Source organism: Schistocerca americana, chromosome 5 (genome assembly GCF_021461395.2).
Source record: "Schistocerca americana isolate TAMUIC-IGC-003095 chromosome 5, iqSchAmer2.1, whole genome shotgun sequence".
Taxonomy (NCBI): Eukaryota; Metazoa; Arthropoda; class Insecta; order Orthoptera; family Acrididae; genus Schistocerca; species Schistocerca americana.
The window spans coordinates 590,743,469-590,815,557 of NC_060123.1; the positions used below are offsets into that span (position 1 = coordinate 590,743,469).

At 41.6% G+C, this 72,089-nt stretch overlaps 1 pseudogene; it reads right to left on the reverse strand.

The window, feature by feature from the left end:
- Window positions 1-21,297: 21,297 nt before the first annotated feature.
- On the reverse strand, window positions 21,298-21,415 carry LOC124616808 (annotated as a pseudogene).
- Window positions 21,416-72,089: the final 50,674 nt, after the last annotated feature.

Sequence of the window (72,089 nt, forward strand, 5' to 3'; positions counted from 1 at the left end):
ATGAAAACCCGGCGTCAGTCACTATTCAGACTATACCTGGACTCGTCCGTGATCAGAACCTGGGACCACTGTTCCAATGACCATGTACTATGTTCTCGACACCAGGCTTTACGGGCTCTCCTGTGACCAGGGGTCAGTGAAATGCACCTTGCAGGTCTCCGGGCGAATAAACCATGTCTGTTCAGTCGTCTGTAGACTGTGTGTCTGGAGACAACTGTTCCAGTGACTGCGGTAAGGTCCCGAGCAAGGCTACGTGCGGTACTCCGTGGCCATCTGCGGGCACTGATGGTGAGATATCGGTCTTCTTGTGATGTCGTACACTGTGGACGTCCCGTACTGTAGCGCCTGGGCACGTTTCCTGTCTGTTGGAATCTTTCCCATAATCCTGAGATCACACTTTGTGGCACACGGAGAGCCTGTGCTGGGACCTGCCGTGTTTGACCATCCTCCAGTCGCCCTAGTATTCTACCCCTCATAACGTCATCAGTATGTGTGCTTTGAGCCATCTTCAACACACAGTCACCTTTAGCACGTCTGAAAACGTCTGCACACTTACTCGCTGCACCATACTCTGACATGCTCCAACAGCCCGCATCTCGTGGTCGTGCGGTAGCGTTCTCGCTTCCCACGCCCGGGTTCTCGGGTTCGATTCCCGGCGGGGTCAGGGATTTTCTCTGCCTCGTGATGGCTGGGTGTTGTGTGCTGTCCTTAGGTTAGTTAGGTTTCAGTAGTTCTAAGTTCTAGGGGACTGATGACCGTAGCAGTTAAGTCCCATAGTGCTCAGAGCCATTTGAACCATTTTTGCTCCAACACACCTCTGCGTATGTGGACTACTCCCAGCGCCACCGTGCGACGACCGCAGGTCAAATGCACCGCATGGCCATACCCCGAGGTGATTCAAACCCGCAAACCGCCCACCAGAGCGTTGTTTCACCATGTATCAGCATTATCCTTAATTTATAAGCATGAGTGTAGAATCCCATAAAGGAGCACGCACTCGAAACCGTCATAAGCAGTTTCCACCATTTTCCACAGTTTGCATTGTCGTGAGATATGCGTTTGCAGATACTGAATTACGACTTCCACATATTTATGTGTTGTATAGTATATTAACGTTCTTTGAAGGATGTTGTTAATTCTTCAGGTAGGCTACAGGGCTTTATGTTGAGTAAAAATAAGTATATTTTTAAAATTCGTTACAGAACGTGTGGACAGTTAAGCCACACTTCGACGGTCGTGCGTCACCTTCTACCTTGAGACGAAAGATCTACCATGGAACATGTGATATTTGCAAAAGACATTAATTTTTTAATGTCTTCTACAATTTTCCCTGTATTAGAAATGGAAATTTGTATAGTTGCCAATAGCTTCTACTTCAAAAACTTTTCAACTTGTAGTAGTTTTTAATAATACTTGTTGTTAATTTGATTTCACTTACAAATTATTAGTGTGTAGTAGAGTAATAGTGTAACATATACATTATTTAATATAGTAATAACAAGCTTTTGTCAATTGCAGCAGTTTAAAATATGTTCCTAGGTACATAATCATGTTGTACCATCGAATAATTTTTCGCACTTCCAAAAGCTAACATTTCTGCAGTAATTTTTGCAATTTCAGAAAAATATTGCAGCACAAATAAAGTGAATGCTATGATTTATGGAATAAGAAAATACGTCACAGTTGCATCACAGGGCTGGTCAAAGGTGAAAATCTGCGAACTGTTGCGAAGTGCAAGATTCTCCGCTACTATTATAATACACTGCCTGACAAAAAAATGTAACGCATGCAGAGAACATGGTCGAATGTCAATATAACTTTGAACACGCACTCGCGGTTAATGAGTGTGCGAATGATTAGAGTTAGAATTCTTTGTGACAGGCAGAGCGACCATACTGCATTAGTGTTGTTCGTTTTTTGTTAGTGTTTTGTGTTTTTATTTTTATTTTATTTTTTTACCGGATACCAGGTTTTATGTAGAAGTCCGTTAGTGGAATACAAGAAGTTCTCTAGAAGAAATGATTTTAAATGATATTTAAAACTATCTTCGCTAGCTCTTATATGTTATATGTTATTGGGCAAAACACCAAAAATTTTTGTTGCTGCATATTGAACTTCTTTCTGAGCCACTGACAGCTTTAACAATGGCTTATAAAGATCAGTTTTCCCTCAGATCTTGTAGGTATCGACAGCACTGTTCTCCTCAAATTGTGATGGATTATTTGTGACGCATTTCATTAGCGAATATATGCATGTACTGTGACGGCGCAGTTAAAGTTCCTAGCTCCTTGAAGGGGTACCTACACGACGTTCGTCATTATCAGGCCTGATCGTGCAAATAATTGGCATGAACAGCGTCAGATGCTGAGCAATCAGTGTGAAGGAGGCGGAGATGCCATTTACTCTTGTCGGCACGTGACAGGCCTCGCTGTGGATCTGCATTTAGCTGACTGATCGAAGTATGCATGCAACACTCGTATCCAGATATGGGCCGATGCTGGAAAACATGGGCACGTGGGGGCAGGCATGCTTATTATCGATGTTCTGGTCGACCACGCCTGAAGACCACGAGGGAGGATGTGTTGGCCGTACGCTAGTGTGACCAAACGCCCCGGCAAACCGGGACTGTCCCGGTTTTCATCCCTGTGTTCCGGTGTCCCGAAAATTTGTTTCGGGACGCTCAAAAGTCCCGGAATTTTTGGGATTTTGCTATATTAAAGGAAATACAACACAAGAAATTAATGTATTTTGGCTTATTTGTATAAAACCTCCATTGTCCCATACTAGTAATCACAGTATCAGTATTGATACACTCAAGCGATAATTTACTTTGAGCAGTACTTTGGCCAACAAGTAGTAAGTTGTATTATTGTAACAGAGCTATGAAACCGTCCGATTGTCGCGCCACTTACTCACACACTCATTGTGAGAACAGTGTAGTAATTGTTTTGTCAGACAAACTGCAATAGTTTTTTCTCATATTACTGGTATTATTGCTGCAGTACTGTGAAACACAATGCCGAAACGTGCCTGCAAGTTCAGTGACTGTTATTCCAAGGAATGGAATTTCATTAAGAAAGGTCGTTTTGATTACGAAACAGAGTGTTCCGTATGTAACTGTTTTATTAGTATAAGTCATGGTGGACGTTCCGACATAGTTGATCACATCAGGTCAAAGAAACACATTAACAGATACAGTGCACCGAGCTGCAGTAAAACTCTACAAAATTATTTTGTGAAACATCAGTCAAGTGAAGAGACGAAAGTTCGAGCAGCCGAGCTTACACTAGCCTACCGCACGGTAAAACATCACCAAACTTATAGATCTAGTGATTGTACTAATAAGCTTAACAGCATTATGTTTGATGATTCTTCCATTGCAAGAAAGTTTAGTTCTGCAAGAACTAAAGTGTCAGCCTTAGCGAAAAGAGTTATTGCTCCCCAGAGTGTAAAGGAAAGCCTTGAATACATGAAAAAGTCTTCTTTCTACGGGATATCCACTGATGCCAGCAATCATAAGGCCACTACAATATTTCCGTTTGTTGTTCAGTTTTTCGATGTTAATCAGGGAATTCAGACCAAACTTTTGAAGGTGAGTTCCCTATCTAATGAAACATCTGGCGAAATTTCAAGATTTTGTATGAATACTATCGAAATATTTGATCTTGAGAAAAATAAATGTGTGGCATTTTGTGGAGACAACACCAACACAAACTTTGGTGGTTTAAAAAGACAAGGCAACATTGCATGAAAACATTGAAGGCATATGGTGCCCTGCACATGTTTTACACGATAGCGTGCAGACGTCTGCCGACAGTTTAAGCTGTGATGTTGAAACTATCGTCACGAAGGGATACTCACACTTTTACATACATACTGTTAGAAGAGAGGGGCTTAAGGAGTTCTGTGATTATGTGGGAACTACATATATGAATGTAATGTGTCACTCGAAAACTCGCTGGTTATCACTGTTTCCAGCAGTTGAAAGTGTAATCCGCCTGTTTGAACCGTTAAAAGATTTTTTCCTAAATGAGGACAAAGCCCCCAAAATATTGCTTCAGTTTTTCAGTAACCCTTTAAGTGAAGCCTGCTTATGGTTCATTCACAGTCAGCTTAGCACTTTGCAGCATGGGATAAAGGAAATTGAGGGAAGCACGAAAAGTGTAATAGAGGTAAATGATGTTTTGAAAAATACTCTGGAAACTGTTACTAAGAGGAGAGAACAGCAGTTCATTTCTTTTAATGTTAAATTTGTCCTTACAAGAGCAGAAGTATCAGAAGCAGCGGAAAGGAGTTTTAGAGAAGAAGTTAACAAGTTTTATGACACTTGTGTAGAATATCTCAGCAAGTGGAGCGCCTCATATTTACCCTCATCGCCGGTGTCTGATTGGGTGTTACTGAAGAGAGTGCCAAAATGGGAAAGCGTTGAAGAGACAGTTTCTTATTTGAAGAGTGAAGAGATTGAAATCGATGATTCCGTTCTCTTTGATCAGTTCGGCATACTGAAAAATTTTGTTGAAGAAAGTCTTCACAAGTGGAATGATGAAAAAAAATAACACCATTGGAATGTCATGAGGAGTGGGTGAGTTATTTTAAAAGCTGTGACTGTCTTCAGCATTACTCTGAGTTGGTAATAATTGCAAGGTATTTATTTGCAATCCCAGCCCATAATGTCAATGTGGAAATAATATTTTCGTTCATGAATATCCAGTGGACTGATGAAAGAAACAGAATGGAGGTGGAGTCTCTTGAAGCAATCCTGCAGATCCAGTACAACTACAATACGGATTGCGCCGAGTTTTATCACTGTGGCTCAAAGAACAAAGACACGATCAAGAAGGCTGGAGGCAGTGAAAAAATACCCTTTTCTCCAAGGACAGTCAATTCCATCTACAAGTGCTCAGTAATGTTAAAGCTCATGTTAATATTAATTGATTAAAAGTTGAATGGCTGTAAAATTTTGTAAAATGGTAATACATTTCTTTATTACTGTATACGTTTATTAAATGTCATTAATTATACAGATAATCTAGATTATATCAATCTTTAGTATCCTCTTATTAGTTATAATAATCGGGTTAACAAAATGTATCAACAAAACATTAATATTTAAAATTAAGAAACCTGGGTACATGTGGAATGAGGTGTCCATTGGCACCCGGATGAATGTATCCCGGTTTTCACCGAAAATAATTTGGTCACCCTACCGTACGCCATACGGGCGCGCGGCTGCCCTGACGCTGGCGACGGCGCCCGTACACCGTACGGGCGAGCCTTTATTTGGCTCCGTAAGCGCGTTTAGCGGGTCTCCGAAGCAGTTTCGTCAACTAATGGGGAGGTATTTCATTCTTCTTCCGCAAGAGGCAAGCACTTATCGGCTATCTCATGCTGGCAGCGGCTGTGAGCACAGCAAAGACGAAGTAACCTGCAGTTCATTCACAGGCGTTTACGATCGTGAAAATATCGCGCAGTGAGTTGACGGAGGCAGAGACTTTAGATATTCTTCATGGAGATGCAGGATCTGAAATTGACGATTCTGACAAAGAGGATTCGTACTCTCAAGACGAAAGTACAAGTGATGATTCAGGTATGTACGAGGGCAGTTCAATAAGTAATGCAACACATTTTTTTTCTGAAACAGGGGTTGTTTTATTCAGCATTGGAATACACCAGGTTATTCCCCAATCTTTTAGCTACACAACACTATTTTTCAACATAATCTCCATTCAATGCTACGGCCTTACGCCACCTTCAAATGAGGGCCTGTATGCCTGCACGGTACCATTCCACTGGTCGATGTCGGAGCCAACGTCGTACTGCATCAATAACTCCTTCATCATCGGCGTAGTGCCTCCCACGGATTGCGCCCTTCATTGGGCCAAACATATGGAAATCCGACGGTGCGAGATCGGGGCTGTAGGGTGCATGAGCAAGAACAGTCCACTGAAGTTTTGTGAGCTCCTCTCGGGTGCGAAGACTTGTGTGAGGTCTTGCGTTGTCATGAAGAAGGAGAAGTTCGTTCAGATTTTTGTGCCTACGAACACGCTGAAGTCGTTTCTTCAGTTTCTGAAGAGTAGCACAATACACTTCAGAGTTGATCGTTTGACCATGGGGAAGGACATCGAACAGAATAACCCCTTCAGCGTCCCAGAAGACTGTAACTATGACTTTACCGGCTGAGGGTATGGCTTTAAACTTTTTCTTGGTAGGGGAGTGGGTGTGGCGCCACTCCATTGATTGCCGTTTTGTTTCAGGTTCGAAGTGATGAACCCATGTTTCATCGCCTGTAACAATCTTTGACAATAAATTGTCACCCTCAGCCACATGACGAGCAAGCAATTCCGCACAGATGGTTCTCCTTTGCTCTTTATGGTGTTCGGTTAGACAACGAGGGACCCAGCGGGAACAAACCTTTGAATATCCCAACTGGTGAACAATTGTGACAGCACTACCAACAGAGATGTCAAGTTGAGCACTGAGTTGTTTGATGGTGATCCGTCGATCATCTCGAACGAGTGTGTTCGCACGCTCCGCCATTGCAGGAGTCACAGCTGTGCACGGCCGGCCCGCACGCGGGAGATCAGACAGTCTTGCTTGACCTTGCGGCGATGATGACACACGCTTTGCCCAACGACTCACCGTGCTTTTGTCCACTGCCAGATCACCGTAGACATTCTGCAAGCGCCTATGAATATCTGAGATGCCCTGGTTTTCCGCCAAAAGAAACTCGATCACTGCCCGTTGTTTGCAACGCACATCCGTTACAGACGCCATTTTAACAGCTCCGTACAGCGCTACCACCTGTCGGAAGTCAATGAAACTATACGAGTCGAAGCGGGAATGTTTGAAAATATTCCACAAGAAATTTCCGGTTTTTTCAACCAAAATTGGCCGAGAAAAAAAATGTGTTGCATTACTTATTGAACTGCCCTCGTATATGTCTCAATTGTTCATAAAGTGAAGAGTTCATTACTGCATTTTGTATTGTGAGTAATGTTCATTACTTCACTAGCATTTAGTACCTTTTAGTACCAATCTTAGCATTATTTTTTTCTATGCAGACAATGGTACAGACCATTGTGGTACCTGGTACTGTGTGCCTCACTGAGCACAAAGAGCGAGACTAGTCGCAACTGGACGATTAGCCAGCACTGCCGGATTTCCCGGAAGTAGTCGACGTAGCATCGCATTTTTCAGATGCCACTGAGGAGCTTCGATATTTTGGTTATTTCTTTGATGACGACCTTATTCGGCTCATCAAAAGTGAAACGAATCTGTAAGCTGGTAACGTTATTACGACAATGAAACACAAAGGTAGCCTGAAAACGAACTCTGTTTGGCATAAGTGGTCTGCAGTAAAATTGCAAGAGATTTATTATTTTGCATATGTGCCTCGTCATTGCCGAAAATCAGTGATTATTGGTCAACAGACCCGTTTCCGCAGACAGGATTTGCGAGTAAATTGTTGAGTCGCGATCGATTTTGCGCTACATTGTCGATGTTACACTTGAACGACAATGCTACGTTCATTAGCAGAGGCGAAGAAAAGCACGACCCGCTTCACAAAGTGAGGCATTTGTTTGATTTCTTTGTGAATAAAAGCAAAAGTTAGTTTTCGTCCAGGCATGAATCTGACAATAGATGAGGCAATGTGTCCCTTTCGTGGTACAAGAAGCTTCAGAGTACACATGAAAAACAAACCCAATAAATGTGGAATAAAATTGTATGCTCTCTGCGATTCATCAACTGGTTATATGCTAAACTGTGATGTATATTCTGGTTCTGTAGGCAGTGTTGACAAAAGTATCGAGGGCCTTGTAAAAAGGTTGTGTTCACAGTACTTTGGTAAAGGACATTGCATTTATATGGATAGGTACTACACCAGTCCATCTTTTTTGAACATGTTGTGGGAAAATAAAGCTCTTGGAGTGGGAATTGTAATGAAAAACAGGAAAGGTTTGCGACGAATATGCAGAAGACTAAAACTAAAAAAAAGATAGTTTTTCAAAGGAAACACCATCTCTTGGCAGTGAAGTGGAAGTCAAAACGAGATGTTTTTTTTTTCTTTCCACAAAGCATAAGTCTACCATCACTAGTATTCAAGTGAGGGCCAAAGGTGGAATAGCAGAAATTGTAAAGCCAGACGTTATTATTGATTACAATAAGAATAAAGCTGGGGTTGACAGAGCAGATCAGTTCTCCAGCTATTATCCGTTTGCCCGAAAAACTTTCAAGTGGTGGAAAAAGCTGTTTTTCCATTTGTTTATCGTGTCAACTGTCAACAGTTTTATTTTATATCAAGAGAAGACTAGGAAGAATGTATCCCTAGTAGACTTTATTCACAGAGTGGGGAAGAAATTGGCTGAGAAGGGCGGAAATATTTTTCAGCAACAAGCCGCTTCATCCTCACAAATTGAGAGGACATTTGCAAGGCACTTTCCAGAGAAGGTCCCACCCACTGCAAACAAGGTGAATACTACTAGGTATTGCAAAGTATGTTCAGACAGGGGGAAGAAAGAGACGGGTAAGCGCATCAGGAAGGAAAGTAAACGGTGGTGCAAGGACTGTGGCGTTGGTCTTTACGTCCCACAGTGTTTCCAGGATTTTCACACGAAGGCCAACTACATCTGAACTATTAAAATACTCTAGCTTACAGGTACCTGCAGTAATACAGTCCAGTGATATTTTGTTTTAAATTTAGATACAGTAATAATGGCACTACTCAAGAGAGAGATCATGTAAAACTTTTTCATCCACGATATTTTTGTGTCTTCTTTTTTTAATTATAACACCCATTTGTATTTTATATTGTACAATAAACTCACACTCATGTAAAGCTCTTACTTTGTCCTTTTAAATGATGCGAGAATCATATTCCTATCATTTTTCCGTTCTTTGCAATCTAATTTCAAACATCCACTAAATATGCCAGTTCGCAGCCAAGTGCTGGGTGTAAAGAGGGCAGTGTTGAAAGTGTTAACGCAACTGATGTGCTATTTCATCACATCAGAAATTCTGTTATTCCATTCACAGCGCCACGTACAGTTGCTTCACACAGTCAAAGGGAAAGGCTGGATGTGATGAAAGCTCAAAAAGTAGCAAGATTCCTTAACACAGTGAAAGTAAAATTATGTTCTACCACAATTTCAAAAGAACAAGCGTAAATATTTACCGAAAATTGAGAAAAAAGTTTAATATCAAATAAATATCACACTCGGTATTACCATTCTGATATACACTGCTGGTCACCGTAAATGCAACACCAAGAAAGACAAGAGGTAGCACAACAAAATTTATTTTGTAGATAACATGTTGACCAAGTATCAAATGATTACGTTTACAGACGTCTGTGACATGTGGTTCCTGCCAGAATCAGTAGCCAGAGTAGCCGCCATTGTTGGAGATCACCGCTGCCACACGTCTCGGCATTGAGTCAAAGAGACGTTGGATGTGTTCCTGGGGTACAGCAGCCCAAGCAGCTTCCACACGTTGCCAAAGACCATCTGGTGTGGCAGCTGGGAATGTAATCTGGGTCACTCGTTGAGCAACCATGGACCACATGTTTTCTATCGGCGAAAGATCCGGAGAGCGAGCCGGCCAGGGAAGCACTTCAATCTGATTATTGACGAAGAACCTTTGGACAATGCGTGCCACGTGTGGTCGCGCATTATCCTGTTGAAATATGGCTGTGGCCGAGCCCTGAAGGTAAGGAAGGACAACTGGCTCCAGCACCTCGGATATGTAGCGCCGGCTATTTAAAGTACCGGCAATGCGTACTAGAGGCGTGCGAGAGTAATATCCAATACCGCCCCATACCATAATACCCGGTGCAAGACCAGTGTGGCGGTGCATAATGCAGCTGTCCAGCATCCTCTCTCCTCGGTGTCTCCACACTCGAATCCGACCATCGTGGTGCTGCAGACAGAAGCGTGCCTCGTCAGTAAAGACAACGTCATTCCATTCTGCCGTCCACATCCGTCTGTCATCACACCATTGGCGACGGAGACGTCTGTGGTTCTGCGTCAATGGTAGACGAAGCAATGGACGTCTTGCGGACAGACCACTCTGCTGTAAACGGCGTCGAATGGTACGCGCAGACACTGGATGATGCGTTACAGACGCAGTGTGCTGTGCTATGGTTCGGGATGTCACTGAGCGATCCGTCACTGCCATGCGCACAATTTGCCTATCAGCACGTGCAGTGGTGCACCGAGGTGAATGCGATCGACCACGTCGGTCCGTCGTACCCTCCTGCATCCAACGGTCACATATCCGCATTAACAGTTGCTTGGTTTCGTCCAACACGACTAGCGATTTCTCTGTATGATAATCCACAATCTCGGTAAGCCACTATCCTTCCTCTGTCGAACTCGGATACTTGATCAAACGATGTTCGCTGTTGTCTACGAGGCATAGCTGATCGTCTTGTGAAACAACCACAAGGTAAACACACGTGCCGAACGTATACTCGTCGAAATCGCCAAGCCTTAAATGGCGCTATGAGGTGGCGCCACAGGCGCGCGTGATGTGCGTCTGCGCTGAAATTCTAATCAGTTGCATATCTCATCGCTGCAAACCCATGGCGTAAATTTCACTTGATTCGGATGCTTCCTTCAGGGTGTTGCATTTACGGTGGCTAGCAGTGTACATATATCTTGGGATAAATATCGCCAACATGTATCGATTCATTACGGAAAACTATCGATATATTATACTTTCTCAACAGCACTAGCACCAGGCGCATCGTAACCCCTTCATGTCTGCCCCTGGCATCCAAGAACAAGTAATGGACACTCTGCATTATACAGTGTCATCCAACACCATTGGTGGGAGACCAGCAGCAGCCGTACTAGAGAACTGTCGCCTCACACGTACGTGACGTTAGCACAACACAGACGCCTGCATTTGGAGTGGCGCCGTGACTTGGAAGCATGCACGTGTGGTGGCTTGCGTCGTACTGCGTGCACTGACGAGGCGCGGTTCTGAGCTGTCCGGTGTTACTTCTGGAGTCAGGGCGTGCAGAGCCATCAGGTATGACTTCAGGCCCCAGCTGGTGAGAACTCTTGACGGCACACACGTACAACGCGAACGTCCTGGGTCATCATATGCTACCTCTCACGTGACACTGTCGTGCTGGCATATTTCAACAGGACAATACTCGCTGACACATGCCGCCTGTGTCTATCAACTGTCTGCTCGATCTTTTTTTTTCTTTTCTGGCAGTGTATTAATTTTGCAGTATTGGTCGTTCGTTTATAAAGACGATTTTGATGTCTTGCTGAAAGTTAGCACACTAGCGACGTATATCAGTTGTCACTTGACGATGGGTTCTTTAGTCGAAACGCAGCGCTTGAAACACTTGCTAGTGGGACCGGCATCTGGCGCGCTGGGCGAGGCGTGCCTGTGACCCCGTGACGTCACGTGCGTCTGCCTCGTGCGTGGGCCACGCCCTGCCAGCCCCACCCACGCACTGCCCTCATTTGAATACCAGTCTCTCCGTCTGTCTGGGAGCCAGTGAGGGCCGCCTCGGCTTCTTCACGGAACGTCACACATACAGTATACCACACCACTCTGTCCAAGTGACAATCGCATTTCAAAACAAACACGGGAAGGTTCGTTTCATCATGTTACGAGTAACGGAAAATTTCTGCCGAACCAGGACTCGAACCGAGATTTCCGGCTTTTCGGCCAGAGCGGGATTATAACGTGGCCTGAACACCTCCAGGTCTCGTACTATTCTGGTATGGAAAACAGTCTGTACGTTCGGAAGTCGTAAGGGAGACATCCGAGTGGCAACGGAAGCTTTCTGTGTGTGTGTGTGTGTGTGTGTGTGTGTGTGTGTGTGTTGGGGCTTACGGGCGCTCAACGTCGAGGTCATCAGCGCTCTGACACACATAAAAAGAAAAGAATGTGGACAGACTAAGCAAAACCTAAACAAACACGCAAAGAAATCAGGAAAAGAAGGAAAATGCTGTATAAGAAAATAAAACGTAAGGAAAACGAAAACGGAGCACCTAGAATGCCAAAGGAAATTGTCATTGGCTGGCAACTTACATAAGATACGAGCGAGCTTGTTACCCTGTGAACAAATTAAGACCCTCTCCCTAAAATCTTGGTAAAAACATTGGACAAGTCACAGAAGCACATTCGTTCGAGTATTTCCTAAAAGAGATGGCAGATCCGCCGCGCCAGCAAGTCAGCCGTGGCCCGCTGGTCAGAAAATAAAACGCACTCCAGTAAAACGTGGCGCACAGTGACCTGGACGCCCAGGGAGCTTTGAGTTCAGATAGTTTAATGAGTAAGGTGACCCATGCCGGGCAACTGTTTTGAGTCTTGGCTGGCGTAGCACTAATTTTCATGAGTCACGGCAAACTGATTTAATTGGAGATTAGTATTTCTGAGGGTCAAACCATTTGGTTCAAATGGCTCTGAGCACTATGGGACTCAACTTCTGAGGTCATTAGTCCCATAGATCTTAGAACGAGTTAAACCTAACTAACCTAAGGACATCACACACATCCATTCCCGAGGCAGGATTCGAAGCTGCGACCGTAGCGGTCTCGCGGTTCCAGACTGCAGTGCCCAGGACCGCACGGCCACTTCGGCCGTCAAACCACTTCATTTCAAAACTGTTAAGGCGTTCGTGGCCTCTTGTTGACAAACTGCCTTTTGGCTTCTGTCTCGGGTTCTTCGGCCGACGTTCATCTGATGATTTTACTGTTCCGCCAACACGAGTGGCGTGTCAGGTGCATGTAGTCTGCGGCCGCGTGCTCGGCTCCAGTTCACCACCAGCATTGGAGCGTGAAGCTTTGACAATGCCAGCCACTCGTGCTGGCGAAACGTCAGTAAAATCTCCTCTTCAAAGTCGGTACCGCCATTAGACTGTTGTTTATTTGCAGTGTTACATTTACAGTCGCACGATCATGATTTTGGCTTCAAAGTGCCATTATCAAGTGTTTTAATTGTTATACAGTGCCTAAGATGTGTCTAATAGTGTATTTTAAATACAAGAGTATGCCATATTAGGCACTGTATAACACTTAAAACACTTGATAATGGCACTTCGAAGACGAAATCATGATCGTGCAAGTGTAAATGTAACACTGCAAATACGCAACAGTCTAATGGCGGTACTGACTTTCAACAAATATATTACGACTGAGCCCTGCATTATGAAAAAAAAAAGGTCAGTGAAATCATCAGACGAACATCGACCGGAGAACCCGAGACGGAAGCCAATAGGCAGTTTGTCATTTCATTTCGCTACCTCTTCATTAATTTCAACAGCGTTACCTTCACCCATTTCCTGTGAATCTAATTAATTCAGTAAGAAGTAGTGAAACGGGGAAAAGTTGATGACGCTAGCGGTTAACCATTTTAGCTAATTCATTTTTGGAGGTTAATTTGTTTGTCTGTGTTAACAGAATGGTGTTTTATTCTACTCTATCTACACTCATGCTCATAAATTAAGGATAATTGCAGAATGTGATGCCACACAACGTGGCACTACACAAAACTGGCGCTAATAGCAGAGGCACATAGGGAACACACACGACACAGATCTGGAAGTCCACGGTATTGGTGATAAGTTGAGAAAACCGTCCCGAAACAGAACGCCACTGTTTCCGCCGCATCTACTCCGACTTCAATATAGGATATGATCACTATGAACACGTACACAGGCCGCACAACGGGTTGGCATAATCTGGATCAGGTGGTCGAGCATCTGCTGGGGTAGAGCCTACCATTCTTGCACCAGTGCCTGTCGGAGCTCCTGAAAGGGGTTTGAAGACGTGCAGCGATACGTCGACCGAGAGCGTCCCAGACGTGCTCGATGGGGTTTAGGTCTGGAGAACAGGCAGATCATTCACCTGATATCTTCTGTTTCAAGGTACTCCTCCACGATGGCAGCGTGGTGGGGTCGTGCGTCATCATCCATCAGGAGGAAGGTGGGACCCGCTGCACCCCTGAAAAGGCGGTGCAAAATGATGTCACGATATACCTGACCTGTTACAGTTCCTCTGTCAAAGACATGCAGGGGTGTACGTGTACCAATCATAATCCCACCCCACACCATCAAACCACGACCTCCATACATATCCCTTTCAAGGACATTAATGGGTTGGTATCTGGTTCGTGGTTTAGATCAGATGAAAACCCGGCGAGAATCAGTGTTCAGACTATACCTGGACTCGTCCGTGAACATAACCTGGGACCACTGTTCCAATGAGCACGTACTGTGTTCTTGACACCAGGCTTTACGGGCTCTACTGTGACCAGGTGTCAGTGGAATGCACCTTGCAAGTCTCCAGGCGAATAAACCATGACTGTTCAGTCGTCTGTAGACTGTGTGTCTGGAGACAACTGTTCCAGTGGCTGTGGTAAGGTCCCGAGCAAGGCTACCTGCAGTACTCCGTGGCCGTCTGCTGGCACTGATGAGATATCGGTCCTCTTGTGGTGTTGTACGCTGTGGACGTCCCGTACTGTAGCGCCTGGGCACGTTTCCTGTCTGCTGCGATCGTTGCCATAATCTTGAGATCACACTTTGTGGCACACAAAGGGCCCGTGCTACGACCTGCTGTGTTTGACCAGCCTCTAGTCGCCCTAGTATTCTACCCCTCATAACGTTATCAATACGTGTTCTTTGATCCATTTTCAACACACAGTCACCATTATCAGGTCTGAAAATGTCTGCACACTTACTCGCTGCAACGTACTCTGACATGCACCAACACACCTCTGCATATGTGGACTGCTCCCAGCGCCACCGTGCGGCGACCACAGGTCAAATGCACCGCATGGTCGTACCCTGAGGTGATTTAAACCCGCAAACCGCCCACCAGAGCGTTGTTTCACCATGTATCAGCATTATCCTTAATTTATGAGCATGAGTGTAGAATGCGGAACAGAAATGAGGGATCACTTTTTCGAAACCTCGCGTTGTCTCCTATTCCAATGCATATCTTTCAAATTTGACTCCACAGTGCCTCCACCCTTTCTCTGTAATGGTGCAGAACCGTGGTTGCCTGTGACGTCACACTCGACTCGGCGACGCGGCATACAGTAAGCTATCGATACACGAAGCCAGAGATGAGAAGTTCGTGTGGGCTAGTGACGTCACATTGGCGCCAAATTTCAACAAAATTCTGCCCAACGCCACCGCGGACGTGTCACACAACGACAAGGTCGTCACAGCCTATCTTACCCACTTTTCAGCCTTTCTTTGGACGTCTGTACGATGGAGGTCAGATTCGTGACACCCAACGTTGGAGTCACGCGGTTTCCTTATGAATGGCCGAGAAAAACATTTCACAGACCGCCGCTCAAACCTAACACGGAAAGGCCTCAGGGGGGCCACAATGGCCGTCAATTGTAAGTAGGCTGTTGTAGGTTTTTATGTTGGTGACGGCATGTAGCGCTCTGTATGAAAATCGCTGACTGCGCTGTGTGTAGTATGTGGCTGGTTGGACTCATTGTTGGATTATTCGCTAGTGTAGTGTTGGGCAGTTGGATGTGAACAGCGAGCAGTGTTGGGCTGTTGGAGGTGAGCCGCCAACAGTAGAGAATGTGGAGAGAGAGATGCCAGAGTTTTGAGATGTTAATATCAGCGGACGATTTAGACGTGTGTCCGTCAGAAAAAGGAAATTTGTCAAAAGAGATGTCAAGAATTTGTATATATATTTTGACTTTTGAACACTATTAAGATAAATACATTGTTTGTTCGCTATCAAAATCTTTCATTTGCTAACTATATGCCTATCAGTAGTTGGTGTCTTCAGTAGTTAGAATCTTTTATTTAGCTGGCAGTATTGGCGGTCGCTGTATTTCAGCAGTTCGAGTAACGAAGATTTTTGTGAGGTGATTCATGAAGGATAGGGATTGTTAAAAGTCAGACTGCGTTGCGCTAAAATATTGTGTGTCAATTTAGAAAAGATCGGAATAAGTAAAGAGAAAACTGTCTGAGTACGTTCAGTTTTACTCAGCTGTTTTTGTATCAAAAACGTAGAAGTTTACAGCATAGTCTTTCTTTTCTTTCAAAGGGGAAGTTTCACAATGTAACCACCCTTTTCCCTGACGCATTGGTTCCCACACATTTCGCCTTCGAAACCGACAGTTCGCAGGTCTATGAACAATTCCAAGATATTCTCGACAAACTTTTACACTGCTGACACCATTGGACGCTTCAGCTCTTCTCTACGGACATTGTGGGGTTGTATCCCCATTGAATGTGATCGCACCACTTTCGAATGCCGCGATGCCGCATTTTTTGCTCTCGTGTGCCGGTTTCAACTACTAGGCTCCGTTCAAAACTATTCAACTAAATCTGAAAGCTATCACAAGCAGGAAAGCGTACTTACGCTTTTTCAAACTTCCTTTGACCTCCTGTAGCATGACCACGCGGGAGTGCAACATTAACATGTGCGTGAGTGAAACGGCAAAGAGTCCCTGTAACACTCCGCCTCCCTAGTCCGCCCGCTATACCCCCCCCCCCCCCCTCCCAAGAATTTCGGAAACACCTTCGGTGACACCCACGAAAAAGTCATCCTTTAATTTTTTTGCGGAGTATACTTCTACAATTTTCATTTTAATATATTAACCACAATTATTTTTGCCACTTGTATAAATTAATGACTACGGGACAACGTGACAATACTGGTAAAATTTGAATAGAACGTTGTTCTTAAAAACTCTAAGACAGTACATTAACTCAAGAAACATTACTGTATATTTCTTATTAAAGAGTATACAGTTAAAGGAATACTGGCTATTTGCTTCTGTCTCGCGTTCTTCGGCCGAAGTTCGTCTGATTATTTTACTCACGTTTCACCAGCACGAGTTGTCAAAGCTTCACCCACAATTCCTGGTGGTGAACTGGCAATGGAGGGTGAAGCTTTGACAATGCTAGCCACTCGTGGTGGCGAAACGTCAGTAAAATCATCAGACGAACGTCACCCGAAGAACCGAGACAGAAGCAAATAGGCAGTTTGTCAACAAGTGGCCACGAAAGCCTTAACGATTTTGTAAAGGAGTACTGTGTTCAAAATTAATAGAAATCAGTAGCAATGTGTTTCTTTACGAAAATCATACACAAACTTTCTTGCCAAGTTCGAGCAGTTATCGTGTCTTACAGTGTGACATTTGCAACACTGTTCTGTGTTCTGGTGGAGGGTGAACGTAGTCTCATCACATGCAAGAGGGCGCATTTTAATTTCCTTTTGCTTTCAAAGATCTTGTTCCATCTCGCACGTTTCGTTATAAACGACCGTACAGTATTTTTCATAGCCGACCTCTTTAAAATGTTTGAACGTTGCGTACCCTCAAAGTGTTTATTTCAACTCTCTGAACTTTAATCCCCTTTCCAAGTTTCTTCTTAGCTGTATTATTACTTACTCAGTGCGAAGATGGAATGACTCCGGGGATTGGCAACAACACTATTTCATTCCCTTCCCAAAGACTACTTCCCCTTCATGTCATTCGTCTTTTACAACTCCAGCTTGATTTGTGTACAACTTACAAATAACTTTCTGCTCCCTACATTTATCCCTCCAGCCTTCACAGTTTCAAAGAGTCCATTGTTGCCATCATTGTCAACAGCCTTCTCTAAATCTACAAGCGATATAAACATAGATTTGGCTATCTTCAGGCTATTTTCTAAGTTTAGTCGTAGGACCAGTATCGCCTCATACGTTCCTGCGTTTCTTTGGAACCCAACCTGAACTGCCACGAGATCCGACTCGTACTAGGTTTTCCATTCTTGTGCAAATAATTCGTGGCAGTATTTTGCAACCATGACTTATTAAATCGATGGTTCGGTAACGTCCTCACCTGTCAACAGCCTGGCCTATTTGAAATAGGAATTACTTCATCCTTCTTCAAGTATATGGGTACTTGGTCTGTCTCATCTGTCTTTCAGTCCGCCCCGATAGCTGAGTGGTCAGCGGATTGCCGTCCTACGGGTTCAGGTTCGATTCCCGGCTAGGTCGGAGATTTTCTCCGCTCAGGGACTGGGTGTTGTCTTCATCATCATTTCATCCCCGTCCGGCTCGTAGGTCGCCCAATGTGGCGTCGAATGTAATAAGACCTGCACCAAGGCGGCCTGACCTGCCCCGCAAGGTGCCTCCCGCCCAATGACGCCAAACGCTCTTTTCCATTTTTCCGTTTATCTATCAAATTAGGTGGAAAAGTTTTGTCGTCGGTCCCTCTCGTAATGGTCTCAGCAATACTGAGGGAATCTTGTCTATTCCAGGAGCCTTGTTTCTACTTAGGTCTTTCAGTGCCCTGTCAATTTCTTCTCGCAATGAAAGGCTAATAATCTGCATCTACCTACTTCTTTATCTCCTGCTACAATACTATCTTCAAGTTTTTTCTGTTACATGGACTCTATTAAGTGAGAAGACAAAAGTCATGGGATACCTCCTAATTTCGTGTCATGACTCTTTTTGCCCGGCGGGAAGCAGAAATTCGACGTGGCATGGTCTCAACAGTTCGTTGTAGGTCCCCCGTAGATATACTGAGCCGTGCTGTCACTGTGGCCCTCCATAATTGCGAAAGAGTCGCCGGTGCAGGATTTTGTGCACTAACTGACCTCTTGATAATGTCACATAATAGGATTCATGCCGGGCGATCTGAGTGCCCAATTCGTTCGAACGAACTGTCCAGAACGTTCTTCAACCCAACGCGAACAGCTGTGACCCAGAGACATGGCGCAATGCCATCTATAAAAATTGCATCGTTATTTGGGAACATAAAGTCTACGAAAGGCTGCATGTGGTGCCCGAGTAGTGGAACATAACCATTTCAAATCAATGTAGGTTCAGTTGGACCAGAGGACCCAGTCCATTCCATGGGAACGCAACCCACACCATTATGGAGCCACTACCAACTTGTGCAGTGCCTTGCTCACTACATGGGTCCATGGCTTCGAGAGGTCTGGGCCACACTCTAACCCTACAACTGATCTCAAGACTTATACGACCAGGCCACGGAATCGAGTCGTCTAGGGTCCAACCGACATGGTCACGAGCCCAGAAGAGGCGCTGCATACGATGTTGTGCTTTTAGCAAAGGCACTTGTGTTGCCCATCTGCTGCCATAGCCCTTTACACAAACTTCACTGGTGTCGGTCATTAAGTGAAGGCCGTCGTCCACTGCGTTGTCCACGGTGAGAGGCAATGCCTGATACGTGGTATTCTCGGCACACTCTTGACACTGTGGATCTCGGAATGTTGAATTCCCTGACGAATTCTGAAAAGAAATGTCCCATGCGTCTAGCTTCAATACAATTCTTCGTTTAAAGCGTGTTAATTCCCGTAGTGCGGTCACAATCACTTCGGAAATCTTTTCACGTGAATCACTTGAGTTCAAATGACAGCTCCGCCAATGCACCGCCCCTTTATACCTTGTGTACGGGGTAGTGTCCTCATCTGTATACAGGGTGAGTCACCTAACGTTACCGCTGGATATATTTCGTAAGCCACATCAAATACTGACGAATCGATTCCACAGACCGAACGTGAGCAGAGGGGCTAGTGTAATTGGTTAACACAAACCATAAAAAAATGCACGGAAGTATGTTTTTTAACACAAACCTACGTTTTTTAAAATGGAACCCCGTTAGTTTTGTTAGGACATCTGAACATATAAACAAATACGTAATCAGTGCCGTTTTTTGCATTGTAAAATGTTAATTACATCCGGAGATATTGTAACCGAAAGTTCACACTTGAGTACCACTCCTCCGCTGTTCGATCGTGTGTATCGGAGAGCACCGAATCACGTAGGGATCCAAACGGAACGGTGATGGACCTTAGGTACAGAAGAGACTGGAACAGCACATTACGTCCACATGCTAACACCTTTTTATTGGTCTTTTTCACTGACGCACATGTACATTACCATGAGGGGTGAGGTAAACGTACACACGTGGTTTCCGTTTTCAATTACGGAGTGGAATAGAGTGTGTCCCGACATGTCAGGCCAATAGATGTTCAATGTGGTGGCCATCATTTGCCGCACACAATTGCAATCTCTGGCGTAATGAATGTCGGACACGCCGCAGTACATCTGGTGTAATGTCGCCGCAGGCTGCCACAATACGTTGTTTCATATCCTCTGGGGTTGTAGGCACATCACGGTACCCACTCTCCTTTAACGTACCCCACGGAAAGAAGTCCAGAGGGCTAAGATCAGGAGAACGGGCTGGCCAATTTATGCGTCCTCCACGTCCTATGAAACGCCCGTCGAACGTGTACCTCACCCCTCATGGTAATGTACATGTGCGTCAGTGAAAAAGACCAATAAAAAGGTGTTAGCATGTGGACGTAACGTGCTTTTCCAGTTTCTTCTCTACCTAAGGTCCATCACCGTTCCTTTGGATCCCTACGTGATTCGGTGCTCTCCGATACACACGATCGAAGAGCGGAGGAGTGGTACTCAAGCGTGAACTTTAGGTTACAATATCTCCGGATGTAATTAACATTTTACAATGCAACAAACAGCACTGATTACGTATTTGTTTATATGTTCAGATGTTCTAACAAAACTGACGGGGTTCCATTTTAAAAAACGTAGGTTTGTGTTAAAAAACATACTTCCGTGCATTTTTTTATGGTTTGTATTAACCAATTACACTAGCCCCTCTGCTCACGTTCGGTCTGTGGAATCGATTCGTCAGTATTTGATATGGCTTACGAAATATATCCAGCGGTAATGTTAGGTGACTCACCCTGTATATGCTTATCGCTATCCTTTAGCTTTGTCACCTCAGTGTATATTCCTTCTACATTTTAGACTTCCCGTATTTGGTTAGTACAGAGTTGGCATTTAAGCTCTTAATATTAATAGACGTGCTTCTCGTTCCTCCAAAGGCATATTTAATCTTTTCGTTTTAATTTAATCACTCTATTTTTCCCATACTCGCATAGGTTTGTACAGCTTTGGATATCTCGTCCAGCCATTTATGCTTTGCCATTTTGTATCTGTCTCATTTTTTAGATGACTGTATTTCATTCTGAGTGTTTCATTTGTCGCATTTTTATATTTTCTCCTTTTGGAATCAGATTTCGAGATATCTCTGTTACATTTGGAATTATTAAAGCACTCCGTCTTCAAGCCATAAGTGGTCCATCGGGACCATCCGACCGCCGCGTCATCCCAAGCTGAGGATGCGGTTAGGAGGGACGTGTAGTCAGCACACCGCTCTCCCAGCCGTTATGATGGTTGTCTTTGACCGGAGCCGCTACTATTCGGTCGAGTAGCTCCTCAGTGGGCATCACGAGGCTGAGTGCACCCCTAAAAATGGCAACAGCGCATGGCGGCCCCGATGGTCACCCATCCAAGTACCCGCGACGCCCGACAGCGCTTAACTTCGGTCATCTGACGGGAACCGGTGTATCCACTGCGGCAAGGCCGTTGCCTTTTGGGATTATATGTTGACAGAATAACAGAAAAGTTTTGTACATTAACTGTCATTTTAGGTTCACCTAGGGGCTGTAAATTTGGCCACGATATTTAATTATTTAATTAATGAAGCGATATGAATTTTTAACTATTTACTACAATTCTCTGACGAACGGTGCGTTTTGAAAAGAACTGCAAGTGAAAGGTTACTACGAACTCCACTAAAAGAATTCTAGTATCTATATTTAAAGTTGATGCGTAAAACAACAACAGCTTCATTGGAGAACCAACGTGAACCATGAAAAAAAAAAAATCGACTAGGGAAGCAATGAGCGATTTTAAATTCCGCTAGAGGCCTTTCTTAGCCACTGTCCGAGTGACCTCTGTATTAAAGACCGAGTGTGGTCCCGCAGTGTTCTTAAGCCAGGGGGCGACATTTCAAATGTATGTCAGGCTATCAAGATCATTTTTTCGGTGGTTTCCCTCGGTTGCTTACGGCAAGTGGTGGGCTGATTCCTTCGAATGGCACGGCCGGTTTCCTTGACATCTTTCTCCGACCAGAGCTTCCTCTCCGCCTCTAATGACGCCGTCGTCGGCAGCACGTAAAACGGTGACCTTTCGCTCACTCCGGCGTCCGCACCCGTGACCCTCGCTTGGAACGTTTCCAGGCAGTGCAGCAGGCTCAGAGGAGTCTTAGATGAAACGTGTGTGTTAAACGGGAGTGGGTGAGTAAAACGCTGTGTTATTTCGTCACAGTAAGTGAGGTCACTTATCTCGGTTGGCTGCGACGTTACAGTAATGTAATGCGAGTTAACTTTTGTTACCTTTCACTGATGGTCTTTGTAATGAATTTTTCGTATGTCGTTTAAGTGAGTCTTATACAAATCCATCTCAGACTTCGATAGCTTGCCTAATCTTTTGTGTTCAGTGTGCATTGAAAACTAAGTGGAGAGTGGAATATACAGTGAAAAAGATGGGTTTCAGTGGTGTACTCCAGCTGCTGTCTGCGCTTGATAAGTTTTCACCATGTCGGATCTGTCACTTACCCGTTATAAATCTTGCACCGAGCGGGATGGCGTAGTTGTTAGCACACTGGACTCGCATTCGGGAGGACGACGGTACAAACTTGCGTCCGGCCATCCAGATTTAGGTGCTCTGTGATTTCCCTAAATCGCTTCAGGCAAATTCCGTGATGATCCCTTCGAAAAGGCACACCCGAGTTCCTTCCCCATTCTTCATTATCCGATGGGACCGATGACCTCGCTGTTTGGTCCCTTACTCCGAATCAACCAGCGAACCAAGTCGTGCTGATGAACGGTCGCCTTTAGAAATTGTTCTGGTGATCAACATACTTCGTCACGCCGCCGTTTACGAACTTCGTTTCCTTCTGGACTTCGATCCTTGCTGGGTAGTACTGAACTGTTAGACCACAAGTACTTCGAGCTGCTAAATAAATTCCGAACTCTCATTTGCACTCCTCTGTATTTAAAGCCTTCAAGTCTCACTATGACAGATCCCAGTGATCGTAAATCGGAATAGTTTAACCAAACATTAACGCATTCTGAGACATAACGTCTGACCCTTAGGTCAAAGTTCTTTTCAACATGAAAGTCCTTCATTTGTTCCTGTTGACACTGTCGGCGCCCTCTTACTCCGAGCCGTCCATGGCACCGCCAACTCCGAGTGCCAGAGGGTACATATAAGAGCCAAAGAAACTGGTACACCTACCTAATATTGTGTAAGGCCCCCCGCGAGCTCGCAGAAGCGCCGCGACACGACGTGGCATGGACTCGACTAGTGTCTGAAGTAGTGCTGGAGGGAACTGACAACATGAATCCTGCAGGGCTGTCCATAAATCCGTAAGAGAACGAGCACCTGGAGATCTCTTCTGAACAGCACGTTGTAAGGCATCCCAGAAAAGCTCAGTAATGTTCATGTCTGAGGAGTCTGGTGGGCAGCGGAAGTGTTTAAACTCAGAAGAGTGTTCCTGGAGTCACTCTGTAGCAATTCGAAAAGTGTGGGGTATCGCATTGTCCTGTTGGAAACGTCCTCGTCACTTATGGGAAGCCGGCCATTGTGGCCGAGCGGTCCTAGGCGTTTCAGTCGGGAACCACGCGGCTTCTACGGACGCAGGTTCGAATCCTGCCTCGAGCATGGATGTGTGTAATGTCCTTAGGTTAGTTAGGTTTATGTAGTTCTGTCTAGGGGACTGATGACCTCAATGTTATGTCCCATAGTGCTTAGAGCCATTTGAACCATTTTTGAACCACTTATGGGATATAAGCAAGGCTAAAGAAAAATCAAGACACTTTCATAGGATTTGTCGACCTGGAAAAAGCGTTCGACAATATAAAATGGTGCAAGCTGTTCGAGATTCTGAAAAAATCAAGCTGTTCGAGATTCTGAAAAAAGTAGGGGTAAGCTATAGGGAGAGACGGGTCATATACAATATGTACAACAACCAAGAGGGAATAATAAGAGTGGACGATCAAGAACGAAGTGCTCATATTAAGAAGGGTGTAAGACAAGGCTGTAGCCTTTCGCCCCTACTCTTCAATCTGTACATCGAGGAAACAATGATGGAAATAAAAGAAAGGTTCAGGAGTGGAATTAAAATACAAGGTGAAAGGATATCAATGATACGATTCGCTGATGACATTGCTATCCTGAGTGAAAGTGAAGAAGAATTAAATGATCTGCTCAAGGGAATGAACAGTCTAATGAGTACACAGTATGGTTTGAGAGTAAATCGAAGAAAGACGAAGGTAATGAGAAGTAGTAGAAATGAGAACAGCGAGAAACTTAACATCAGGATTGATGGTCACGAAGTCAATGAAGTTAAGGAATTCTGCTGCCTAGGCAGTAAAATAACCAATTACGGACGGAGCAAGGAGGACATCAAAAGCAGACTCGCTATGGCAAAAAGGCATTTCTGGCCAAGAGAAGTCTACTAATATCAAATACCGGCCTTAATTTGAGGAAGAAATTTCTGAGGATGTACGTCTGGAGTACAGCATTGTATTGTAACCTCCCCACCGAAATTTTAAAGAAATGCCAATATTATTTACTAATGCTAATGGACATTGCGCTAAGTGTAACTTCTCCACCAAAATTTAAAGACAGAAATAATAAATGAATAGGAGCCAAGAATAACCTCCCTGCAATGAAATGTACTGACCAAGGCAACAAAAATGTGAAATTCGCAATCTGACTCTGGTGTAAGCTCCCACAAAAATAATGAAAAACAATTCAGTGCTAATGAAATTCAATTAAACCGAAATATCGGTCTATGGCCCTGTGCAAAAATCAGAATTAAATTCTTACCTCATTGCAACACCTAGCCAAATTTCTGCTCTTGTTGTTGCGCACCGCTTGGAGGAACTGCATTGCAAATAATAATATTCCCTTTTTTTTCTTTTATAATCTAATTGAAAACTGAAACTTTTGTTTAGGGGAAGTGGAACGAAATAGTTACTTCAATTAAATGAAAATTTTATGTAAAATTGCTTTTGAAATCAAAGTTATTATTGGGGGCACTTGTTGAAAATTAGTTACAATAATTAAACTTTACATTATCCGTTGATTATCTTAATTAACAGTATACCTCATTCAGCATCTTGACCAGTGTTGTCGCCAGACCACATCACGCAATCCCACTGGACTGCTACCACTGACCGACCGCTCTGCATGACGACTACTAGCGTACTGCACACCACTGAACAGAGCTACTGCTCGCGACGACTACTGACAGACTACTGCCCTCAACTAGACAGAGCTACGGACTCGCAACGACTGACCGACAGACTGAGACCCGCTCGCAACACTCGCGCGGTCAAGCGCATACTCTCTGGTCACAGATGCTACAATGCCTCGCCATCGCTGCTATGTTACATACGTGTTTCATAACCCTCCACTGGGGGGGCAAAAATTTGGCAGCGATGGTGAGTCATTTGGACTTGCCAAGCGCGGCAAAATTTTTCTTTAATTAACAAAATTCTACAACTTACAGATTATTTAAATGTTGTGCACACGCACTAAGTACAAAATATATCAGACAAAGACAAAATGTGAGTACAAAACATAGTAGCAAATCAGAAAAATGTATATACAAATTATTTGACAGATAACAAAGTGCACAGGCACTGAAAAAAATTCTTTAGCATATTCAGAACAAATAAACAGACTGGCAAAATATTATGTTGACAAGTGACATGAGTGCACATGCACTGCAGTTGAGAACATATCAGTAATTGATGAAATGTGTGTACAATTAGTAACAAATGACATAAGTGCATTCGCATTAAAGTATTGAATATACAGAATAGTAGAAATCATATTGAAAAATGAGAAAAGTGTACAGGCACTGAAGTTCAGTAGAAAACATATTAACACCTAACAGAAGTGCACATGCACTGTAGTTCAGAAAATAAAAAATGTATATACAATATAAAAGACAAAAGTGCACATATACTGTACTTCAGAACAAATCAAAAAAAATGTCTTTAGCATTTTGGAAATAAATAAACATAATAGCAAAAGAATCATGTCGACCAGTGACATAAGTGTACTCGCACTGGAGTTTAGCGAATTGAAAAAATGTATAGCCATGAACATAAATAATGTTAGCAAAAAATGATTTTCACTATGTGACAAGAATTAGGATAGGAAAGGGAAGGATTGCATCATGGTTGTAGCACTTTAGATTGCACACAGCTGTTCTGAAAGTCCATATCTTTCCACAGAAGTACAACACCAAGTGACACAACTTGAAGTTCTTTTCCCCTTAGAATTTATCAGCGTAGCCAAGACACTGAACTGTCGTAGTAATATTCCATTTTTTCATTTTGGCAGTATATTAGGTACACCAAACAGTGGGACCATAATAACGTCTTCATCGCTGACGGTGGTGGACAGCATGTCGTGTCAACACCACGCTCTTACAAGGCACACCAACGTAGAATTAGTGCAAAACCAAAGATAGTGCTCCATGATCACTAGGATAAACAGGACAAATGGACATTGCAGTAATTCAGGGTAGTTAGCTTATGAGGAGAAGGACATTATGTCACATAATATTGACAATTACAGTCTTCATTAGTAGTTTGTGGCATTCATAGCCCAGTTATTGAACATTTCTGTACCAAGTATGTAGTATTACAGAAAAATGTTCATTAATTGTATTACATAGAATCAGTAGCCTTCTTTTCCTAGTTACAAAGCATTATGAAATAATCACATTCTTTTCCTGTTACAAAGTATAGCATAGTTAATTAATTATTTGTCATTTCAATAATAATCATTAGCCTTTTCCTAATTACAGTTAATTAATCATTTGCTATTCTAATATAGTAAGAATCATTAGCCTTCTCCTAATTACAAAGCATTTTCCTTTCCAATTACAAAGCATAGCATAATTAATTAATCATTTGTCTTCCAATAGTAATAATCATTAGCTTTTTCCTAATTACAAAGCATTATGAAACAATAGCATAGTTAATTAATTATTTGTCATTTCAATATGGTAAGAATCATTAGCCTTCTAATTAAAAAGCATTATGAAACAATCGCATTCATTTCCAGTTATAAAGTATGGCATAGTTAATTAATCATTTATCATTTCAATAGTAATAATCATTGGCTTTTTCCTAATTACAAAGCATTATTAAACAGTCATATTCATTTCCAATTACAAAGTATGAACATTGAAAACAAGAGCTAATTAATGGCATAATTAATAACAATTCATTAAGTGACACTAATTATTGGCACTCAGTGGCCATCAGGTATCGAATAGTATAAAGCATTGTTCCTCATTCAGTATTATTCAGATCATTACGAAGTCATTATTAAAAATCAGTTAATTATAGTCATAGCATTAATAATCATAGGGATTATAAGTAGTCTCATTACAATAACAGTGGCAATTACTAGCCAGTTACTAAGCATTATTTTATATATATGTGTATTTTTGTTGTCTCATTAAGAAGTCATTACTCAAGTGACATACTATTCAGAGCTAATCAGTATTACTCAGAACTTTCTCAAACTGGTATCACTACTTGGGACTGGTAATACATTTCTTTTTTTTTTTTTTTTTTTTTTTGTTAGCAATGCATTGCGTTGGGATCGATAATTAATTGCTGAGGCATAACACTTTTTGCTTTTGACCTATTGCTGCAAATGAGGATAGGTAACGTCATTCGTCATGAGTCAGCTGTAGCAAGGTTATGTAACAAGGCAGTATATGTGATTACATTTATAAATGGTAAACACAAATGGGTAAAAAAAAAATAAATAAAATGCAAGTACTAGAACAAGTATAATAAGTAACAGTTTTAGTAAGTATCATGACAAGCATCTCCTGGAAAAAATACAATATGGATTATTGACCTGAAAGAAGAAACGCACACTATGCTGAAAAGTAGTGAACTTCGAATTAACAAGTAGTGAAATGTGTATAAAATGTGTTCCATAGCTGTCCTTTCCAAAACTTTCCGTCATCCTACTATGCAATATAACACCTGCTGTCAAAACAAACTGCAACAAATACTTAAATAACTACATAGCATAAATATAAAACTCCAACATTATCCTCATCTGTAAAGAAAAAACTTCATTATCAATCACTTCATTATCCATATTATCATAACTTCACTATTATCATCACCTGTAAATAAAAACTTCATTATTCATAATACCATATCCTTCATCATTATTCATCAGTATTCATTATCATCTGCAAAATCACTTCATTACTCATTATACAACTATTCCTTATCTCTAGCATATTTCATCACTAAAACTAAGATGTGTAGTTCAGTCTGACAGCCTGCATCAATCACCTTGTATTCTGAAAGAAATAATTAGTTGAGACTGCTATTCTACGATGAGTATAGTATATTCTTGTTAATGCTTGTTAATCCTGATCCATTTACTCTTCCCCATAAAGTTATTGCATCTTCTTTCGTTTATTCCGTAGGTGAAATTCCCATTTCTGTTGAATTTATTTCTTACACGCATCATTTCTTTCTGAAATTGATGAACAGAGATTAATGTCTTGCATTTAAATCATATACCCACTAAATAATGACTGGTTTATGGTAACATAATTAATCATACAGCGTAACATGACAGAAAACGTAATGTGTCAAAGACATTGACAGTGTTCAGATGCAAAAATGTACACAGAATAATACAATGCAGCAACAAAAATGTAAAACAGTCACGATCTTGAGATGTCATAGGGCAACAAATGTCAAAGTCAACTGGTGTGTGTTATATCTTAACTATTTCACAATGCATAAAACAAAACTGGAGTACAATCATATACACAAAAAAAAATTGAAAATGTGCACGGTCTGATGTGTAACGACAAGAAAAGCGACCTGCTAACCTTACCTTGCCGGGCACTTGCCAAGAAGAAAATGCGATAATCATCAGTAATTAGTCAAGTGAAATAATTGCATTAATAAATGACATCATAGTGTGTTGAATCATAAAGTGTCTTCATTCAATAAACGGTTTAATGTTTGAGATATGGTGGTTGCCTTTCGATTTTCTAGTTCTCAAAGTTTCGACGTGTACAACATTGGGGTGAGGGATGCTGCGAATCCGATATGGACCTGCGTATAGAAGTTCAAATTTACTGCACTTACCTTTTAATTTGCTGGATAAATAGTGTGTACGTACTAATATCTTCTGTCCAACGTGAAAGTCGCGGCGTCTACAAACCTGTTTTTGCTGTCTTCTCCGGCGCTCTGCGGCACGTTTGATGTTGTTCAGCGCAATGTCAATTATTTCGTGGTGTCTTAGTCGACGACATTTAGGGAAGTTTACTAATTCTTTAATTTTGTTCGGTGGTTCAACGTTTTTCAGTATAACAGACGGAGATAGCATAGTGGATTCATTTGGAATGGAATTAATTACGTCTTGGAATGAGAGTATGTGTGTATCCCAATCAATATGTCTTTTGTGGCAGTATATTCGGCACAGTTTACCAATTTCTTTCATTAATCTTTCACAGGGGTTCGAAGAAGCGTGGTACTTGGATATATAGATCGGAGAAATGTTTCTGGGTCGTAACATGCGTGTCCATACACTACTATGAAATTGTGATCCATTGTCAGAAATTACTTTCATCACATGCCCTACATGAAATAGAAAATGTTTTACAAATGCCTTCGAAACAGTTTTGGCAGTAGCTTTGCGTAATGGAGTGAAAGTAACAAATTTTGAAGTGAGCTCAACAGCGACAAAGATGTAGCAAAAACCTCTGTTAGTTCTCGGAATTGGACCAAAAATATCTACAGCGGCCATGTGTCTTAATTTAACAGGTATAATGGGATATAATGGAGGAATATGTGAAGTGGTGTCTGATTTAGCTTTCTGGCAAATTTTACAAGACGCTAAAACTCGTCGTATACGTTTCTCCATGTTGGTAAAATAACAGTTCTGTCTCAGTATAAGAAAACATTTTCGTGCTCCGTAATGTGCGTAACTTAAATGAGTGTACCAAATTAATTTGTTAACCAGTTCGTCAGGAATGCATAATAACCAATTGTTGCTGTCAGGATGAGAGCGGCGAAACAGAATGTCATTGCGTACAGTGTAGTGGTTCCTAATCGTAACATTTTTCCTATCTTGCCAAAGGTGTTTAATTTCTTTCCACACATTGTCCTTATTTTGCTCTTGCGCTATGTCCTGTAGTGACGATGAAATAAAGTTTTCAAATGCGACTTGCTGAATGTACATGACACTGAAATTTGTTTTGCAGAAGTTGGTTGCTACGTCTTGCTGATTGTTGCCGAGAGAACGCGATAGTGCGTCTGCTATAACATTTTGTGTGCCGGGAATGTGAACAATCGTAAAATTAAATTCTTGCAAATAAAGTTTCCATCTGCTTAATCTGTCGTGAGTAAATTTAGCTGAAAGCAAAAATTGTATTGCTCTGTGGTCTGTGTAAACGGTGGTATGTCTGCCATAAAGAAAGTGCCGAAATCTCGTAAAAGCCCATACAACACATAATGTTTCCAATTCTGTAACGGAGTAATTTCGTTCAGCAGGTGACAAAATGCGGCTTGCAAATGCGATGTTTTTGATTACTATTGAACCATCTTCTTCAATTTCCTGGAAAACATGCACGCCCAAAGCGGTGTTCGAACTGTCAGTGGCAATGGAAAAATTTCTAGTAAGATCTGGGTGCGATAAAAGTGGAGCATTCAACAAAGCATGTTTCAGGTTCACAAATTCAGAATGTGCTTGCTTATCCCAAGACCAAATAGTGTTTTTGCCTGTTAATTGACATAATCTGGGTGTGTCTAAAGCAGAGTGATGAATAAATTTACGAAAAAAGTTAATTAAGCCCAAAAAACTGCGTAATTGCTTCTTTGTCGTAGGAACAGTAATGTCACGTAGAGCTTGAAGTTTTTCCGGATCAGGTGCAATGCCTTCTGCTGAAATTACGTGTCCAAGAAATTTTATAGAAGTTTTGCCAAAGTGCGATTTACTAAGATTAACTGTAAGTCCTTGTGCATGAAAAGTTTGTAACAGTTGTTCAAGAATCAGATTGTGTTCAGACCAGTTAGCTTCTGCGATAAGAATGTCGTCTACATACGTCGTGATTCTGTCTCTAAGTTCTGTCGGAAGTATTGTGTTCAAACCGCGAATAAAAGCTGCAGAAGAAATAGTTAAGCCGAACGGTAATTTGCAAAATTGATAACAGTCGCCGAAACAGAGAAAAGCTGTATATTTTCTGCAATTTGGATGAAGTTGAATTTGCCAAAATCCCGATTTCAAATCTAGTGTAGAATAAATAGCTGTACCGTGAAATTTCTGTAAAAGTTCCTCTAGTGTCTGTGGTCGATCTGTTTCATTGATAATAATGTCATTAATGTGACGTGAATCAAGTACAAGGCGAAGTAAGCCATCTTTTTTCTTAACAATATGCAGCGGGTTTATGTACGGACTAACTGCTGGTTCAATAATTCCTTGATCAAGCATATCTTGCAATTCTTTTTTAACTTGTTCTCTATGAATATACGGAATAGGATAATGCTTAGCTTTAAATGTGTCGTGCTGTTTGACTTGAAATTCATACATAAAACCGGACATAGTACCAGGAATGTTGTCAAAAACTGGAGCTTGCTGTAAAAGAATTTTGTGTAATTGCGTTCGTTCGTCGTCTGTAGTTGCACTGCTCTCTTTAACCTTATCGGAAATCATTTGCATTACATCGTAGTCAGCTTCGTCTGGAGTATTATAGTTGTGTACGTACGTATCTGTGAACAATGTGGGATTACAGTCTATGTTACGTGTTGCGGAAATGACCTCTGTGCGGTTAATTGTTTGTTCTTCCGCAGATAAAGAGTGCTGAAATTCTAAAGCCAATTGTACCTTTTCATCCTTCACCATTAAATAAGAATTCTGAAAATCAATAACTGCGTCGTGTTGCACCAGGAAATTCATACCTAAAATAACGTCTGTTGTCAATAAAGGAACAATCCAAATATTTGAGTGGAAAGTATGACCTCCAATACAAAATGACAAATGCGTCTGTAATTTAACGTCTATTCCGTTACTCGGTACTACTCCTTTCACTTTTGTTTTGCCTAAAGGTAATGTCGGATAGGTATTCTCTTTGTTACACTCGTTGAAAGTCTCCTCATTTATTACTGATATAGGTGAGCCGGAATCAATTACTGCTGAGAATTTCGATGAACCAATTTTAATTTCGATGACAGGATGTGAAATAGTTTTCTGAACAAATGGTCTTTCCTGTAAAAGAGTGTGTCTGATGTCGTCAAAAGTAATTACATTTTCGTGAATAACATTCTGCGTGTCTAAAGTAGTGCTTACGTTACTGGAATATGCAATCTGTACTGTGTCTGGTCAAATTCTGTCGTACGTGCTATTAATTACAGGAAGATGCTATGACATATCCACTATATGAACTGCTCTGTTATTTCTTACTGACCTGTTACGCTATGGATGACACCTATTGTCTGTTTCATTCATGATTATTTGTTGTTGCTGATGTTGTTGCTGCTCATAAGATCGACTGTTATTAAAATGTACGCTGAAAATTGTGCTCATCATTTTTACGTCTGTCGTGATAGTCATTCCTATAAGGTGTATTGCGATGCGAGTTGAAATAGTGTGTTATCTGTACGTAGTTATTTCTTTGCTGCCATGCGTTACTATTTGTTGGAGCTGGGACTATACGTGCACGCGGCGAAACATTAAAGTTTGGTTGACCTTGTAGACTGCATTGTTGGTTACGTATGCTAAGCGGCTGACTTTCATGCTATTGTGGTGGAAAACGTCTATTGTTACAAAAATGTGGTTCCGATTGCTCAAAAATTTTACGCGTACTGATGATTACGATTTTATCTGTAATTAAAATTACGGCGGTAGTTGTCATTACGGGAGTGCCTACTGAAAATTGTCACATTCGGTAAAAGTTTTGTCATATCGGGTTTTCATTACATATTCTTAATCCTAGGTAGAGCAATAGTTAAAGAGCAGTTTTGATAGATATAAAGGATAGTAGAAGAAAAGGCAGCAGTGCAGAAAACTAAAGATGAAACAGCACTACTACAGCTCGGGGCCCTATGCTCGCTACGGCACATATTCATTAAAGCGTAATGAATCCCCTGAGGTCATTACGCACTGCAAATAAATTTTAGCTTTTGCGTTGCAGGAAATGGCGGTAAAATTCCAAAACCAAATTGTTGTAACCATGTTAATTCAAATTTCTGCATAATAGACAATGCTGATGAAAATACAATAGCAAATTGTCGCCTCAGATTCAAAGCTAGTTTCTCCATTACAGATAATAGCGGTGAAAGTACAAAAACAAATTGTCGTATATAGCTCAAAGCGTGTACCTGTGTTCTGTCATTATTAAATTCTTTACATTTTCTTACAAATACAAATTGCTTATTATCAACGCTCTCGTCACTGAATTTGAGAACACGTTCAGGTTTGTGTGTGAATCTGTTCGTCTGTGTCGTTTCGTACTTCAAGTTGCGTAGCTTTTCATATTTTAAGTCGCGTGGCTTTTCGGATTTTACTTCGCGTAGTCTCTGTAAATTGCTCACATTATACGCGCTGCGTAAGTCTGACAAATGTTTGCAACGTGGCGGGTTCTGTGACGTATTGGTGACTGAAATAATTGTTAATTCTGTTACTTTAATACTTTCGTTAATCTGGTTGTTGTGTCGTTCACTTTTCTCGTCAGCCTCCGTATTCGGAGTGTGTGAAACTTCCACTGACTCCAAATCATCGCGAATCTGTACTGCGTTTTTAGGGCATTGTTCGGTGACTGCATTAATTTCGTGTATCTGTGTTTCGTTCACCAAACATAGTTCAGTAATTGCATCAATCTTGTCTTTATGTGACTCTGTTGTGCCTACACGTGTGCTACTTAATTCTTGTGCAACAGTGCCAACTTCTTCATTACTGTTATTAGCACAAGTCTTAGTATCCTCACGTAATTGTTCTTTACTGTCCTGACATTGTACGGTAACAGCTGTAATCTGCTCACTAACTTGTTTGTTCTGTTCTTTATGATCGTCTTGCTTTTCGTTTGTGAATTTGAAACTTTTATCAATTATTTCGCTAAGTTGTTTGTAATGGTTGTCGAGAATTTCACTGACTCGTAGTAAAAATGCGATAGCTTGAGCCTCAGTAACATTACCCATTTGTTGTGCCAATACTCTAATTTTTCTCGCTTGCTGTAACCATTTGGTTATTCTGAGCAGTCGGATGTACACTGTCAGACATTATTTCGGAATTAAATAAATCCGTCGTACTTTCAGTATCCTGTTCATTTTCATTAGACAAATTTGTCTGTACATTACTTGGATTTTCTAAATCGGGTGTGTTAAGCTCGGCAGCGCTCATTACTATAGACCGCTCTGCGTCATCAATTGTCGTCAAATTAACAGACGAGACAATTGAGTTCGTTTGTTCATTATCAGGGTAAAAGTCATCATTAGTGGTTGGAATGCACTGATTGTTAGTGAACGCAGGATTGTCATCATTACACTGCGTGTCACATGTCCTATCGGTAAAGTCGTTTGAGCCGGTAATTTCGTTCGTAATACCTCGCGATACACTATTCACAGTCTTTCGCGGCATTTTTACAATAGTCACAATTTTTCACAAAATAAATAAGCACAATGCAAAAGCAATACACAAATACAACAGAGCAACAAATTGCCGTTGACCTGTAGAAAGAAAGTCACAAGATTAGTGAAAGCGTTGCGCCAAATCCTAAGTATATCTAAGCAAATAAGAGCAGATATTTGACTGTTCCTCAAAAGACTCACAACGAAATACGATCCTGGACTGGGTGTCGCCAAGTGTAACCTCCCCACCGAAATTTTAAAGAAATGCCAATATTATTTACTAATGCTAATGGACACTGCGCTAAGTGTAACTTCTCCACCAAAATTTAAAGACAGAAATAATAAATGAATAGGAGCCAAGAATAACCTCCCTGCAATGAAATGTACTGACCAAGGCAACAAAAATGTGAAATTCGCAATCTGACTCTGGTGTAAGCTCCCACAAAAATAATGAAAAACAATTCAGTGCTAATGAAATTCAATTAAACCGAAATATCGGTCTATGGCCCTGTGCAAAAATCAGAATTAAATTCTTACCTCATTGCAACACCTAGCCAAATTTCTGCTCTTGTTGTTGCGCACCGCTTGGAGGAACTGCATTGCAAATAATAATATTCCCTTTTTTTTTCTTTTGTAATCTAATTGAAAACTGAAACTTTTGTTTAGGGGAAGTGGAACGAAATAGTTACTTCAATTAAATGAAAATTTTATGTAAAATTGCTTTTGAAATCAAAGTTATTATTGGGGGCACTTGTTGAAAATTAGTTACAATAATTAAACTTTACATTATCCGTTGATTATCTTAATTAACAGTATACCTCATTCAGCATCTTGACCAGTGTTGTCGCCAGACCACATCACGCAATCCCACTGGACTGCTACCACTGACCGACCGCTCTGCATGACGACTACTAGCGTACTGCACGCCACTGAACAGAGCTACTGCTCGCGACGACTACTGACAGACTACTGCCCTCAACTAGACAGAGCTACGGACTTGCAACGACTGACCGACAGACTGAGACCCGCTCGCAACACTCGCGCGGTCAAGCGCATACTCTCTGGTCACAGATGCTACAATGCCTCGCCATCGCTGCTATGTTACATACGTGTTTCAGTATGGTAGTGAAACATGGACTGTGGGAAAACCGGAACAGAAGAGAATCGAAGCATTTGAGATGTGGTGCTACAGACGAATGTTGAAAATTAGGTGGACTGATAAGGTAAGGAATGAGGAGGTTCTATGGAGAATCGGAGAGGAAAGGAATATGTGGAAAACACTGATAAGGAGAAGGGACAGGATGATAGGACATCTGTTAAGACATGAGGGAATGACTTCCATGGTACTAGAGGGAGCTGTAGAGGGCAAAAACTGTAGAGGAAGACAGAGATTGGAATACGTCAAGCAAATAATTAAATAATTGAGGTCGTAGGTTGCGAGTGCTACTCTGAGATGAAAAGGTTAGCACAGGAAAGGAATTCGTGGCGGGCCGCATCAAACCAGTGAGTAGACTGACGAAAAAAAAAAAAAAAAAAAAAAAAAAAAAAAAAAAAAAAAAAAAAAAAAAAAGGATGTAACGGAGAGAGCAGTCTGCGCACAGAATCCTGCATCGGCAACACTTCCGCAATTATGGACGGCTAGAGAGGTAGCTTGGCTCAGTATTTCTGCAGGGGACATCTGATGACTTGCTGAGTCCATGCCACGTAGGACTGCTGCAGTACGCCGGGCAAAAGAAGGTCTAACGCGGTATCAGGAGGTATCCCATGAATTTTCTCACCTCACTGTATTATTGCTGCCATAGGTTCTGAGGTAGTCCGTATCAGTTGCAAACTATACTATCGTTGATTACTTGCAAAACGTCAGATTTTCTTGTACGATTCTTCATGAACTGAACGAATTTGGACATTATGAACGTTTCATCTCTCTCCCATAAAGCCAAGTTCTTCTGAACCTTGTCTTCCTAGTCGTTTGGTGGTCGTTAAAACTTAGATAATTGTGGCACCGACGTTCGATAGCGCACTTGTTAGGGGTTGCAGATATCGACCGCGGTCCGTACTAGTATCGCTGGACCCCCGAGTCGAGACTAGCGTCAAGTCTCCAGCGTGCGCTCGTCCACTCTTGGTCGGGACGTCAAGTAGGAAAGTAGTATAGCCTTCAGCTGATAGAAAGAAACCTCTAACAAGGCGCTTAGTTAAAGCATGGCCTATGTGATGCCCCTATAGCCCTCTGTTTGTAGTTATGTTCCTCCTGACTATGAAGACCCCTGTACCACCAGTTAAGTACAATATATTTTTTTTACCAACGTCTTCTAATTATTTTAGTGGTTCTAGACCCAGACCATGCAGCCAGCCCCTTATCGACTTCACTGACAAACCTGCTGTATATGCAAAGAAGAGATTTGTATGTTTCTGTTTAGCATTGGCCACCAGTCATTCACATTGGCGACGATTCGTTCGTCGCCATCATAACAATAATAGTTTATATTAGTAGAGGAATCTCGTTTAGTATGATTGGCTGGGAGTCTCTAGAGAGGAAATTTTTGGAAATTTGTGGTAAGATCTTATGGCACCAAACTGCTGAGGTCATCGGTCTTTGAGCTTACACACTACTTCACCTATCTTAAACTAGCTCTCGCTAAGGACGACACACACACACCTATTCCCCCGCCTCTTTCCATGTTCTTTTATTGAGACGCCATTTTTGCGACTTGAGCGCCTTTAAACTACACCAGTAATGCTACTGCGGAATGGGAACCTTAGGTTTAACGTGTCATATCTTCACACCATTGAGAGGTGAAGGCTAGCATAGGGGCAGGTTGAAGAATTCCGGTATCAGACCGATATTCGATCCCACTACCTTAGTGCCTCTAGGCGCACATTAGATATGGCAGCCAGTGATTTATATGCACGGAGTCCGCGCGCTCGGGTCTTTCGATCGCAGAGCAGGGCTGACGAGGCCCCGTCGCGCAGCTAGCTCCCCTCTCTGAGCTGCGTAGAAGTAGGGGAGTCTTACCCCTGCAGTGCAATTAATGAATGATCTGGACTCTGAGCACCCACTTGCCTGTAATAGGGCGCTGGCGCCATTCTCGCCCCATCGCCTCGTGCTTCCCTCCCCTCCCTCCACGCTTTACTTCATTGACCTAATAGGCGAGCCCTCTCGTTGCACTGTCGCTTAATTTTTTAATCGTGAGAAGTGCCACCTGCGTAACAGAGTGCTGGCTGGCAGTTAGGCCTGTCAAATTAGCTACTAAATTTTAAACCTAATTTATTCGGTGCTTTGGACCAGTCTGTCCCTTACATTCTATGTTCGAGTCTGTCCTTACTACCCAAGTCTTTCCACAGACACATCGTTATTGCTGGGCTGTTATTGGCTGATGCAGAACAGACAGGAATACGACATGATTAATTCCGTAGTCCTTAAGGTAAAGTGCGTTAGCTGGTTATTCTGTTATTTGAATTTTATGAGGAGCAAAAAATAAAAAAAATGTATCTCTTTCTGATCACTGACGCATTACAGATCCGTCGAAATATCGTTTTTATATAACTTGATAAAGTAAAGTGTGTAACCGCCCTGTTAGATTCTTAAAAATGTAGTCAACCGGTGTCGAAATTTTTAAATGAAAGTATGAACGTCGGGTAATAAAGATTTCGAGTGAAGCTTCGTTGCGACGGAGGGAAAGGTCAGTTGTGGAAACTAAGCCACTGTATATTAAAAGTAACGATATTAAGGAATACACCCGACTGACTACACAAAATAAGAGGGCATGTACATTCGCGAGTGAATGGTTCAAAATAAAAATTAATACTGTAAGCAAAATGGGTCATAAGTATAGTTGCGTCGGTAAGCACTCAGTTGTATGCGGACGTACGATCGGGAGAGAGGCACGTACGCTCTAAGTACTATAATTCCCCGTGGCCTCGGTAGAAAGAATTGTGGTTAAAATGCATTTATTCAACTGAGAAAGAAAAAAAATCGGACTTCGAAATAAAATGAAAACAAAGATTACAGGTTCTGAATGTCACGGCAAATATGACCTAAATATTGAACTTCACGTTGTCGGCCACGAAGGGAAAGAGATGAAGACATTCACGCACCTCTGTTGTTGAGCTGAGTCGTCGTGGCGATCGTCATCTCCATCTAAATTCTTTATACAAAATTAAAATAATAATAATAATTCCCGTGGAGGCCCGGGAAAAGAATAGGCCTCCGGTATGTTCTGCCAGTCGTAAAAGGCGACGAAAAGAACAAACCACTAATAGGGCTAACCCCCCTTTTAGTGTGATTAGTTGGTTCAGGATAGAACTAATGAAGCCTCGGACAAGCGCCGTCATGGTCGGGGACGACGCTTGAACCCTATGCCTGCCCACAATGGTAACGACACTGCTAGCCAACTGGAAAATGATTTAAATCCAAATAGAGGTGTTTTGCAGGATATGCTTCCTGCAACCACCCTAGAAGGAAAACAAAGACAGAGGATGAGATGGTCAGATGAAGTTAATCGACACCTCATGTTCTGTTATTACCAAGCAACAAACCTAGGAACCAACACAACTGGATACAGATCACAAGTATACACAACATTTATTACCAGATACCCAGAATTAAAATTTTTAACAGAACAAAGACTAGCTGATCAGATCCGTGTAATAATAAAAAATAACAGGATACCCCAGTCAGAATTAGATAACATCAAACAACAAGTACAACAAATACTGGAACAAAATAATGTGCAATCAGAAGAAGAAGAAAATACAGTAATGGACTCAAACATCCCAGAGCAAACAAACAAAGAACAACACGCACCAATTAAACAATCAGAGGAAAACGAAATCTTAAGGCAGCCACCAGAACAAGCACAAACAGAACACAAAGTGACACAGATATTAGATATAGAAGAAAAATTTCAGCTAACATATATAGAATACAAAGACACAAATACAGACATTGGACCATTCTCGCATAGACCACCAAATAACCCACAAGTCGAAACAACAATAAAAACTATCAACACAATCATACACAACAAAATAAATGAAAACACAACTATGGAAGAGTTACAACTACTGGTATATATAGGAGCACTCACTACACTAAATATACACACTAGGCAGAGATCAGAACCAACCAACACACAGAAGAAACCCACAAAACCAGCATGGCAACACAGGCTACAGATCAAAATAGAAAAACTGAGAAAAGACATCGGACAGCTAACACAATTTATAAGAAATGAAATCTCGGAAAAAAACGAAAAAGGTTAGGTAAAATCTCACAACAAGAAGCGACAGAGCATTTAGACGAAAAGAAGCAGAAATTACAAGCATTTGCCAAACGACTCAGAAGATACAAAAAAAGTGAAAATAGAAGGAAACAAAACCAAACATTCAACACAAACCAAAAGAAATTTTACCAGACACTAGATAACACACACATTGAAATAAACAATCCACCAAACATAACAGACATGGAACACTTCTGGAGCAACATATGGTCAAACCCGGTACAACATAACAGGCATGCACGGTGGATACAAGCAGAAACAGACACATACAAGATGATACCACAAATGCCTGAAGTGACAATTTTGCAACATGAAGTCACCCAAGCAATTAATTCTACCCACAATTGGAAAGCCCCTGGAAATGATAAAATAGCAAATTTCTGGTTAAAGAAGTTCACCTCAACACATTCACATCTAACTAAATTATTTAACAGTTACATTGCAGACCCATACACATTCCCTGATACACTTACACATGGAATAACTTATCTGAAACCTAAAGATCAAGCAGACGCAGCGAACCCAGCTAAATATCGCCCCATAACATGCCTACCAACAATATACAAAATATTAACTTCAGTCATTAAACAGAAACTAGTGACACATACAACACAGAACAAAATTATAAATGAAGAACAAAAAGGCTGTTGCAAAGGAGCACGAGGATGTAAAGAGCAACTGATAATAGATGCAGAGGTGACATATCAAGCTAAAACTAAACAAAGGTCGCTACACTACGCATACATCGATTACCAAAAAGCTTTTGATAGTGTACCCCACTCATGGTTACTACAAATATTGGAAATATATAAAGTAGATCCTAAATTGATACAGTTCCTAAACATAGTAATGAAAAACTGGAAAACCACACTTAATATCCAAACAAATTCAAATAATATCACATCACAGCCAATACAGATTAAGCGTGGAATATACCAAGGAGATTCATTAAGTCCTTTCTGGTTCTGCCTTGCTCTGAACCCACTATCCAACATGCTAAATAATACAAATTATGGTTACAATATTACTGGAACATACCCACACAAAATCACACATTTGCTATACATGAATGATCTAAAACTACTGGCAGCAACAAATCAACAACTCAACCAATTACTAAAGATAACAGAAGTATTTAGCAACGATATAAATATGGCTTTTGGAACAGACAAATGTAAGAAAAATAGCATAGTCAAGGGAAAACACACTAAACAAGAAGATTACATATTGGATAACCACAGCGACTGCATAGAAGCGATGGAAAAAACAGATGCCTATAAATATCTAGGATACAGACAAAAAATAGGAATAGATGATAGAAATATTAAGGAAGAGCTAAAAGAAAAATATAGACAAAGACTAACAAAAATACTGAAAACAGAATTGACAGCAAGAAACAAGACAAAAGCTATAAATACCTATGCTATACCAATATTGACCTACTCATTTGGAGTAGTGAAATGGAGTAACACAGACCTAGAAGCACTCAATACACTTACACGATCACAATGCCACAAATATAGAATACATCACATACATTCAGCAACAGAAAGATTCACATTAAGCAGAAAGGAAGGAGGAAGGGGATTTATCGACATAAAAAACCTACATTATGGACAGGTAGACAATTTAAGAAAATTCTTTCTAGAACGAGCAGAAACTAGCAAAATACACAAAGCAATCACCCACATAAATACATCGGCTACACCACTACAATTTCATAACCACCTCTACAACCCTTTAGATCACATAACATCAACAGATACAAAGAAAGTAAATTGGAAAAAGAAAACACTACATGGCAAGCACCCGTATCATCTAACACAGCCACACATCGATCAAGACGCATCCAACACATGGCTAAGAAGAGGCAATATATACAGTGAGACAGAAGGATTCATGATTGCAATACAGGATCAAACAATAAACACCAGATATTACAGCAAGCACATTATTAAAGATCCCAATACCACAACAGATAAATGCAGACTTTGCAAACAACAAATAGAAACAGTAGATCACATCACAAGCGGATGTACAATACTAGCAAATACAGAATACCCCAGAAGACATGACAACGTCGCAAAAATAATATATCAACAGCTTGCCTTACAACATAAACTTTTAAAACAACACGTTCCTACATACAAGTATACACCACAAAATGTACTGGAGAATGATGAATACAAATTATACTGGAACAGAACCATTATAACAGATAAAACAACACCACATAACAAACCTGACATCATACTCACCAATAAAAAGAAGAAATTAACACAACTAATTGAAATATCCATACCCAATACAGCAAATATACAGAAGAAAACAGGAGAAAAAATTGAGAAATACATCCAACTGGCTGAGGAAGTCAAGGACATGTGGCATCAGGATAAAGTTGACATTATACCAATTATACTTTCAACTACAGGAGTCATACCACGCAATATCCACCAGTACATCAATGCAATACAGCTACATCCAAACTTATATATACGACTTCAGAAATCCGTAATTATTGATACATGTTCAATTACCCGAAAGTTCCTAAACGCAATGTAACATATACCGTACAGTTAAAAGGAAGTGACGCTTGATCAAGGTCCGCGTCACTTTCATTCCGAACCAGACCTAAGGTCTGAGAAAGGAAAGATAATAATAATAATAATAATCTTACAGAGTTACAGGAGCAGGGATCCATGTTATCGTAAATGAGAAAATCGTATTGTTTCAGAAATCGCTTTCATTATTAAGCGCAATTTCACACGAAATTATAGAGCACTTCGTTTGCACGTCTTATCACCAGGATATGAGAACAACAAAGGTGGCAGGGGTAAAATACAGGGAGCGAAAGGCTATTTACAATCTGTACAGAAACCAGATGGCAGTTATAAGAGTCGAGGGACATCAAAGGGAAGCAGTGGTTGGGAAGGGAGTGAGACAGGGTTGTAGTCTCTCCCCGATGTTATTCAATCTGTATATTGAGCAACCAGTGAAGGAAACAAAAGAAAAATTCGGAGTAGGTATTAAAATCCATGGAGAAGAAATAAAAACTTTGAGGTTCACCGATGACATTGTAATTCTGTCAGAGACAGCAAAGGACCTGGAAGAGCAGTTGAACGGAATGGATAGTGTCTTGAAAGAAGGCTACAAGATGAACATCAACAAAAGCAAAACGAGGATAATGGAATGTAGTCGAATTAAGTCGGGTGATGCTGAGGGAATTAGATTAGGAAATGAGACACTTAAAGTAGTAAAGGAGTTTTGCTATTTGGGGAGCAAAATAACTGATGATGGTCGAAGTAGAGAGGATATAAAATGTAGACTGGCAATGGCAAGGAAAGCGTTTCTGAAGAAGAGAAATTTGTTAACTTCGAGTATAGATTTAAGTGTCAGGAAGTCTTTTCTGGAAGTATTTGTATGAAGTGTAGCCATGTATTGAAGTGAAATATGGATGGTAAATAGTTTGGACAAGAAGAGAATAGAAGCTTTCGAAATGTGGTGCTACAGAAGAATGCTGAAGATTAGATGGGTAGATCACATAACTAATGAGGAAGTGTTGAATAGGATTGGGGAGAAGAGAAGTTTGTGGCACAACTTGACCAGAAGAAGGAATCGGTTGGTAGGACGTGTTCTGAGGCATCAAGGGATCACCAATTTAGTATTGGAGGGCAGCGTGGAGGGTAAACATCGTAGAGGGAGACCAAGAGATGAATACAGTAAGCAGATTCAGAAGGATGTAGGTTGCAGTAGGTACTGGGAGATGAAGAAGTTTGCACAGGATAGCGTAGCATGGAGAGCTGCATCAAACCAGTCTCAGGACTGAAGACCACAACAACAACAACATGAGAACAACGAAAGGTAACTATTACTAAAATAATAAATGAAGAGTGTAAATCTTCTTTTGTCCGTCAGCGTTAAATACTTTTGAAATGAATCTTTGGTATGAGAGTCAAAGAATCGTATATAAATTTGTCAATAAGAAAAAATTATTAAGTTCCTTTACAAATTACGTTATCTAGAACGTTCCGTTGTGGCTCTTTCCGTACTGCATCGAGAGTACATCTGAATCGCACGATGTAGTAGACTGCTGCTTTACTGCTTAGTGGTACGGACGACAAATGAATGCTAGACTACAAAACTAAACGTCTGGGGATCGTTCACTACTTCATTTCCTCATTCATTCAGCCGGCCCTGGTGGCCGAACGGTTCTAGGCGCTTCAGTGCGGAACCGCGCGACTGCTACGGTCGCAGGTTCGAACCTTGCCTCGGGCATGGATGTGTGTGATGTCCTTAGGTTACTTAGGTTTAAGTAGTTTTAAGTAGTTTTGACCTCAGAAATTAAGTCCTATAGTGCTCAGAGCCATTTGAACCTCATTATTCATACATTCTCTCACCGAATTCAGTGAATCAAGTAATGAAGAACAGCTTTTAGGGAGGTGTACAGGGTGGGCGAGAAGTTCCGATGCCCCCTAATATCGAATGCTAATTGATGTGTGTAGCGGGACTTTGAATTTCTCCGCGCTACACTCGTTCCCTCAGATAAAAAATATCCCGTCGCAGCGGTATGAGCGCTCGACGACAGAGAAAATACTAAAATTGTAACTCTTTTTTTGTTTTCTATTCGTTTCTTAACTGTCTCTTGATAGCCGAAGCTTAAGGCAGACGTGATCTGATGCTGACGTAAAAAACTTAATAGCTAGTCTTGATCTGATTTTAATGTGTAGACATATTGAGGAAGTTGTTATAAAATTTGGAGGAGGGAAGCAACGTAAAATAAATTACATTTAATATCAAGACGGTTTTGTGTACATTAGAAATTCCTGGACAATGAAACTTATTGCAAGATTTCGGAGCAGACTTTTCACGCAGAAATGAAGTAGGAGATTTTTGAAGACCTGGACGCCGCACGAAACAAGAAGACATGTTAACATGGTAAAGAATTAACTCTAAGCTACTCCATTTCCCCCTGTCAGTTACATTTTGTTATTCTCTGTTCTTTTTCAATAATTTTTGTAATGGAAATTGGTTTAACTTTTGCTCAAAAACGCCACAAGGACCACCCCAACAATAGCTTTTCCGAGTTACGAAGTCCGATTTGTTTTTCATTTTTCCCCTTTTTCACGGTCATTTGCGATTTTAAAACCCCCTTTTTATTCACCATTTCTTCCCACAATTTCAAGCTTTTTCTTTTTCTTTTCTTCTCATTTTTCTTTTTTTTTTTATTAACCACTACATGTGGTTTGTTTTAGCACATCTACTTACATAGGTAGTCCAATGTATCGGTATGTTCCCCATCATGCTGTAAACACATTTACATACGCATCCGCGTTCTTCTTGATATGGTTTTGAGCATGTCCGGTGTTGCAGTGCAAAATACATCCTCATCAGCAATGCGCAGTTACGCGTTTGTAGCACGACGGCTTGCAGTTACGTGCACCTTAACGACTACCTGTAACGAGTTGTCCGGTGTGGTGACGTCAGTACTTCTTGGTTGCCATTTAATGGGAGCTGGTGTTGCTGATGAACCACTGCCTATCCGCCGTCCTGGAAAGCGTTTATTTAGGAACTCGCGCACTGCAAGAGCGTAGCAAGGAGGTGTTCCGTCTTGCTGCGACCATATGCGTTCTGTGAGTCCCCTTTCCGGAAGCTGAGCTATTGGACATGTTTGTAATATGTGTAAATAATGTGCGTCGTTCACAGTCCCTACAAAAATTTACGGCCCAATCAGACGTTATGATGTCATTGCTGCCCAGATCATTACGTGAGGCGTCATCCTTTCAAATTCGAGTGTGAAATGAGCATTCTCTTTGCCAAAAACGACAAAATTTCTAGCACGTGAGCTGGCACATTCGTCTGAAAACATAATGTTGACACGGTTCACTGCATTTGGAAATTGAGTTAACAAAGCCCGGCATGCCAAAATGCTCTCATTCCGCTCTGTATCCGATAACTCGTTTACGAACGTCGGTCGAAACGGTCTGACCTTCGGATCTTTTTTCATCTGAAATCGCGTTGTAGTCACCGGTACACCGAGCTCCGAATCAGGTTTACGTGTCGAGATCATAGGAGAGTGTTCAATCGAAGCAGAGACTCCGGAATATGTTTCTTCCCGTGTCGTCTTCCTCCCACTCCGCGACCTGTCTTTAAGGACAGACGCAGGGAAAAATGCATCCTTGTACTTAAACGTATAGGTATCCAAAAATGTTACAAATAAAATTGTAAAACTTGAGACTATTATGTAAAATATAATGCTTGATATTCTGTGCAATATTTGTTTAGAGATGCGCATCGACATACATTTTATAAAAATTTGAATTTTTAATCACCATTGTTTCCATAATATACTTTTCTCGTAAATTACTCAAGCTATAGATCTGGAATTTCACAATTTACATCTGCATAAGAGACTAATGAAACGTGTCGAACAGATTTTTGTTTAAGGCCATAGTTGCTTTGAAATAAATTTTCAGTTTTGTGTTAGCCGAGATTGCTCTAATTTTTTCAAATTTTAAAGAAGAACTTTTCACAGAGAAAAGATAAGGGAAAAGAGCCTACAGGATTATTAGTAAGTAATTCTTTAGAACTATACCAAATTTCAGGACGATAGCTTTTATAGTTACCGAAAAAAATAGATTATAGTTCAAAAAAGTCCGTTTACGGCAAATCGCATTATAGTTTTTCTTTTAGTTTTTGAAAATATTGCTATCCCCCTGGTGACTAATGTTGTCCATATCCATAATCTTTATTTTTTTGCCCGCGCCGAGTGGCCTCGTGGTTAGAGGCGCCATGTCACGAATTGTGCGTGTGTTGTCCTTTGCGTAAGTTAGTTTATGTAGTGTGTAGGTCTAGGGACCGATGACTTCAATAGTTTGGTCCCTTAGGAACTCAGACACACATTTTTTATTCCCTTCCTCGTTTTCCTGGAGTAATCTCTTCCCCTGCCTCCTTTGCCTAGCCAGTTTTGCATCTTCTTCTTCTGCTGCCTTAGCTTTGTCCAGTCTCGTTTCATCGATGCTTCTGAGTATCTTTCGCGTGAATGCACGTGAATGGAAGTCTAGTCTCTGCAGGTACTTAATCATACCTACATTTTCACTGTTGAACACTAGACAGGCATCACGTGCAGCTATCATCACAACAGTGGTAGACACAAATATTGTTTTTTGGACAACACATCTATATAAGGTGATTGTAGCTCTCATTTTCAATTCAGGATTGGCTAGGTACCTAAAACAGCAATTGGCAAAGCATGTTTGTGGGTGTATGGCTTACCACTGGCTTCGATGACGTCGGTGACTTTGTCGAAAATTGTTCTTCATACTTAGGAGCAGCATGTTACTTACTCTTACTCTCATGACCCCACAAACGTCTGATGGTTTTTGGCCTCGTCAAGTAGCCTCTTCCACGCTATTGTGTCTTCCACATCTCCTGTCCTTGCTCCCAGTACCTGGAGATCCTTGGCAACCTGGTCTTTCCACCTCATTTTCGGCCTGCCTAGAGGTCTTCGTCCTTCCAGTTTGTTCTCCGAGACTTCTCTGCTGTCTTCCAGATAGCCGGCCGGTTTGGCCGAGTGGTTCTGGGCGCTATAGTCTGGAACCACGCGACCGCTACGGTCGCAGGTTCGAATCCTGCCTCGGGCATGGGTGCGTGTGATGTCCTTAGGTTAGTTAGGTTTAGGTCGTTCTAAGTTATAGGGGACTGATGACCTCAGATGTTAAGTCCCATTCTCCTAAGAGCCATTTGACTTGATATTTTCTTCTAGATACGCGGCCGGCCCATGTTAGTTTTCTTGTCTTGGCTACCGCAACTACATCTGGTTCGTTGTATAGTTCCCTAACCTCCTTGTTCTTTCTTCTACGCGATTCTCCTCCCTCTTCGATTGCTCCAAATATCTTTCGCAAGATTTTATTTTCAAAAACTTTTATCTTTCTCTCTGAGTATCTATCTATTCTCCATATTTCTTCCCCATATACTAATACTGGTCTGATTATGATTTTATGTATTCTTACTTTGGTTCCTCGTGAAAAATTTTTGGATGACAGCAGCTTTTTGAGTGTGTATGATGCTCCGGATGCAGCTTTGATCCTCGCCTCTATTTCTTGCTGCTCATCGTTTTTGTTGTTTACTACTACCCCAGGTACTTAAACTCACCTACTTCTTCAAACATATTGTTATCGATCTGCAGAGTTTCCCGTCTTCTAGTTCTGTAATTTCTATCTACCCCCATGAATTTTGATTTCTCATCATTTACTTCTAATCCACTCCGCTGAGTGTAGCATCATCGTTTCCTTCGTTACGAGCGCGAACAACCCAGAGTCACAGAAATTTGATGTCGATACAGTCGTCAGTGTACAGAGCTTTCGTTCGCCAATGGATTTCAATTGGACGCACGTTTTCTTTGTAAGGACGCGTGGAAGAGAAACAATGAATGAAAAATTGAAAGAAATACATTTTAGTTTCAACTTGAGAGGGTAACATTTGTTAATTGCGTACCATGTTTACGTCCTACCTAACAAACGTCGCTCAGTGTGACGACCATCTGGATCTACGATAGCCTGGAACCTCAATAGATATACCATTTCACGGTTGTTCGCAGCACTTTCCGAACGGTGGACCGTGGAATGTTCAGTTGTCGTGACACAGCTCGTGTACTGCTTGGAGATTCAACTACACTCCTGGAAATGGAAAAAAGAACACATTGACACCGGTGTGTCAGACCCACCATACTTGCTCCGGACACTGCGAGAGGGCTGTACAAGCAATGATCACACGCACGGCACAGCGGACACACCAGGAACCGCGGTGTTGGCCGTCGAATGGCGCTAGCTGCGCAGCATTTGTGCACCGCCGCCGTCAGTGTCAGCCAGTTTGCCGTGGCATACGGAGCTCCATCGCAGTCTTTAACACTGGTAGCATGCCGCGACAGCGTGGACGTGAACCGTATGTGCAGTTGACGGACTTTGAGCGAGGGTGTATAGTGGGCATGCGGGAGGCCGGGTGGACGTACCCCCGAATTGCTCAACACGTGGGGCGTGAGGTCTCCACAGTACATCGATGTTATCGCCAGTGGTCGGCGGAAGGTGCACGTGCCCGTCGACCTGGGACCGGACCGCAGCGACGCACGGATGCACGCCAAGACTGTAGGATCCTACGCAGTGCCGTAGGGGACCGCACCGCCACTTCCCAGCAAATTAGGGACACTGTTGCTCCTGGGGTATCGGCGAGGACCATTCGCAACCGTCTCCATGAAGCTGGGCTACGGTCCCGCACACCGTTAGGCCATCTTCCGCTCACGCCCCAACATCGTGCAGCCCGCCTCCAGTGGTGTCGCGACAGGCGTGAATGGAGGGACGAATGGAGACGTGTCGTCTTCAGCGATGAGAGTCGCTTCTGCCTTGGTGCCAATGATGGTCGTATGCGTGTTTGGCGCCGTGCAGGTGAGCGCCACAATCAGGACTGCATACGACCGAGGCACACAGGGCCAACACCCGGCATCATGGTGTGGGGAGCGATCTCCTACACTGGCCGTACACCACTGGTGATCGTCGAGGGGACACTGAATAGTGCACGGTACATCCAAACCGTCATCGAACCCATCGTTCTACCATTCCTAGACCGGCAAGGGAACTTGCTGTTCCAACAGGACAATGCACGTCCGCATGTATCCCGTGCCACCCAACGTGCTCTAGAAGGTGTAAGTCAACTACCCTGGCCAGCAAGATCTCCGGATCTGTCCCCCATTGAGCATGTTTGCGACTGGATGAAGCGTCGTCTCACGCGGTCTGCACGTCCAGCACGAACGCTGGTCCAACTGAGGCGCCAGGTGAAAATGGCATGGCAAGCCGTTCCACAGGACTACATCCAGCATCTCTACGATCGTCCCCATGGGAGAATAGCAGCCTGCATTGCTGCGAAAGGTGGATATACACTGTACTAGTGCCGACATTGTGCATGCTCTGTTGCCTGTGTCTATGTGCGTGTGGTTCTGTCAGTGTGATCATGTGATGTATCTGACCCCAGGAATGTGTCAATAAAGTTTCCCCTTCCTGGGACAATGAATTCACGGTGTTCTTATTTCAATTTCCAGGAGTGTATTTGAGAAGCAATTGGGCTTTGGTCTCCTCCAGAAGCAATTGCCGAATCGCCAGTCAATGTGAACCTCCCAATCCTGTTCTTTGATCCCGGTGTGTAAAGAGGACCTCTCTGTATTCTCTGTATTCCTTTAATGCGTCGATACACGCGAAGAGCAGCGGCACTATTGCCGTTGTTTTGGTAGAACAGCTCTCCTTGTCCAGACCCGTGTTGATTGTCTGCAACTGCAATGCACAGTGATGCTCAGGTTTGAACCCTACGTCGTCATACCAGAACCGTCGCCTAATGCCAAGTCATGACACTAACACTCCCAACAACGCAAAACCTTCAGCGCACAGTCTGAACATCATTCCTGACAAGTTGGGTGCCTACACGCTGAATAGTTTTCCGCCTAAACTGCTTCAAGTAGCGAAAGTTTAATTATAACCATCTTGTACTTACGTTACACACGGCCACATTGCCGTCCAGCCTCACAGGAGTACAATTTGTGTCAGTAAAGCGGAAAAGTCGACCGAGTAATATGCATGACGTTCAGCACCACAACCCAAATCGAGAGCAGAATAAAAGGTTCAGACTCATTACTTTTCAGCACACCCTCGTGTGCTTGTTAAGAGAAAAACAGATACTTTGAAAAAATTAGTGCTCCTCCTATATTATACTCGGCAGTCGTTATTATTTGAGCCGTCAGACAATCCACTATTAGCTGTCTGTGTACTACAAAAATTACGATTTACCTGTTTACATATTAGAATTACACTCTTGAGTCCAAGTATTCATATACACTACTAGCCATTAAAATTGCTACGCCACGAAGATGACGTGCTACAGACGCGAAATTTATCCGACAGGAAGATGATGCTGTGAAATGCAAATGATTAGCTTTTCAGAGCATTCACACAAGGCTGGCGCCGGTGGCGACACCTACAACGTGCTGACATGAGGAAAGTTTCCAACCGATTTCTCATACACAAACAGCAGTTCACCGGCGTTGCCTGGTGAACCGTTGTTGTGATGCCTCTTGTAAGGAGGAGAAATGCGTACCATCACGTTTCCGACTTTGATAAAGGTCGCATTGTAGCGTATCGCGATTGCGGTTTATCGTATCGCGACATTACTGCTCGCGTCGGTCGAGATCCAGTGACTGTGAGCAGATTATGGAATCGGTGGGTTCAGGAGGGTAATACGGAACGCCGTGCTGGATCCCAACGGCCTCGTATCACTAGAAGTCGAGATGACAGGTATCTTATCCGCATGGCTGTAACGGATCGTGCAGCCACGTCTCGATCCCTTAGTCAACAGATGGGGACGTTTGCAAGACAACAATCATTTGAACGAACAGTTCGACGACCTTTGCAGCAGCATGGATTATCAGCTCGGAGACCATGGCTGCGGTTACCCTTGCGCTGCATCACAGACAGGAGCGCCTGCGATGGTGTACTCAACGACGAACCTGGGTGCACGAATGGCAAGACGTCATTTTTTCGGATGAATCCAGGTTCTGTTTACATCATCATGATGGTCGCATCCGTGTTTGACGACATGGCTGTGAACGCACATTGGAAGCGTGTATTCGTCATCGCCATACTGGCGTATCACTCGGCGTGATGGTATGGGGTGCCATTGGTTACACGTCTCGGTCACCTCTTGTTCGCATTGACGGCACTTTGAACAGTGGACGTTACATTTCAGATGTGTTACGACCCGTGGCTCTACACTTCATTCGATCCCTGCGAAAGCCTACATTTCAGCAGGATAAAGCACGACCGCATGTTGCAGATCCTGTACGGGCCTTTCTGGATACAGAAAATGTTCGTCTGCTGCCCTGGCCAGCACATTCTCCAGATCTCTCACCAATTGAAAACGTCTGATCAACGGTGGCCGAGCAACTGGCTCGTCACAATACGCCAGTCACTACTCTTTTCACTTTCCTACCTGATGTCAACTGGTAACCAGTTACATACTTTTGCACTGGAATATAAAAGTCCACTGTGAACCCTAGAGAGGGGCGCATAGTTTAAGCTGATACCAGAATGAGGCTGTGGCTAAGCCATGTCTCCGCAATATCCATTCTTTCAGGAGTGCTACTCCTGCAGGTTCACAGGAGAGCTTCTGTAAAATTTAGAAGGTAGGGGACGAGGTACTGGCGGAAGTAAAGCTGTGAGGACGGGGCGTGAGTTGTGCTTGGGTAGCTCAGTTGGTACAGCACTTGCCTGCGAAAGGCAGAGGTCCCAAGTTCGAGTCTCGGTCCGGCACACAGTTTTAATCTGCCAGCAAGTTTCTTAGCTAAGCTGATATTAAACAGAGACCACAAATGTCATTAGCAGTATATGTATTGGCGCGTAAAAGTAAGGATCCCTAGGTGTTGATCAGTCATCTGCCAGATATTCGGGCATCACATTTACTCAATATTCTAAGGTTTACAAATGGTTCACAGCCAACATCTTAACCGTTAATCTCGCAAAAACTCGTATTATGTAATTCGAAGGAAATAAGAATGGCTTACAGTTAACATAAGTAGAGACCAATGGACATGCTCTGGATGAGGCTCCATGTGTGAAGTTCCTGTAATGATGAATAGTAAACTGAAGTGGCACCAGGACGCGGTTAAGTTAACCAAAGAGCTCACTCCTGCCTGACGTACACTCGGAAATCTCTGACAGTGCGTGGACCAGGAGACAAGAACGCTAGCACATTTTCACTCAGTCCTGTCCTGTCGCAGTACATCGTCCATCATTGGTTATTTTCCTGCCTAGGTACGAGCATGAGTCAAATGAAAACCTTTAATTTGTAATAACAAATCGAAATTTGGCACCGTTATCCTGTAAGTTGGTAAGCGTGCTACAAACAGCGTGCAGAATAGCGTGTAGGTGGCAGCATAGTGCAGATGCACACATACCGTCGCAGTATCAGTATAAAGACGGCCGCCCCACTTGCGACTTGCACCAGGGAAGAACAGCGCTCTGTTATTCGGATTTTGCGTAGTGAAGGTGTGAAACCTATTGAAATTCATCGACGAATGAAGGTTCAGTAAGGTGATGCATGTTTTCAGAGCAGCAGGTCTACGAAATGAGTAGGAAGTTCGCAAATGGTGTGACTTCAGTGGAAGATGCTCCTCGTCCAGGTCAGGCACAACGAGTTGTGACTCTACAGAACATTGCAGCAGTTGAAGCCATAGTGAAGGTAAACCGCCGAGTGACACTGAATGACATTGCACCATGTTTACAGATTAGTTATGGGTAAGCACACCACATTGTGCATCATGTGCTCCAGTTTCACAAAGTGTCTGCAAGATGGGTGCCACGGCAGCTGACTCCTGAAATGAGAGAACGACGTTTTGATGCTTGTGAAGAACTTCTTCGGCGCTTTGAACGGGAAGATGATCGCTTCCTCGCAAGAATCGTTACTGGGGACGAAACCTGGTTTCACTTCCACCAACCGGAAACGAAGAGAGCGAGCAAGGAATGGTGCCATTCCTCATCACCAAAACCAAAGAAGTTTCGAACAGAACCATTAGCAGGGAAGGTTATGCTGACTCTCTTTTGGGACGAAAAAGGCGTCATTTTGGAGCATTACATGCCTAGTGGGGACCACTGTCACCAGGGCATCATACACAGATCTCCTAAAAAATCATCTGCGGCCTGCAATGAAATCAAAGCGACGTGGATTACTGTCAGCAGGTGTCCTTTTGCAACATGACAATGCAAGGCCCCACACTGTCCGTACAACAGTTGAAACAATCACAGACCTGCTTTTTGAGTGTCTTCCTCATCCACCATACTCACCAGACCTTGCCCCAAGTGATTTCCATATGTTTGGACCACTCAAAGACACAATGGGAGGAAAGAAGTTCCGTTCTGATGAAGAGGTACGCCACGCGGTGCATGAGTGGTTGCGCGGCCTACCAAAAGAATTTTTTTCTAAAGGAATTTATGCACTTTGTAAGCGCTGGAGGACTTACATTGAGCGTGAGGGAGAGTATGTTAAAAAGTGATGCAGCTCTGTACCACTTCTGCACAATAAATAATATTTATAAAAATATTTTAGGTTTTCATTTGACTCACCCTCGTAGAAGAGTTCCTTAACTTCATATACTTCGTGACCATCAATCCTGATGTTAAGTTTCTCGCTCTTCTTATTTATGCTACTTCTCATTACTCTCGTCTTCCTTAAATTTATTTTCAATCCATATTCTGTGCTCATTAGACTGTTTATTCTATTCAGCAGCTCTTGTAATTCTTCTTCACTTTCAATCAGAATAGCAATGTGATCAGCAAATTTTGTCATTGACATACTTTCACCATGAATTTTAATTCCATCCCTGAACCTTCTTTTATGTCCATCGTTGCTTCTTCGATGCAGAGACTGAACAGTAAGGACGAAAGACTACATCCCTGTCTTACACCCTTTTTAATCCGAGCACCTGTTTCTTGGTCGTCCACTCTTATTATTCCCTCTTGGCTCTTGCACATATTGCGTATTACGCGTCTCTCCCTGTAGCTTACCCCTATTATTCTCAGAATTTCGAACATCTTGAAATATTTTACATTATCGAACGCTTTTTCCAGGTCGACAAATCCTACGAACGTGTCTGTTTTTCTTTAGTTTTGCTTCCATTATCAACCGCAACGTCAGAATTGCCTCTCTGGTGGTTTTACCTGTCCTACAGCCAAACTGATCGTCGTATGACACGCTGTCCTGCGTTACAGACGCCATTTTGGAGGCCACGCAGAGCGCTACCGCGTATCGGAACTTCGTGAAATCGTAGGGAATTCTTCTTCTTCTTCTTCTTCTTCTTTTGCTACTGCCGTTATCCCGCATTGTGTGCAGGGTCGGCAGGGTCAAGTACGGAATTCGCAAGGCTAATTTTAAGGGTGGCCGGATGCCCTCCTGCCGCCACCCCATACCCCCCAAGACTGAAGTAGTTGACCCCAGGTGTCTGCGTCTAGTGTAGATCGTGAAATAGTGTGAACGTGTTTCAAATGCCTGCGAGTCGCGTAACTGAGGCGGGACGTGGGGACCAGCCCAGTATTCACGTAGTAGGATGTGGAAAACCGCCTAAAAACCACATCCAGGCTGGCCGGCACACCGGCCGTCGGCGTTAAACGGTCTCGCGAATTCGACCCGGGGCCGGCGTCCCTACCCCGGCGGGTGTGAAATCGTGGGACTGAAGCGGGAATACTCGACGATGCCTCACAACAAGTTCCGGATTTTTCGGCCGAAACTACCGAGGAAAGATGTGTTGCATTGCTTATTGAATGCCCCTCATATGTTACGCCCCGTGTTTGGTGGCCATGCTCGCACATGGAATAAAGAACCGCTTGAAGAGCTGTCAAATGGGCTGCGTGTTCGTCACTCCGTGTCCGTACCAATTCAGCCCAATTACGGCACTAACGTCGTTCACCGTGTCATTACTCTTTACGTACTCGTTCCACTGAGGCGAACTGGTGTAATGCAAACGAAACGGGCACGGATTTGCGTGCTGTAAGAAGACATGTGAGCAACGAAACATTGCAGGGAATGGCGAAGCGGTGCACGCAGTCCCGTTGTTGTGACTTGGCAAGACAGCCAAGTCACTATGAGAGGAAGCCGAAAGGCATGCGCTTAAGCTCACGCAGATTGGCGTGAGGTCTGGAACAAGGTAAAGTAATTATCCTATAAAGAAAAGAACGTAGTTCTTGGAATACTTAACTTTAATCCACAATTGGAGAACATCTCTCTTGAGTGTACATGCTTCACCAGATAAATATCAAATGCTATGGCGCCTGGCTAGGTCGTAGCAAATGACGTAGCTGAAGGCTGTGCTAACTATCGTCTCGGCAAATGAGAGCGTATTTGTCAGTGAACCATTCCTAGCAATGTCGGCTGTACAACTGGGGCGACTGCTAGGAAGTCTCTCTAGACCTGCCGTGTGGTGGCGCTCGGTTTGCAATCACTGACAGTGGCGACACGCGGGTCCGACGTATACTACCGGACCGCGGCCGATTTAAAGGCTACCACCTAGCAAGTGTGGCGTCTGGCGGTGACACCACACCCGTCAACACACGATTTGCGACGGACCTAATGGAGAGTACTGCAGCCGGCAGTTGGGAGCTGTTGCAGAGGGAAGGAAACGCCTTCAGTCGTTGTGTTGCCTGTCAGTGCAGTGCCCCGGCGTGTCCGACTACAAGGCCGCGACCGGCGGACCGTGGGGACAGCTCAGGCGGAAAGCGAGCGGGCGGCTGCGGTTAACCGCACCGTGCCACTGTTGTAGCCCTGTCCACACAGGCGGCGGTGGGGCGTAAGCGCCCACAACACACTGCACTACACTGCTCTGCAAGACTTAACACTTAGAAAGGAACATCCGTCTGACAGGCGCTAATCGTCCACGACACTCAGAGGGCCATAGACACGGGTTCCCAGATAGATGCTGCGTTTCTTGACTTCCGCATAGCGTTCGATACAGTTCCCCCTAGTCGTTTAATGAACAAAGTAAGAGCATATGGACTATCAGACCAATTGTGTGGTTGGATTGAAGAGTTTCTAGTTAACAGGACGCAGCTGTCATTCTCAATGGAGAGAAGTCTTCCGAAGTAAGAGTGATTTTAGGTGTGCCGCAGCGGAGCGTCGTACGACCGTTGCTATTCACGATATACATAAATGACCTTGTGGACAACATCGGAAGCTCACTGAGGCTTTTTGCAGATGATGCTGAAGTATATCGAGAGATTGTAACAATGGAAAATTGTACTGAAGTGCGGGAGGATCTGCAACGAATTGACGCATGGTGCAGGGAATGGCAATTGAATCTCAATGTAGACAAGTGTAATGTGCTGCGAATACACAGAAAGAAAGATCCTTTATCATTCGGCTACAATACAGCAGGTCAGCAACTGGAAGCAGTTAATTCCACAAATTATCTGGGAGTAGGCATTAGGAGTGATTTAAAATGGAATGATCATATAAAGTTGATCGTCGGTAAAGCAGATGCCATTCTGAGATTCATTGGAAGAATCCTAAGGAGATGCAATCCGTAAACAAAAGAAGTAGCGTACAGTCCACTTGTTCGCCCACTGCTTGAATATTGCTCACCAGTGTGGGATCCGTACCACATAGGGTAGATAGAAGAGATATAAAAAATCCAACGGAGAGCAGCGCGCTTCGTTACAGGATCATTTAGTAATCGCGAAAGCGTTACGGAAATGATAGATAAACTCCAGTGGGAGACTATGCAGGAGAGACGCTCAGTTGCTCGGTATGGGCTTTTGTTGAAGTTTCGAGAACATGCCTTCACCGAGGAGTCACGAAGTATATTGCTTCCTCCTATGTATATCTCGCGAAGAGACCATGCGGATAAAATCAGAGAGATTAGAACCCACACAGAGGCATACCGACAATCTTTCTTTCCACGAACAATGCGAGACTGAAATAGAAGGGAGAACTAATAGAGGTACTCAAAGTACCCTCCGCCACACACCGTCAGGTGGCTTGCGGAGTATGGATGTAGATGTAGGTGTAGATATACATGTGGACAATCCAACTTATAGTTTAAGCTCTTTTACATGACTTTTTCAGTTACCCGACTAACCCACAGCTTAATTTAGGTTTTAGTAAGTTTGCTTAGAGGAATTTAGACTGAATAAGTTTGTTCATGAAATCACAACAATCTAATTACTTACTTTCAGTACCGGTACGGTTCAAATGGCTCTGAGCATTATGAGACCTAACATCTGAGGTCATCAGTCCCCTAGAGACAGAACTACTTAAACCTAACTACTCTAAGGACATCACACACATCCATATCCGAGGCAGGATTCGAACCTGCGACCGTAGCAGCAGCGCAGTTCCGGACTGAAGCGCCTAGAACCGCTCGGCCACACGGGCCGGCTCAGCAGCGGTACGGTTTTGGTTCCTTTTAGTGTGTTGCTCTTTCTTTGTGAAATATAGTTTTACTCGTCTGAAATATTTATTGTACATAGGTAAGTATTTTCCATGGTATCAGTTTTGATTTCTTTTACTGTGGCTCATTCATTTTACTGTGGTTTTCTGATTGCTAGTTCGTGAATACGTATAGCTACTCTTTTTACAACTCGTTTCGTTAATTGCTTTAAAAAAGGAAGTCCTAGCTTATATTGGTATCTTACTCAGGATGCAGAGTTCAACGGCTGGAAAATCATCAGAACTGTTTAACAGAAGCAAACGAGTTATGCAGATGATTTCTGGAGACTCTGAATTCGACTCTGGTGGTTCACATATTCTTGACGAAAACGATCTGTCAGTTGCAGAACACTACACAGACTCGGAAATATCCGAAAACGAACTCGATCAGGATATTTTGTATGAAGAGAGTGAAATACTACTAGTGGAGTCGAACGGCATCACCCAGCTGGAGAAGTGAATATTCTCAATTCTGATGATAATGTGCCAGATACGATAAACACTGTATGTGACCCTCCAGATTCACCACGTGTTGCAAATTGCTGTGTTAGTTTATGTCAGCACTTCCGGAGCGACACTTCTCGGTATTTCGATGTAGCTAAAATATTGTACAAGATCGATAAAAGTTTGTTTAGACTCACGGATTTTCTTTCTTAAATTGAATAAAATATTAAAATCTCTTTGTTCAACACTTCGTCCATTTTAAATTTTCAGATGAATCCCAGTATTCAACAATGTCAGAAAACCTCGGGGAAGATCAGTTTGGATTCCGTAGAAACACTGGAACACGTGAGGCAATACTGACCTTACGAATTATCTTAGAAGAAAGATTAAGGAAAGGCAAACCTACGTTTCTAGCATTTGTAGACTTAGAGAAAGCTTTTGACAATGTTGACTGGAATACTCTCTTTCAAATTCTAAAGGTGGCGGGGGTAAAATACAGGGAGCTAAAGGCTATTTACAATTTGTACAGAAACCAGATGGCAGTTATAAGAGTCGAGGGGTGTGAAAGGGAAGCAGTGTTTGGGAAGGAAGTAAGATAGGATTGTAGCCTCTCCCCGATGTTGTTCAATCTGTATATTGAGCAAGCAGTAAAGGAAACAAAAGAAAAATTCGGAGTAGGTATTAAAATCCATGGAGAAGAAATAAAAACTTTGAGGTTCGCTGATGACACTGTAATTCTGTCTGAGACAGCAAAGGATTAGGAAGAGCAGTTGAATGGAATGGATAGTGTCTTGAAAGGAGGATATAAGATGAACATCAACAAAAGCAAAACGAGGAAAATGGAATGTAGTCGAATTAATTCGAGTGATGCTGAGGGAATTAGATTAGGAAATGAGACACTTAAGGTAGTAAAGGAGTTTTGCTATTTGGGGAGCAAAATAACTGATGATGGTCGAAGTAGAGAGGATATAAAATGTAGACTGGCAATGGCAAGGAAAGCTTTTCTGAAGAAGAAAAATTTGTTAACATCGAGTATAGATTTAAGTGTCAGGAAGTCATTTCTGAAAGCATTTGTATGGAGTGTAGCCATGTATGGAAGTAAAACATGGACGATAAATAGTTTGGACATGAAGAGAATAGAAGCATTCGAAATGTGGTGCTACAGAAGAATGCTGAAGATTAGATGGGTAGATCACATAACTAATGAGGAAGTATTGAATAGGATTGGGGAGAAGAGAAGTTTGTGGCACAACTTTTCCAGAAGACGGGATCGGTTGGTAGGACATGTTCTGAGGCATCAAGTGATCACCAATTTAGTATTGGAGGGCAGCGTGGAGGGTAAAAATCGTAGAGGGAGACCAAGAGATGAATACACTAAGCAGATTCAGAAGGATGTAGGTTGCAGTAGGTACTGGGAGATGAAGAAGCTTGCACAGGATAGAGTAGAATGGAGAGCTGCATCAAACCAGTCTCAGGACTGAAGACCACAACAACAACAACAGAAAAAAATGATATTCGCTCCACGGGCGGACTTTCCAATTCTCTATCCGCCTCCTGCGCGGTTGTTCCCCAGAAGGCGGTGTAAAATCTTCTTCTTCTTTAGCGTGTCGTCTTACAACAGGTTTCAACTGGAAGCTCTCCATCGTGTCCTGTTCAAAGCATTTCCCTTCATCACCTCGTACGTTCGTCCTCTTCTAATGCTGTCCAGCAATTTTCTCTTTACCTCTTCCTCTCATTGCTTCCACTTTTCCCTATATCATACTTTGCTGCAGACAATTCCCGTGCAGTATATGTTCCAGCCATGATTTCTTGTTCTTTATGACTACTTCCAATAATCTTCTTTCTTCCCCATTTTCTTCATTACTCCTTCATTCTTGAGTGTGTCAGTTCACTTCACCTTAAGCATTCATCTCCGTTGCCGCATTTCAAAACTTTTAGATACCTTTCTTCTTTCTTCTTAAGGGGCTCCGGAACGCCCTATACTTGCAATGTTAAAATAACGCTTATAAATTACATCTTTCCTCAGAAAGTATTTGAGGTAGGAAGTTGAACTTTTTACAGATTATTTATTGGAATATGGGCTACAACTTAACACAGGGATTTTACAAAATTTTAGTTCAGTTATTAAAGATGATTTTTTTTCAATTGTAATGAAAATTCACTACATTTTTTTGCAATTTTTTATTTATATATTAAAAAATATACAGTTTTTTGGAAAAAGGCTGTGTTAAATTATACAGAAGGTACTGTGTAACATTTACTGAAAGTTTGAAACAAATATGTTTGGTAGATCCTTAGAAAACATGTAATTAGTATGAGAAAATAAAAGTTTTGGCAATCGAGCGACAAAGATTGGATTAACTTTTTAGTGCATTCCAGGTCCATAGGATGGATTATCTTCATCCTCTGCAAACTCCTCCTCCAGCTTCCTCTTGTTCCTCCTCCTGTTTACTCTTGCTTGTATTTCTAGACTCTTTACAGCCCTGACTGCAGCTCGAAGGCGTGCCTTGTCTAAAGCAAGCATCGCTCGTACCATGTTAGAACCTATCTTCATTCCCATATTTCTAAATACCTTGCACCTTACAATGTTGCCATCATTGAAAGTCGCAACAGCATCATACACACCAAAGTGAAGTGTTTCTATTCCAACAAATACAGTCTTGGGGATTCTCGACCATATAACACTATTTACACTTTCATTGGGGTTTTGAGTTTTTCCGTGAATACACTTTTTCAACAGTTCAGGTGCTGCTAAGTCTCTGAAAATAGGTTAGCCACAACACATACTTTATCTCACATCACTAAAATGTACCTGATGAACACGGACGTTAATAATAACACCATTTGACAGCAGTTTAACAGCGCCACAGTGGGTCACGCCCATGTAGAACACATTTCAAAAAAAATTTAAAAATAGTTGTAGTCTTCGGAATTGAATAAATTATATATCCATTAAAAGGTAATAGTCTGCAGATTCAGAAAACGCAAAAAAGTAAAAATTGAACTTTTCATGATTTTGAGCCTTTCCGGAGCTAAGAACTGTCTTTGATTCACTGCTGTATAACATTCAACTCCAGATATAACATTCAGCAAACCGTTTCCCCATCTACATTTTAATGCCTCTGGATGCTAGTAACGGGTTCACCTCTTCCAATGCTGTCTTTCCCATATACAGGTATACCCTCGTCCTTATTTCTTCTGCACAGCTTTCAAACCATGTCTTCAAGATTCTTAGATACAGAAAGGATTTTACGTGTTCTTTTTTCCATCTAGGAATATGTTAACAGGAGCTTCCTTCTTCCTTATCTCATCGCTTTGGTCTCTCCTATATTTACCTTCATTCCATAGTCCTTGCCCTTTCTTGCAACATCTTCAGTAGCTCCTCTTCTGATTCCGCCAGCACTACTTGCTGATCTGTGTATTTGATAGTTTTCATCCGTTCTCCTCCAATTTCAATGCCTCTTCTATCATATTTTAACTAAAGTTCAGTCTTGATCACAACTCTTACGTCTCAATAACATAGGTGACCGGTTTCGGTTATATTTATATAACCATCTTCAGACCTATGGCTTCCTTGGAGGATGGTAGGCGGAGCTCTCCTCAGCTGCTACAAACTCAACTGATCAGCTGAGGAGAGCTCCGCCTACCATCCTCCAAGGAAGCCATAGGTCTGAAGATGGTTACATAAATATAACCGAAACCGGTCACCTGTGTTATTGAGACATAAGAGTTGTGATCAAGACTGAACTTTAGTTAAAGTATAATACTCTATTGATCACTGTTTCCAAAAATGTTTACCAAAATTGCTTCTTGTATTAGTTTTGACCTTACCTATCACTTCTTCTCCACATACAATGAATAACTACGGTGACAATGAGCATCCTTGCCTCACACACATTCCAGTGCTCATCTCTTCCGTCCCCTCATTCCCTACTCTGCCAATTTTTGGTTTGTATACATCTCCTCTACTAACCTTCTATCTTTCCTGCCAATAACCACATTTTTTTTAAATTCTCAGCAGTATACTCCAGTTGACTCAATCGTAAGCATTTTCCCAGATCTAATGTTACTCCAGCTGCAGTTATGGCTAAAATACTTCTCATTACGAAAGATTCATTTTAGTATGAGAGTGATGTAGTGGAATACTTGGCTTTGAACCGTAGATGCTCCTCCACCAAAAAAGGGCATTAGGGGATGTATATTGCGGATTTGCCTGGATTTCGGACCTGACGAAAACTTGGATGTTAAAATAATATTTTCCAACAGACTAATGAATCCTTTTAACATGATGTATTTTCCGAAAGCGTTTGCAAAAACGTTCACACATGAACCGTTTTCTTACCAAAATGACTGATAAAACAGCATCTGTTACAGTCTTTCCGTCATAATATTGGCCAAACTGCGACTGTCTGTAAGTGCTTTGATCCGCTCAATATATACCCTATCTTAACTATCTTCTTTGGCCTACCGTCAAAAACAATAACAATTACTGGTTTATAACGAGAAGTTAATGAATTGTAGCAAACTGGTAGTACAGTTTTAAAAACAATATATAAATCATGATTGACTCTGAATACATTTCTAAATATTGCTGTTTTGACATTTGTGTGAAAATCTGGTTGTGCAGTTAAAATAAAAATACCTATCGAAATCATTATTTACACCTTGATTTCACGTTGGATTTTGTTCCTGACATTAACTGAGGTACAGTACAAAATGCCAAACCGGAAGTTCAGGTAAAAGTTGTAACCCCCTCCCCCCCACAAAATTTAAATAAATATTATTTGGTTAATGATTCTAATTTTTGTGTAACCTCAGAACAAAAGTGGTTCCCATTTAATGTACCCACAAAATTCTTTTCTCATTTAATGTAGGCTCGAAGCAGAACAATTCCAAAACCTCGTAATAAAACATAAATTCAGTAACCTGGTAAATTTTGGACGACAGCAGTGCTGCGTCATGGCCCTGTAAGATCATTCTGAATAAAAAAGCAAAAATTCTTACCTCAATAAAGTCGCCAACTATCTGCTCTTACAATAACTTTTTCCGACACAGCTCTGTGCAATGCTGGCCGATAGATTTGTCATTTATGAAAGGAAGCAACTGATTTTTCTTTTGCAACAATCGGAATGATCATGGATTGGAGAAATTAGTAAATTCTTTAAATTGAAATGAATGCTTGTTAGAAATTACTTTATATGACAAAGATTATTATTAGGACATTTTTAAAAGATTTATATGGGAGTTCACATAACATTACTAGATATGCGCGAGGATGCTTTTTACCTTATACAACAATACTGAGGCTCCGGCATCGCTGCACCGCGACCGGCCCAGCCAACACGATACACTATACCAGACCAGAGCAGACTCCAGACAAGCGCAGACTAACAACTAGCAACAACTTACTGCTACAGCTACACAGTTCGTACTGCAGGCAACACTGCTCTCTGGTCAGCGATTCTCTTATACCTTGCATATCGCAGGCAGCGCATGAGCAATACATCGAAATTACATCTGCTCGGACCTCTTACATAAAATAACATCTGCTCGGACCTCTTACATAACCCTCCACTGGGGAGGGGGCAAAAATTTGGCAGCGATGGTGCGTCAATTGGACTTGCCATGAGCAACAAATTTTTCTTAATTAACTAAGTTTACAGTCACAGAGTATATACATATATATAAGTGCAGAACATAAAATGAAATAGAGTGCACATGCACTGAGTACAGGACATATCAAGAAATCACAAAATGTATATGCAATGAGTACAAAACATATTAATATATGACATAAAGTGCACACGCACTGTATATATTTCTACCATTTTACAAGAACTAGTACACGCAATGAGTACAAAACATATTAACAAATGACATAAAGTGCACACGCACTGTATATAATTCTACCATTTTACAAGAACTAGTATAGGAAAGGGAAGGATTGCATCATGGTTGTAGCGCAGTAGGTTGCACGCAGCTGCACTGAAAGTCCATATCTCTCTACAGAAGCACAACACCAAGTGAGACAATCTGAAGTTCTCTTCGCTGAAGTACTAATCAGTGTAGCCAAGACACTGAAATGTTTTATTAATACTCAATGTTATCATTTTGGTAGTACATTAGGTACACCAAACAGTGGGACCATAATAACATCTCCATCATTCAAGGTGGTGGACAGCATGATGTGTCAACACCACACTCTTTCACCAACGTAGAATTAGTGCAAAAACCAAATATGGTGCTCCATGATCATAATGATAGACAGGACAAACGGATATTGCAGTAATTTCTGGTAATTAGGTCAGAAGGTGAAGGACATTAAGTCTTATACTAGTCATCATTGAGAATTACACTAATCTATCAACCGATTTGACTAATTGTTGGCACTCATTGCCTAGTTACTAAATATTTCTGTACTATGTGTGGAGTATTACAGTGATTATTGATATTCAATTAATATTATTAATATTCAAGTGACATAGGACATATTTAAAATGTAACACACTGTAACTATTACTCAAGGTCTGTGGTTAGAAAACATCATTCAGTATTGCTCAGAACTCATCATTCAAGTGACATAGGACATACTGAAAATGTAACACACTGTAAATATTACTCAAGGTCTGTGATTAGAAAACATCATTCAGTATTACTCAGAACTCTCTTAAACTGGTAGCATTATTTGGGACTGGTAATAAAATTTTTTTGTGCTAGCAATGCATTGCGTTGGGATCGATAATTAATTGCTGGGGCATAACAACATTTGCTTTTGACTTATTGCTGCAAATGAGGATAGGTAACGTCATTTGTCACAAGTCAGCTGTAGCAAGGTTATGAAACAAGTAGAGTATATGTGATCACATTCATGAATGACACACACAAATGGATAAAAAAATGCAAGTACTAGAACAGGTTTAATGACTAACTAGCATATTATGCTGAAAAGTAGTGAATTTCGAATCAACAGGTAATGAAACATGTACTCAATATGTATGTACTCTAGCTGTCCTTTCCAAAACATTCAGTCATTAAACCATGCGACATAAGACATACTGTCAAAACGAACTGCAACAAATACTTAAATAACTACATAGCATTTCTTAACTAACTGTAAATATATAAACTTCACCTGCAAACAAAAACTTCATTATTCATATCACCATAACTTCATTACTATCATCACCTGCAAAAAAACTTCATTATTCATATTAGCATATTCTTCATCACTATTCATCATCATTCATTATCATCTGCAAAAAAGACACTTCATTATTCATTATTCATGTTACCACTTACTTCATACATCTATTCATAGTATAGAGTTTCTTATTTCTAGCATATTTCATCACTAAAACTAAGATGTGTAGTTCTGTCTGACAGCCTGCATCAATCGCCTCGTTTTCTGAAAGAAAAAATTAGTTAAGACTGCTATCATGCGATGTGTATAGTATATTCTTGTTAATGCTTGTTAATTCTGATCCATTTACTCTTCATGACGAGGTATTGCATCTTCTTTCGTTCATTCCGAAGGTGAAATTCCATTTCATAGTAATCCACTGTGGTTTGTTTAATTTATTTCTTTTACACCTTATTGCTTTCTGAAAATGATGAATAAGGATTAATATCTTGCATTTAAATCATATACCCATTAAATAAAAACTTGTTTCTAGTGATATAATTAAGCATACAGCATAGCATGACAAAAAACGTATTATGTCAAAAACATAGACAGTGTTCAGGTGCAAAAATGTACACAGAGTATCATAATGTAGTAGCTAAAAAAAAATGTAAAATAGTCACGATGTTGAGATATCATAAGGAAAAATGTCAAAGTCAACTGGTGTTTGTTATATCTTAAAGATTTCGTAGTGCATACAAACAAAACAGGAAAACAATCATACATACAAGATAAATGGAAAAATGTCCACAGTCTGATATATAACGACAAGAAAAGCGACCTGCTAACCTTACCTTGCCGGGCACTTGCCAAGAAAAAATATGATAATCATCAGTAAGTAGTCACATAAATATAATTGTATCATTGGTAATATAAAAATCAGGAAATGGCATTACAGTGTGATAAATCATAAAGTATGAAACTTCCTGGCAGATTAAAACTGTGTGCCCGACCGAGACTCGAACTCGGGACCTTTGCCTATCGCGGGCAAGTGCTCTACCAACTGAGCTACCGAAGCACGACTCACGACCGGTACTCACAGCTTTACTTCTGCCAGTACCTCGTCTCCTACCTTCCAAACTTTACAGAAGCTCTCCTGCGAACCTTGCAGAACTAGCACTCCTGAAAGAAAGGATATTGCAATCATAAAGTATGTTCATTCAATAAAGGGTTTAATATTGGAGACATGGTGATTGCCTTTACTTTTTCTGGTTCTCAGAGTTTCGACGTGTACTACATTGGGGTGAGGAATGCTGCGAATTCGATATGGACCTGCGTATAGAAGCTCAAATTTACTACATCTACTCTTTCCTCTATTGGATAAATAGTGTGTACGTACTAATATCTTCTGTCCAATGTGAAAGTCACAGCGTGTACAAACCTGTTTTTGCTGTCTTCTCCGGCGCTCTGCGGCACGTTTGATGTTGTTCAGCGCAATGTCAATTATTTCATGGCGTCGTGGTCGACGAGATGTAGGAAAGGATACTAATTCTTTAATTTTGTTAGGTGGTTCTACATTTTTCATTATAACAGTCGGAGACAGCATAGTAGATTCATTTGGTATGGAGTTAATTACATCCTGGAATGACAGTATGTGTGTGTCCCAATCAATATGTTTTTTATGGCAGTATATTCTACACAGTTTACCAATTTCTTTCATTAGACGTTCACAAGGGTTCGATGAAGCATGATACTTGGATATATAGATAGGAGAAATGTTTCTAGCTCGTAACATACGTGTCCATACAGCTGATCGAAACTGTGATCCATTGTCGGAAATTACTATCAGTACATGCCCTACATGAAATAAAAAATGTTTTACAAATGCGTTTGAAACAGATTTAGCAGTAGCTTTGCGTAACGGAGTGAAGGTAACAAATTTCGAAGTGAGTTCAACAGTGACAAAGATGTAGCAAAAACCTCTATTAGTTCTGGGAATCGGACCAAAAATATCTACAGCGGCCATGTGTCTCAATTTAACAGGTACAATGGGATGTGATGGAGGAATATGTGAAGTCGTATCTGACTTAGCTTTATGGCAGATTTTACATGACGCTAAAACTCGTCGAATACGTTTCTCCCTGTTGGCAAAATAACAGTTCTGTCTCAGTATAAGAAAACATTTTCTGGCTCCGTAATGTGCCTAACTTAAATGAGTATACCAGATTAATTTGTTAACAACCTCGTCAGGAATACATAATAACCAATTGTTGCTGTCAGGGTGAGAGCGGCGAAACAGAATATTATTGCGTGCAGTATAATGGTTTCTAATGGTAACATTATTCCTATCTTGCAAAAGGTGTTTAATTTCTTTCCATACATTGTCTTTACTCTGCTCTTGTGCTATGTCTTGTAATGAAGACGAAATGAAATTTTCAAATGCAACTTGTTGAATATACATGACGCTGAAATTTGCTTTGCAGAAGTTGGTTGCGATGTCTTGCTGATTGTTGCTGAGAGAACGCGATAGTGCGTCTGCTACAATATTTTGTGTACCGGGAATGTGAACTATTGTAAAATTAAATTCCTGTAAATAAAGTTTCCATCTGCTTAATCTGTCGTGTGTAAATTTAGCGGAAATTAAAAACTGTATAGCTCTATGATCTGTGTAAACGGTCGTATGTCTTCCATAAAGAAAATGCCGAAATCTCGTAAATGCCCAAACAACACATAATGTTTCAAGTTCTGTGACAGAATAATTGCGTTCAGCAGGTGATAGAATGCGACTCGCAAAAGGGATGTTTTTAATTACTGTAGTACCATCTTCTTCAATTTCCTGAAAAATGTGTACGCCTAAAGCGGTGTTAGAACTGTTGGTGGCAATGTAAAAATTTCTAGTAAGATCTGGATGTGATAAAAGTGGTGCATTCAACAAAGCTTCTTTCAGATTGACAAATTCAGAATGTGCTTGGCTATCCCAGGACCAAACAGTGTTTTTACCCGTCAATTGACATAATCTAGGGGTGTCTAAAGCAGAGTAATGAATAAATTTACGAAAAAAGTTAATTAAACCCAAAAAGCTGCGTAGTTGTTTCTTCGTCGTAGGAATAGTAACGTCACTTAAAGCTTAAAGTTTTTCCGGGTCAGGCGCAATGCCTTCTGCTGAAATTACATGTTCAAGAAATTTTATAGAAGTTTTGACAAAGTGCGATTTACTAAGATTAACTGTGAGTCCTTGTGCACGAAAAGTTTGCAACAGTTGTTCAAGAATCAGATTGTGTTCAGACCAGTTAGCTTCTGCAATAAAAATGTCGTTTACATACGTTGTGATTCTGTCTTTTAATTATGTCGGAAGTATAGTATTCAAACCGCGAATAAATGCTGCTGAAGAAATAGTTAAACCGAACGGTAATTTACAAAATTGATAACAGTCACCAAAACAGAGAAAAGCTGTGTACTTTCTGCAGTTCGGATGGAGCTGAATTTGCCAAAATCCCGATTTCAAATCTAATGTGGAATAAATAGGAGTACCATGAAATTTCTGTAGAAGTTCTTCTAGTGTCTGTGGGCGACCTGTTTCATTAATAATAATGTCGTTGATGTGACGCGAATCAAGTACGAGGCGAAGTGAACCATCCTTTTTTTTAACCATATGGAGCGGGTTTTATGTACGGACTAACTGCCGGTTCAATAATTCCTTGGTCAAGCATAGCTTGCAATTCTTTCTTAACTTGTTCTCTGTGAATATACGGAATGGGATAACGTTTGGCTTTAAATGTGTCGTGCTGTTTAACTTGAAATTCATACATAAAACCGGACATAGTACCAGGGACGTTGTCAAAAACTGGAGCTTGCTGTAAAAGAATTTTGCGTAGTTGCGCGCGTTCGTCGTCTGTATTTGCACTTCTCTGTTTAATTTTATCAGAAATCATCTGTATGACGTCATAGTCGGCTTCGTCTGGAGTATTATAGTTGTGTACGTACGTATCTGTGAACAATGTGGAATGACAGTCTATGTTACGTGATGCGGAAATGACCTCTGTACGATTAATTGTTTGTTCTTCTGCAGATAAAGAGTGCTGAAATTCTAATGCTAGTTGTACATTTTCATCCTTTAACATTAAATAGGAATTATGAAAGTCAATAATTGCGTCGTGTTGTACCAGAAAATTCGTACCTAAAATAACGTCTGATGTCAATAAGGGAACAATCCAAAAATTTGAGTGAAATGTATGACCTGCAATACAAAATGATAAATGTATCTGTAATTTTACATCTACTCCTTTACCAGATACTGCTCCTTTTACTTTAATTTTGCCTAATGGTAGCCTAGGATAGGTATTCTCTTTGTCACATTCGTTGAAAGTTTCCTCATTTATAACTGACATAGGTGATCCAGAATCGATTACCGCTGAAAATTTGGATGATCTAATCTTTACTTCAATGACAGGGTGGGAAATGGTTTTTTGAATAACTGGTTTTTCCTGCAAAAGAGTGTCTCGGATGTCGTCAAAAGTAATAACATTTTCGTTAACAAAATTCTCTGTGTCAAAAGCATTGCTTGCGTTGCAGGAAGATGGACCCTGTACTGTATCTAGTCAAATTCTTTCTGACGTGCTGTTATTTTCGGGATGATGTTGTGGCATTTCAACTATTTGTACTGTTATGTTATTTCTTCCTGACGTATTACGTTCGGAATGATATCTACTTTCTGGTTCATTCATGATAATCTGTTGTTGCGGATGATTTTGTTGCCGGTAAGACCGACTGTTATTAAACGTACGCTGAAAACTGTGCTCATTACTTTTACGTCTGTCATGATAGTCATTTCTATACGGTGCATTGCGATATGAGTTGAAATGGTGTGTTTTCCGTACGTAGTTATTTCCTTGTTGCGGTGCATTACTATTTGGTGGAGCCGACGCGATAAGTGTAGGCGGCGAAACATTAAAGCCTGGTTGACCTTGCACATTACATTGTTGGTTAGGTATCCTAACCGGCTGGTTTTGTTGCTGTTGTTGGGAAAAACCTCTATTTGTTACCAAAATGTGGTTCCTGTTGCTGATAATTTTGACGATACTGATAATTAAAATTTTGTCTGTTATTAAAGTTCTGGTGGTTGTCGTTCCTGAAGCGTCTATTACCTTTGCTATTGAAATAGCGTGGCTGATCGTAATTGCTGTATGTTTGTTGACCTTGGTTATTATACGAAAAATTTTTGTTTATAAAGGAATAATCCGATTGCTGCACTTCCAAAAGCTGTAACAGATCTCTGAATGCCGAAATATTTTCCTTCTGCTGACCCGTTAAAAGAGACACTCTTAATGATCGTGGTAATTTAGAAATACATAATTGAATAAGTGCAGATTCACTGTATGGTTCACTTAAGTACTGGTTTTGTTGGACCATGTGTTCAAAAAATTGCGTGACAGTGGAAAAATTTGAGTTCTCATAATTCGGTAAACTAATTAATTGATCCTTGATTCCGCGCTGTGTCGTCTTCGACCAATACGCTGACAGAAAAGCATCCTGAAATTCTTCTACGGAATAGCATTGTCTCGCAATATACGAGTTGCCGGTTCGCCTTCCAAAAAACTGCAAATAAATTCAAGTTTGTGTGTTACGGGCCAAGTCGGTGGAAAAGCAAAGCTAAATTGTTGTATCCAGTCCAAGGGGTGGATCTGTGTTCTGTCATTTTTAAATACTTTAAATTTTCTCACGGATAGAAAGTGCTTGTAATCCAAATTATCGTCTCTGTATATCTGAACAGGTTCAGGATTGTATGATAATCTGTTTGTCTGCGACTGTTTGGAATCTAACTCATGTACTCTCTGTAAATTACCTAAATTATACTGGCTGTGTGAGTCTGACAAATGTTCGCAAAGTGGCGTATGCTGTGATGTGTTAAAGGCTGAAACATTTTTCATCTCTGTCACTTCTTGCTGTAAAGTTGACAATTTTCTACGTAATGTATTATTGGACAAACCTATCTCACTGATCGTCTGCTGCAAATTTTGGAATTCTGGTGTTTGATTAAACGAAACAGGTGACGTATCGTCTGATTTGATCTCATTATTACTTTCGATAACGTCAACACGACTGGCCAATTCATCATATTTTTCAGTCAGTGCTTTTACCTGATCATCGATTTTAGTATCATAAGCATTAATTTGTTCTTGTATTTTACGTGTGGTTTTGTTTAATTTCTTAACGTCTGCTTTGGTGGCATCGGGATCCTGTATTAGTTCTAATTGTTCAAGTCTGTTGGTCTCTGTCTGAAAGTCTACTGTGTGTGTGTCTGTTTTTGTTTTAAGATCAGAGATTTCATCATGTAATTCGGTGTTCAACTGTTTGATAGCATTAATTTCATCTGATACTGTAACAATATTGTTGTCTACGTATGTTTTTGCTTTCGTAAACAACTTACGCTTATCTTCCTGTCTCTGTACAGTAATTGTTTCCATGACTTGTTGCTTTACTTTATTATGTTCCTGTGTAAATTTACGGTAACGCGTTTCACTGTTTTGTAGGTGGTGATTAAAACGTTCGTCAATTTGGCTGTTCTGTTGGTCAAATTTCGTGCCTACTTTTGCGTCCACTGTACGTGAAAGTTCTGCTGACATTAATTTAAACTCGTCGCGTAACTGTGTTGCGTTCTCAGAACATTGTTTAGCGACTGCACTAATTTCGTCTCTAAGTAATTTAGTTG